Below are 72,089 nucleotides of genomic sequence, written 5' to 3'. Positions count from 1 at the left end.
GGCTGTCAAATTCATGTATTTATTGTATTTGAATTTTATGCAGCCCGGTCGCGTTAAAGTCAATTCTTTTCATGATAGCGATATGGTTGAGGTATGCACATTCATTTGCCATTTTGTAAATTTGATATGAATGGCTGAACTGCATGTCACTTTTGGCTATGATTTGTGGTCACAGACACGAGTGTCAACACTGACATGGAGTGTCAGACACGGCAAACCCCCAAAATATAGAAACGAGGACACTGCTAAAATAGAAAGCATATATTATCACAATTTGTCGATTTGGATTTGTGTGTTGAGTTTCAACACGGACATGAGTTTTCTTACATGGCATCATCTAAAAATCTAGAAATGGTAGCACACACACATAAAATTATTGATTATTATACAAATATGTGTCCACACTCCCACATTAACTCTAACATTCCTAGCAATACATTTAGAAGTGTCCAAAGGAGTGTCGACACATGTGGACACGCGTGTCGTGTTGGACGCAGCAAGACACGTGTGTTAGCAATAAATTCAAAGTGTCAGCCAAACCATAGCTTTTTGGACTTTTAAGCTTCACATTGCCAGTCCTTTAATGTCTACAAGATCATGTTGCACTCGTCTTTCTTTCTTTCTTTTTTATTTCATTTATTTACTTTTTGTTCCACGTATCTTTGCATCTACTTTCAACATGAGCCATGATTTCATCTCTTCATTGCCAGTCCTTTAATGTCTACAATATCATGTTGCACTCATCTTTCTTTCTTTTTTTTTATTTCATTTATTTACTTTTTGTTCCACATATCTTTGCATCTCCTTTCAACGTGAGCCATGATTTCATCTTTTCACCAGTATAGAACCTTTTATCCTCTTTTGTCTAAAATTTCATATCAAAATATGTTATTTCTTTGCATCTTCTATGACCCTTAATCATGAGAAAACAGAACTCGAAAACAAATGCTAGTTGCTTTACATATATTACGTAGATTTAATGAAGTATTTCTTTTTTAGAGTTGTACACAAGCATTTCAAACTTTGATTCATTCAGGTCATGTATGAAAAGTGAAACATTTGCAATGAAGGCAATACTTCTTCATATTCAAATCCCCTTTTTGAATACCTTCTGTAGATGCACTTTAGTTTTATATCTACTTCTGTCTTCTTATGGGTGTTCTTGAATAAGTTCCATTGTATAAATCTTCTTAGAAACAGTAAGCTTTTCCTAAATGTAAAATCTTTTAGCGTATAGAATAGAATACATGATGATTCCTATTGGGCATGAGCAAGGTTAAAAAAAATTGTATCGGTCAGATGCTAAAATGATGCTGAAACGATACATATCGGTGATATGCCCGTAAATCAGGGGGTCCAAAAAATAGAGATATGTGTAATGTTTTTACCACATTTGTCTGTTGACTAATATTTTTTGGCATTTTTACTTGAACTAAAATTATAACTTGATAATTTCAACATGATTTATTAGACTTTTACTTATCTGATCAGTGTATAATCTTATGTCTGCTTGTGTCATGTTTTTTAAATTACTAAATGAACTAATAGTGCCGAAACAATTATTTTAATTCAATAAATTTTCAAATAAATAGTAGAAAACATTTAAATTGGTAAAATGCTAACATAACTACAAAAATATTTAATTACTAGTAGAGTGAGGAAGTAAAATGGGATGCTCAAAAGAGGAAGTTGGGTGTTTTGTTATTTAGTTTGTGGGATCCATGAAGTTGGTTTTAGTTCTGTTGGTTGGTGTTAAGGTGATACTTTAGAATGATGGATTGGAGAGATAGCAGAAGTAATTGTCCCATATAATACCAGATTCCAGGTGCGCCGAGGAAAGTATTAGATCCTCAATAGCTTGAGAGACCATGGTTTTTCTCTTGTCGAGGCATTGCTGTCTAAAAGTTCTTCTACGTTGTTGTTAGTAAAAGAATGCGGTGGTGTTGTTGCTAAAGAAGTGTTGGGGTTTTTGTTTTAGGATATTTGAGGAAGATGATGGATGTAGGTTGGAATGATTGTAGTGCAGGGCAGTTGGCTAGGCATGGTCGGGGAAAGTTTTTTTGAATTGATTGTGTTGTAAGACTCGCCCGTGGCATGGTTCAGGAAGAAAGGGCTCATATTTTTGTTGTTTTTGTTTATTCTTTCTGGCTCAGGATATGCCATGGCCAGCTTTATTTTATGCTATGTAATGCCAGGTGTGACTCCTGGTCCCCAATGTAATTTTCATAGTATCAATAAAAATATGTCAATTTTTTTTAAAAAAATAAGAGACAAGATGAATTAGTGCAATTATCAAAACATTGTAGTGCCAATAACAGTAGCAAAAAATAATTGATTAATTAGCTATAATTAATTGCGTAAAAAGATTGTGATGTAGATGAATCCATCAAAATTTAGTGGATTCTTTATTGAGCATTCACATATTGCATGCATTTCATATATAACTCATCATACTCATATATAGCACCATATTGGGCATTACTATTTAGTAACACACCTATACATTCACAGTCCCTCTATTATTTTTTCTCCGTGTTTTCAACCAATCACCATGTTTTGATGATTAACAAACACAAATTGATTAGTCTTTTATAGACCAATGAGTTTCCTTGAGTGTTGTGCTATAGGCAAGTTATTCATAGGTCAAATCATTCTAGCACAAGCACTATATAATGGCCTATGCTTGAGAATGAACCAAACACATGTCAAATGAGTTAGAACAAATATGATTCATCATGCCTCGGAGGTACAACCACGGAGGAGCTCTATCTCAACCATCTCAAGCATTTGAAGATTCAAAGGAAGATCATTGAAGATCAAAGTTGAGGATCAACATGCATAAAGGACAAAGGAGCTTGAACATATTGGTGACATCGTTATTAGGAGATGTCAAAGCAAATAGCTCGAATTGAAGATCCCAACACGAAGGCAAAGTGAAGTCAAGCAAATGATCACTCCAAAAACCAAAGCCATGCACATGCCATTCAAGGGAGTTGATCAAATTAAAGACCAAGCACAGGAGACAAGTGAAGACATCAAAGAATGGAAGATGTCAAGCAAAGAGCTCGAATTGAAGATCACGCAAGCAAGCCTTGCACTCAAATGAAGGTCCGATGAAGGCAAAGTAAAGAGGCATTCAAGAGAGTGAACAAAATGGTAGAATGTATTCCTCTCTCTCTTGGATTTATTCTAAGGTCAAGGCACTCATAAAGAACCTAAAACACACCTCAAAAATACCCTAAAATATTTTCAAAAGTAACCCAAAACCAAGTGGCCCCAAAGCCCAAGTGCTAAGTTAAGTTTTAAAATGAAAAGATATGAAATTAGCACTTGAAAAATGGACCCAACACATAAATCCTATCATAACAGGTCTAAAATATTTTTAAATATTTTTGAAAATATTTTTAACAGAAAGATCTCATCATTTCTATTCAAATCAAGTATAAGAGTGTCAAAATCCGACAAGAAACGAATGAGTTATGAATTTTACAAATCAAGAAATCCTGCTGAAATTGCCTTACTCGGAATTCCAAGAATTCTCTCGAAATTCTGAGAATTTTTTCGAAGTTGCGAGAAAGGTTCTGTTGCTAAAAAATTATAGTTTTTAAGAGTCTGAAAGTTGCACAGTATTATGGTTTTGCCCCTGTAACTGTTAGTTTTGCTTTTCAGCTATACATATGAGTTTAAACTTGCATTTTAACTCAACAAAAAGGTTTTCCAACATATCTAAAGCCTATGCAAACATTTGCAAACCTTCTTTGCCTTGAACATCTCTCTCAACCTCGTTAGGGCCTTGATCTTGATTAAACCCTTTTGAAAGTGGATTAAGCTTTACTTGTAATCTTCTTTGAGAGAATTTTTGTGTGAGCTTCAACTTGTAATCAAGCCTACATAGAGGCTACATATTCTTCTTATTTCTTCAAAATTTTAAAGAGGGTCTTCGATTCAGCCCGCTAAGAAAGGTGAATTAATTATGATATTATAAATAACCGCAAGTGCATGGATTGTGTAAATACAGGTCGAACTCAGGGAAGAGCTTATTGTAATTTCTACCCTTATACCACTTAGAAAAGAAAATTATGATATATTGTTGTCTTGAATGGACTCAGGATTTCCGTGGACTACAACTTCGGATCCAACAATATATTTAAATTTATAAACTGAATAAACAAAGATCGAAAACAATAAAAAAAATGATTACAACTTTAATTCTTATATTTAGGCAAAGTGAATCAATATCCAAAGGAATTCTATTAGTTACCTAACTAATCTAATTAGACAACAAAAATCTAAAAGTTTAAATTGATTGAAAAATTGGTTGAAAAAATTACTCTAAATCGAATTGGAATTTTGATTGGAAAAATAATCGGAATTGGTAGAAAAGCCTTGATTCAATTAAAAGATTACTTAGGGTTATAATCCACCATGGGTTTGGAGTGGATAATTAATTAAATCAATTTTTTTTGCATTGAATAGTTTATTTGATAAATCCGGTCAATCAGGAATAAGATCTATTGATGTCATTGCCCATGAGTGTTTGATCAAACATACTACCCAATTTTATAAATTATATAAGAAATTATATTTGTTTATTGGCAATTACTCATACGAAAGGGGAAAGCCAATGGCATGAGTGATTGGGAATCCACAAATATAATTCCCTATATATGATGTTATTTTAGATCATTGATTTTAATTAATCATCTTTCTCCTTTCCCATGGCTTCATCTAAACCCTAAGTAGATGGGTTTAGTTACTCATGGAGAAAGGGAAAGAAACAAAGAAAAAGAAAAATAGAGTCATTGAAGAACTTAGAAAAAGGAAGAGAAACAAAAATAACTCCTATTTAATTAATGTTAAAAATAAAAATACATGAAATTGGAATTGAAATAAGGAACAAAAGTAAGATAAATTTAGTCTTTTTCTCCTCATTGCAATGGCCAATTCTCTCTCCTTCAATGCCTTGATGTCACCTTTGCTTGAGCCTTGAATGATGGTTGATTGGTCCTTGGTTGAAAGAGAGAAAAAAATGAAAATTTGAGAGTGGAGAACAAGAGAGAGCAAGAGAGATTGCAATAGTGCAAGAGTGTAGTGAGTACAGAGTAAAGAGTAAAAACAGAGCAAGAGAGACTTCTTCACTCCATTATATAAAAGGCATCCAATTCTGTTTTCAGCTCTCGAGGAAAGACACAAAAATAAAGAAACTTGGCATCTTTGAATAGTGGCCTCTTTCACCTTGCTTTATAATTTTAGCAACTTGTACCTTTGCTTTGTAATTTTCATCAACCTTTCTCATTGCTTTTACAATTTCAGCAAATTTTTACCCTTTTTGGCAACTTTTTTTATATTCAATTGTAACCTTTTGACGTAGGAATTGTTGCTTTTTCAAAGACATGCATATAAAGACAAAAATATAAGAAATATGAAGAATAACAAGTGGGGCCCACTTGTATTGCACATATAGAAACTTTTCATCTCAACTGTAGAAGGCATGTTGCTGGACGTAAAATTGCTCACTGGACGAAGTTGCTTGGATGCCAAAATCGGTGGTTTCTTTCCATATATAAAACAACACCTCAAGTGCGTCCGACTTTCTATTTCAATAATATATTATTCTCTCTCTTGCTTTCTATGCATGCCCATGTATGTTAACTTTCTATTTCACCATCCGATCCATGCAAAGAATAAAAACAACAACGCTGAATTCATTTTCTAGTGGTGGACGCAACTAAATGGTCGAAATCCCATGAGATGATCCAAACGATCCACTTAATGGGCTGATCCAAATCGTTAAAACATGGGACCCATTTGGACAAGCCGAATATCTATTTTCCTCCCCCAATTAATATTTTGCACATTAGTGGGCCCAATCCAAGTTAGACAAAATTCACATTCCAATGATTGCGAACCCACTCAAATTGGTAAGCTCGTTTTTAGTGAACAAGAGAAGGTCGTCGTAGGGCATGCATCATAGCATGATCTCAGCCGTCTAATTAGTGGACCATGAAATAATGGCGCCCCTAAACCATTCTTGTAGGATAATCCAAACCGTTAAATTCAACCCAACTAAAGCATCTTGAACTCGGCCACCAAAGTATCTTGAAATTTCAAATTTTCTTGGAAATTGGTTGTTTTCCTTTTATTTTTTATCTCCTTAAATTGTTTTCCTCGGAATTTTTGAAAAATCCTGAAATATCAAAAACAAAGAAAATACCTTAGTAGTACCGCTCTAAATATGAAATATGTATATTTTTCCTACCTACAATTCACACATAAATGTGCTCATCAGATTCCCCCATACTTAAGCTTTGGTTATCCTCAAGCAAACAAAAAGAAAATAAACAAAAATAAATAACCTAACTCACTTTCGTAGGAATCACGATTGCACTTAGCACGTGCAACAAGCCTTTAAACCCTTAGGTTACCCTAGTGGACGAGTTGTCTCTTGTGAGTGTTTGCAGTGAATATACACACAAAATTCTAAAAATTTAAACTTTCCAAAAATAAAAACTTACATTGCAAATCCTTAATATGGAATAAAGCCAAATATAACTCTTCCCTCTGCTTTAATATTTTAGTTAAGATTGAAATTTCTAGAATACCCTCATACTTGATCTTTATTATCCCATTCTAAGTTGTGAAATTCGACAAATATCTTAATTAAGGAATCCTCCTTTATATTTTTCACACTTTTGTTCCCATAAATTAGATTATAATGTCATCTATGTTACAAAAGAATTTGAATCAGAAATTTAATAGAAACTTGGACAGTTATATGGTTCCACCTTTCTTTCCACTTTTCCATTATTTCTAAGAATTGAACTCAATTATTCCTCTACTGCCGTTGGCATGCATGACATGCAGGGCTTGCACCAGACACCCAAGTTACTAAGCAGTGTTGGAATAATTTTGTAATTTTGCATATATCTTTAAAAAATTGATGCAATATGAGTTCAACCTTATTTTTGATCCGTTGATCCGTGCAATGTCTTGACCTCTTAGTTTTAGGAAACTAGGTGTAAAACATCCCTCGGACTTATTTGCCCGAGTAAAAAATGCTACAAGTCAAGACTAGATAAAAAATTATTTCTTTCTTTTTTGTTTCTTTTTTTTTTCTTTTTCTTTTTTCACCTTTCTTTTCTTTTTCACTATACCATATAAAAGCCAACATTCTAATTTCGTTTCTTAGTCAAATCTTTTATAAACAGGATTCCAAAAGAAATCTAACCCAAGTAGAAAGTGCTATTTTTATTTTCTCAAATTCCAAAATTAAAATATTGCCTAATTTCCTTTCTTAGAACGGGATAAAAATTTCTTTCCAAAAACATCTAGCTATTTCTTCCTTTTGCAAAAATACTAAAAACAAAGAAAAATGAAATATTCTACTTTAAACCATAAAAAGAAATTTACAACTAAGCTTTCCAAAAATACTTCCCGCCATACTTGAATCATGCAGTGTCCTCAATGCATGCAAAAATAGAAACAATGACAATAAAGATAAGAGAGGGGCATACCTTCCTCTTTTAAGAAAGATTCAAATAAAGAGGCTTATGGAGATCCATGACCTCTTCCAAATTATACGATGGCAATTCAACATATGGCTCCAATCTTTGTCCATTCATTTTAAATGTCTCACCATTCTTTGGATTTAAAACTTTAATTGCACCATGAGAGAAAACTTTGTTCACCAAATATGAACTTGGAAAGATATGCAACCTTGAATTGTAGACAAGAACTTTATCACCTTCTTAAAACGTTTTTCTCAAAATATTCTTGTCATGAAAGACTTTTGTCTTCTCTTTGTAGATTTTAGAATTCTCATAAGCATCGTTCCACAACTCCTCCAATTCGGCAAGTTGAAGTCTTCTATGATTACCTGCATCAGACAAATCAAAGTTTAGTTTCTTAATAGCCCAAAAAGCTTTATGTTCTAATTCAACCGGGAGATGGCAAGCTTTTCCATACACAAGGCGGTAAGGATACTGACCAAGATCAGTCTTGAATGCCGTCCTATGAGCCCACAACGCATCCACTAATCTAATGGATCAATCCTTACGATTATGATGAACTGTCTTCTCTAAAATTTGCTTAATTTGCCTATTCGAAACCTCCACTTGGTCATTCATTTGGGGATGATAAGGGGTGGCTAACTTATGAGTGATCCCATATTTCTTCATAAGAGCTTCAAAAGGTCTATTGCAAAAGTGCTTTCCCCTATCACTAATGATAGCACGAGTACCAAAGCAAGAAAAGATGTTTTCTTTTAAAAACTTGACCACCACCTTGTGGTCATTAAATTTGCAAGCGATTGCTTCAATCCACTTTGAAAAGTAATATACACCGAACAAAATATACAAATTTCCAAAAGAGTTGGAAAAATGACTCATAAAATCGATACCTCACACATCAAAGATTTCTACTATTAAGATTGGGTTGAGGGGCATCATGTTCCTCTTAGTAACTCTACCTAAAGATTAACAAGACAGTAACTCTACCTAAAGATTAACAAGACCTACAAGCTTTATAAAACTCAAAAGCCCCTTAAAAAGACTCGGCCAATAGAAAACACATTGAAGAACTTTGTGGACGGTTTTCTTTGTACTAAAGTGGCCACTACATGCTTGATCATGGCAAAAGGATAGGATCAATTGTTGCTCATGATCGGGCATACAACGTCGGACAATTTGATCCGTAAATAAGGGTCATCCCAAAAGAAATACTTTGCCTGTGAGTGAAACCGGTATTTGTCTTGGTTGGACCAATGAGCCGGTGTCGCCCCTGTAACCAAATAATTCACAATATCCGCATACTATGGTTCACTAGAAATAGCAAACAACTGCTCATCAGGAAAATTCTCATTAATTGGACCTTCGTCATCCTTTGCATTAGGTAATCTAGACAAATGATCGGCAACCAAGTTCTCCGTACCTTTTTTATCTTGAATTTTCAAGTCAAATTCTTGAAGAAGTAAAACCCACCTAATGAGGCGAGCTTTTGCATCTTTCTTTCCTACAAGATACTTGATTGCTGAATGGTCGGTATAAATTATCACATCCGATCCATTCAAGTAAGACCGAAATTTCTCAACTGCAAACACAACCGCTAAGAACTCTTTTTCCGTAGTAGTGTAGTTGAGTTATGCATCATTAAGAGTTCTACTTACATAATAGATTACATAGGGTAATTTATTAACTCTTTGGCCCAAAACAGCTCCTATTGTAAAGTCAGAAGCATCACACATAATTTCATATGGTTCGGTCCAAATGGGTGCTTGAATGATAGGAGCCGTAGTTAACTCATTTTTCAAACTCAAAAGAATCCAAACATTCTTTGGAAAACTCAAATTTTTTATCATTTGCTAACAAATTGGTTAGAGGCCTTGCAATTTTAGAAAAATCCCTTATAAATCTCCGATAAAAGCTCGCATGACCCAAAAATGATAGGATATCGTTCTCACTTTTGGGTGGTGAAAAATGGACAATGAGATCCACCTTGGCTTTATCAACCTTAATTCCTTCTTTTGAAATCACATGACCTAGAACTATGCCCTCTTTTACCTTAAATGACACTTTCCCAATTAAGGACAAGATTCTTTTCTCTACTCCTTTCTAAGACCAACTTTAAATGATGTAAACATTCAGAATAGGTAGAACCATGAATAGAAAAGCGTCCATAAAGACCTCAAGAAAGGTCTCCACCATATCAGAAAAGATACTCATCATGTATCTTTGGAAGGTTACCGGTGCATTGCATAACCCAAAAGGCATGCGTCTATAAGCAAACGTTCCAAAGGGGCATGTGAATGTTGTTTTCTCTTTATCTTCAGGAGCTATGGGAATTTGGTTGTAACTGGACTAACCATCTAGAAAACAATAATACTCATGACCCGCTAACCTTTCTAACATTTGATCAATAAAAGGTAAGAGAAAGTGATCCTTCCAAGTAGCGGCATTAAGCTTTCGGTAGTCTATACAAACCCGTTACCCAGTTTGAATACGAGTAGGTATAAGTTCATTGGTGGTGGATTGTATAACGGTGACTCCCAACTTCTTAGGCACTACTTGAACGGGACTCACCCATTGGCTATCCGAGATGGGATATATGATCCCATTATCCAAACATTTTAGAATCTCTTCATGGATGGCTTCCTTCATCACAAGATTTGCCTTTCATTGAGGTTCCCTTGACGGTTTGGAGCCTTCAATGAGATTGATATGGTGTTGCACAATTGAAGGGCTAATTCCTTTGATGTCGGCCATTGTCCAACGTATGGCTTCCTTGTTATCTTTTAGCAATTTAATAAGTTCCTCCTCTTGAGTGGAGGTTAGGTCCGTGAAATACAAGTGTGGCAACCCAAGATGAGGGGTGAATTGGTTAATTAAAAAATCTTAGCTTAATTAGTTTGAAAGATTAAAATTAATTTGCCAATTTAAGTTAATTATATCAAACCTAGTTCTAATATCAAGATAATAAAATTAGGGTTTGGATATTACTATCATGCATTCACTAACCCTTGTTCAATTAAAACATAAGCACATAAGAGGGTTAGAGGTTACCAATCACCAAGTGAGAAGAAAGGAGAGAAGAGAATTCACATCACAAAAAAGAGACACACGATTTTTATAGTGGTTCAGTCTATTAAAAAGACCTACTCCACTCTTCTAAGTTTAGCTCCTTGAGTACTCCACTAATGGTGAGATTTTAAGCCTAATCTCCAAGCTTTACAACTCCTTCTTCACCTCTGAGGGGACAAACCCTCTAGCTCCGGATTCTCCTCTGTTAACGGGCCGAATCCTAGACCCTCAATACAATCAAGCTTCTACTTCAAAGGCCGAAGTGAAAACCCCTCTCCACAAAGACGATTCACCTCTCTTATCGGGCCGAATCGGAGACCCTATTACAAATGAAGAACAAAGAAAAAGGAAAACTCTCAAGCCACTTGATAGGCAAATTACAAAGATGATAGCTCATAATCTCTCCAAAAGAGTAGCAAAGTAAAAGCCTATGGAGATCCTCTTGATAAATGAAAATGCACAAATCAAAGCATAAAGAGGATAAAACTAAAGAACCTTAGATTTGCAAGTTTAGGCTCAAAGGATTTGAAAATGATTTGCCAAAAGGTTATTTAGTTAGTCATGGATAGGGTATAAATAGCCCATACAAAGATATGACCGTTTGGGAGCAAAATCGTAAATAACGGGCTAAAAAAGAACTAGCCGTTTGAGCCTCAACGGCTACTTTTCGATACTGACGTGGTCGACCGAGGTGTCGCGGTCGCCCGCCCTATCGGGCGCTCTCTTTTTTTCTTTTCTTTTTGAATTTCTTATCACCGCGGTCGACCGGGTATATAGCGGTCGCCCGCCGAGAGCAATCTGGACATTTTTATTTTTGTCCAGGTTCCTATCCGCGGTCGACCAGCCCGACCATGCTGGATTGTTTCTGGACTTCCAGAAACACATCCGCGGTCGCCCGGGAGGTCCCAATCGACCGACCTACTATGTTTTGACAAGTACTGGATTTCCAGCCATCTTGCCGCGGTCGCCCGAGGAACCCCGGTCGACCGACCCTGTTTAAAATTCCATTTTAAAGTTAAAATCTTAGGGACTTTGGGCCATGGTCTTTGGGCTTTTGTTCAAGATTTTCAAACACTTTTTGGGGAGTGTGGATGGTTTCTAAAGATAACAAATTTGTTTTAAGAAAACCATTTTGAAAACCTTTAGAAGTGCAAATATACATTTAAAACAAGAAGACTCCAATACAATCTAAAAATGATGTAACCTTGACTCTTCTTGGATTGCTTGGCTCCTCCGCACTTTCTTGGACATCTTGAACTTGCGAGTGAACTCTTCAACTTGCTTCGGAACATGGGACTTCCTCCATTTTTTGAGTCATGTTGAATGGTACATGAGGATGCCACCAATGCTAGTTCAACTCCAAGCTTCTCTGGCACTTTGTTAGGCAACTTGTGGGATTTTCAACTTGAGCTTCTAAACTTGAACATCCTCCAATGATAATGTCTTCAACGTATGTGCAAGCTCATCTTGGTTCCTTTGTGCATGTTGATCCTCAAGCCATGTGTTGTGATGAGTTGTGTAATGGCGATATGACATATGAAATTCCTGTATAAGGCACAACACTTCGAGGCAACACATTAGTCCATAAATACTAATCAATTTGGGTTTGCTAGCATCAAAATAAGAAGGTAAAGGTGAATGATTGAACCCATGGGAACCCTTTGGCTTACAGTCCGCACCAATTATTACACGCAAAGTACAATTATCACAAAAAAAAGTATAACGTAAAGTAGAAGGCAAAGGCTTCAACTCCAGCTGTGGGGCCTCTTCAATCGACGGCTTTGGAAGAGATGTTGCTAATGGTCCCACAGGCTCAACTTTTTGGATGGCAAAAGCTTTGGAAAAGAAATCATCTCCATCATCTTCTAGTTCATCCAAGCATTCTTGGAAACCTGCACCAAAATCGATTTCAAAATTAGTAATAATATCTTTAAGAAATGAATGCAACATATTAATTTCTTCATGAAAATTGGGTTGCTTACCTAATCGAAAAATATTGAAATCTACTGATGTATTACCAAATGAGAGTTTTGTTAGGCCATTCCTACAATTAATTAAAGCGTTGCTAGTAGCAAGGAAATGACCACCAAGAATGATAGGAATTTGATCCTTGATATTAGCAACGTACTCTGTATCTAAAACAATAAAATCTGCTGGAAATAGAAAGTCTCCTACTTTTACTAAAACATCCTCAACCATCCATTTGGGTGTCTTAATTGATCTATCCGCCAATTGGAGAGTGACGGTGGTTGGTTTGAGGTCTCCTAGTCCTCATTATTTAAATACAGAAAAAGGCAAGTGTGGACCCTGATCCGAGGACGGTGAGGGAACGAGTCCCTAACACCCTCTAGATCTCCACAACGTGAAGGAGAGCTCTACCAAGGAACTCTCGAAACTGTTGCCACCCTCACAGCATAGCATGAGTAGCAATATATAAAAGGAAAGAGATACATCCTGATCCGGAGCCAGGGCTTGAAACCAAGATATATCTAGAAATAACTCAGAGTCACCATCCATGGATGCGCCATGGAACCAAAACAAATGCTCTGTTTGCAATGGATAACCAGAGATACAAAAGGTCCGTGCCTGATGACGAATGGAGAAGGTCTGAAGAGCGCCCCCAATTCGCCCGAGTGCGAACACTTGGTCTCTTATGCCATTTATTATCAACCTCGAAGAGTTTTGGGCAAAAATCATGTGAAATGGGAACAATCCTCAGGAGCCATCTATCTAAGCATGCATTTCCTGAGAATAGAAATAATAAGCACACAAAAATAAATGAAAGAGGTGCCACCTAAATATTGCTAGGTTATGAGTGACATACCTAACTGGTGTCTAAGTTCTGATGGACAAACACATACAAGCTACAGCTAAAGGTATAGGATCAGTACCAGAAAGTAAGAGAACATAACACAACACACAACATAACTAATCCTAAGACTCTAAACGATTTAGCCCGAGTCCTCGGATGGTCTGGTATTCATCCAAAGAAGCCTATGTATCTCCGCCTCCACGAGAATCAAGGCAACGTAGTTCTTCGCGCCTATTCTAAACTATGATGCCTAAGACACCTAGACCTCTATCTTAAACTCGATCTAAAAGACCAGACTAGTTCTTAAAGCTTCTTGTACGATTATTTAAATTCCAGTGAATTGTAGATTTTATGACACCCTATATGCCATAACTGAATGCAGGTTAGCCCTATGCTAATGCAGGTGGTTCCTACAACCTATGTGTAACTAGGCTGTGCGTCCTAGGAAAACAATGGGATCACTAACGCATCTTAGACCTAGTCATCAGTCGGCGATGTGAATCGCTAACTGACCGAACGGAGGCACAACAAACCCCTAACTCAAACTCAAACACAAACAAATCACACAACACATCAAAGACAAACTCATAACTCTAAAACTCTTTATCTAGGACAAACTCCTAACTCTAGAGGAAGATCTTGTTGAAAATAAACTTTTGAAGAAAATGGGTTAAATGATTTATTTACAAAGTTTGGCTGGACTTGGGATGAAGATCCCAAGCTGCACTACGTACCTCGTGGAAGAGGATCAAGCCAACGTAGTTCGAAACGAACTCTCCTAACTAAAACATAACACTTCAAATGATTTAATGGTTTTAAAGTTTTTCAAATGTTTTTGATATTTTTAAAATTTTCAAATGTTTTTGAATTTCAAATTTCTTATGTTTTTAGATTTTAAAGCTTTTCCAATGCTTCGGACCTTTAAATGTTTTCACTCTTAAAGGAAACACGCAAGTAACACCACAAACTAGGGCAAAGCCCTAAAGATAAAGTGGAAACCCCGAACAAGCAACTAGCATCTCAAAGAGACAATCCACAACAAGAAAGTTAGTGCCCCAAGAACAGAGAAAACAATCTAAGATCTCAAGCAGGGAAGGCTCTACATGACTGAGTTAGTCTCAAATGGAAATACTCCTAACTAATAACACTAGGGAGGGAGTATAAATGAGTCAGAGACTCTCTAATAACACTACCAAGACAAAGACTCGCTCTAAAAGAGGAGACCACTCTAACATGAGGCTAGGTAAGCCTCCTAAAGGGGAAACTCTCTATATGAGACAATGCTTGTCTCCGAGACACAAATGACGTAAACAAAGGATGAGACTGGGCAAGTCTCCTATATACAAAGGAGGGGTATGCTACTTGGACTAAGCAAGTCCCCTAAGGATGGGCTTGGGCTAGCGCCTTCATCGCCCCGGAATCATGAAGAAAAGAATGATCATGCTCGTCCGAACCATGCTGAGAAAACATTAGAATATGATCGAAGAATAGAGGCCTGACATCAACAACCCTTTATATGACATTAGTGCCATAACCCGCTTAACATTATTCGCCCTAGAACATCCGAACCATGCTGAGAAAACATTAGAATAGGATCGAAGAATAGAGGCCTGACATCAACAACCCTTTATATGACATTAGTGCCATAACCCGCTTAACATTATTCGTCCTAGAACAAATAGAAGTAGAGCAAGACAGTGTTGTGGTTGTACTGACCCTACTCCTTCAATGAAAGGGCCCATTCAAGATTTAAGGTCATAAAGCAAAGACTCATTATCTGCATTTTCTTGATATTGACAATCAAGCTGAAAGAAATAATAGAAGTACCATTATGAACAGATCATCACTTTAAACTGCTTACATTTGTAACACACATGGGACAGATTAAAGCTAGCAAGTCAAATATGCATAGCATTCAATTGATCATCTAAAGGATTAAACAATCATCCTTCGAGCAGCCCTAATTCCAGCTAAATGCTTCACAACATGTATGAACCCAAGGATGTCAAGGAATTATTTTAATGTTTATCCTGTTCTAGACCGAAAGATACTTAGAAGCTCTTTACTTAGCAAACAAGCATAATTGGACACAAATTTCAAGTTCCCCACATTACTCTACAATACTATAGTAATTTTCTTTGAACAAAAAATGCTTCCCCGAAAGAAGTTATGTAAGCATGCCCTCTAATATTCTACCCAAAAACATTGAACTATATATGAGAGGCAAATTGAAAAGGAAAAGTTGGCCTACATTGAAACCCAACATGTCTGCCAATATAGAAAATCAAGCTTTGGTAATGGAGATCATGCTTTGGAATAATACACATTGAGCCGCACACAGAGATGTTAACATCGATTAGGAGGCAAACACGTCTATGATTAATAATCAAGGGAGATGAAGCCAATGTTCTTCCTCTTAAGTATCTCAAAAGAACCAATATGAGGTACCAAAGCAAAATATGTATTACTTTAAAAGCAAATCATATTAAAGGATTCAAGAACTGTGGCTCAGGCATTTGTATTTTACAATATATTTAGCATGCCTCACAGTAGATTGCTGAGCAAAGAATATTTTGGAGATGATAGAAGCATTGCATGGGTTCCAAATATTTTTAAATTAGAGAAAGTTACTTGAACAGGCCTCACATAACAACAATCATGTTCCATCAAACACCTAAACGACTACCTCCTTCAAAAGAAATTTTTACCATGTTATGCATTTTCAGATGTATAAATCCCATTCAGCAGAATGAAACTCATTTCCTGATCTAAACCTTCATTCAGATACCCAAACAAGAAGATCAGAATGCGGACCAAAGGCTACTGAATCACGTTAAACAATACCCTGTAATTCAAACCATCAGCCAGATGCTCGCCATATGTAATTGACAAGGGAAATGCGGTCAGATTTATAGAGATGAGCAAAATAACAAACTTGAAAGACCTCGGATTTTGAGTCTCACCGTCTATTCACCACATATCATTTTCCGATCAAAAGATGAGGACAAGCAGTTTACTTATCAAAGAAACAAATCAACAAATGTATAGAAACATCCAATCTCATGACGACCATAGACGCTTCAGATGCAAAGAAATATATATATATACCCCAAATGATTCATATACTTATTATACCCATGACATGGGGTGAAACTAATTAAACCAGTTAGCATTGGAGTTCAATTCAGGATTAAAACCAAAACTAAGGTAATATCAAAAGAATCAAATTAACATCAAATCCACGGATTCGTACCATAATGTCGGAAAACAGGGTAATTAGCCATGCAAATTTCTGCAATTCAAGGGTTAGGGATGTCACCTGAGTTGCCACCAAAATTATCAAGAAGGGAAAGATATCACGGCCGATGAGATCCGAGGAGAAGAGAACCGAGCTCTACTTCAACAACTTTCGGATCTAGCTTGATTACAAATAGGTCCGACCCAAAAATGACTTAAACCTATAGTCTAATGAAGGATAAGGACGGTTGATGGTGGGGAAAAACGAAGTGGGCTTGGGGTGGGGTATTGACCGGAGTTGTAGCTATGAGTTTTGGATTTTTAAAATAAAGGAAGGAGTGGCTGATGAAGGGGATAATGGGGGGTTTGGGGGTATAAAAATGGTGGAAATAGAATGGGTTTAGTGGAGATTTTAATGGGGAAATGGGGTTGAAATGGGATTAGTTGAGGGTGGACGGAGATGGCTGGAGAAATGGGGTCTGCCGGAAATGGGTTGATGGTAGTGGTGGAGATTGGGGTGGAGAATGGCTGTAGGGATGAAGGAGATGGGGGGGTATGATGGTGGAAAACGGTGGAAGGTTTTGGAGGTTGACCGGGGTTTGACCGGAGCACGGCCGGAGTTAATGGTGGTAGGTGGTTGTAGGGTTGGATGGTCGACAATCCGATTGGAGGTGGAGGAGGTTGTAAGAAGAAAAAGAAGAAGAAAAGAGTGGCCGATTGGTGGTGGTTGTTGGTGTTGGTGGCAGCAGATCGTAGGGAAAAATGAAAAGGGTTTGGGGTGGATTTTGCAGAGAAGAGGAGATGGGTTTGGGAGTGTGTTCACGGATTCCGGTGGGGTTTGCCGGAGGTGGAGGTGGTGGTAATCGGAGAAGGGTTTGCCGGATTCCGGCCGAAAATAAGGCCGAAGAAGAAGATGGTGGGGAAAATGGTGGGTGTGGGTTTGGGATGTGGGTTTTGAGAAATAAAAGAAGAGGAAGAAGGAGAATGGGTTTGAGGTGGTGGTGTTGACCGGTGGTGGGAAGATGAGTCCGGCCGGTGTTGATGTCGGAGAAGAAGGCCGGCCAAAATCCCTCTCTCTGCTTCTCTGTTTTCTCTTCCTCTCTCTCTCTGCAAATCTCTTTTTTTCAAGAAAATGGGCTCTCCCTCTCTGTATCTTCTTTGCAAATGATTTTTTTTTTATCTAAATCTTCTTCTCTTTTTTTTTGTGATTTCTTCTAGATGGGAACGGAGCTGAGCTTGTAATGGCCGGAGAAAATGGCGGCTGTAGATTGCAGGGATGGGATGGAAGATAGAACTGGGTTTGGATAAATGAGAAGAGCTTGATGGGGATGGGTTTGGGTGGAGAAGAAGAGGTGGCCGGTGGATAAGGGTGATGGAGACGATGGATTTGGATATTAGGGATTTCTCTGCCTCTTTCTCCTCTCTTTCTCTCTTCAAAGAAAAAAAACAGCCTCTCCCGCAAACCCTAGTTTGATGGGTTTTTATTAAAAAAAGATGATGAATTTGACCTCCCTACTTCACCCTTGAACAGCCCCCATATGGTGAATTTGTGACCATTTTTTATACTAGCAGGGGGCCTAAACAGAAAACATGGGGGGGGAATATTTTTCTTCTCTCCACAAATCCCAACCCTTCATTTCGCCTCTGACATTGAATGGCCAGGATCAAAACCCTAAAAATATCTAGGAAGCTTCCAAGGAAGCTCCCTAAGATGCCTTCCAACTAATCTTAGCCCCTAACCCCTTAGTAATCTAGATTAGGGTCTAATGGTGACTTGAAGGGGAAGAAAGGCATCTTAGCTATTTACAAAAATGCCCTGGCCTCGGATAATGCACCCCTCAATTATGTTGTACACTAATCTTCGTACCCCTATATCCTCCTAGACAGCCCATAATGGCAAATTTGAACTGGTTTTCCAGGATCCAGCGCACCCCTGATTCTGGCTAAATCGCCACCCTTCTGAACTTGCCTCACGACATCGTCTTAGCTTGTTTACTAGGCAGACGCGCACGGATCTTGACAAAAATTTTCAGGGACCTTGGTGGGGCCCTAAGCTAACCCAGGGCACAATTTGGGACCTCAGAACACTAGTTTATTAGGGCAATTATTTAAAACAAAACGTGAAAGGGTTCGGTCAAAATGGGGTGTCTACAGCAAGAGATTGACACTTGCACCCAAATCCAAAAGAGCATGTTCAATTTTAGTGTTACCAATAATGCAAGAAATAGTAGGACATCCCAGGTCCTTATACTTAGCCACCATTTGTTGAGATAAGATGAAACTTATGTTTGTAGCCAAGAAAGCCTTCTTGAGCACATTAGTTGTGCGCTTTTGAGTGCACAAGTCTTTCAAAACTTTGGCGTAAGTAGGAACCTATGAAATCGCATCTAACAAAGGAATATTAATTTGCACTTGTTTAAACACATTTAAAATTTCATCCATGGCATCCACCTTATTATTAGCAAGTCTCCTTGGAAAATGAGCCTTTGGCACATATTCTTTTTCACGTGGTGAAACTACGTGCTCTTCACTTACCTTTTCGGGTTCCACAGTCAAACCTGTGGGAGGGGACTCTTTAATTACCTCTTTGGGTGTCTCTTGAGGATCTATAGAGGGTTCGGATCTGATCTCTTCCTTGTGATAATCTCGAACGCTCCTTAAAGCATATACGGCATTGCATTGGTTGGAGGGCTCTTGCGGCGGCGGAATTGGTTGAATGGAATTCAATTGACTTGGCGATACCTGTGGATTTACATTTATATTCATATTCAAGTTCCTTGGATTAGGAACGGGTTGCCTTGACATCTTCCCATTTTCCTTCTCATGCAAAGCCATGGCAAGTTGGGAGATTTGCTTCTCCATTTTGTGTTAGCTTGTCATGAAGGTACTTGTGAGAAGTTCTATGCTCTTTTCTAAAGAAGCTATTCAGGCCGATTCCCCTTCTTTTTGAAAATCCGGTGGTTGCTGATTTGAAACATTATTTAAAATTGGGTTTTGAAAGGTTGGGGGTGTGGCTAGGGGTGGCCGAGCATAAGTAGGAGGGAAAGTGAGCCTAGGTTGGCCGAATTGGCCTTGACCTTGGAAATTGGATGGCCCACCTTGGTAGCTTCCTTGGCTCAAAGACAAATTGGGGTGATTTCTCCATCCTGGATTGTAAGTGTTCCTATAAGGATTATTTGAAAACAAAGCACTTGCATTTTCAGTAGGATTACCAAACTTTGAAAAAATTGGGACACTCTTCCATGACATGGTCAGGAGATTGGCACCAATTGCACATAGGGACACTTTGTGTGATTTGATTTACTCGTGCGGGTCCCTTTACAACTCTCCCCTCAAGCCTTTTGATAAGACTATCCAATTGGGCCTCCTTGGCCACGGTATCCTAAAAAAAGAATCCCTTGCTTGATGTGGCCCTATCACTTTCTTGAGAGGATTCCCACTCACAGGTCTTTTCCGTCAACTCAAGCAAGAACTTCCAAGCTTGATTTTCATCTGCGTAGGACGTGAATCCTGTAGGGCACATGGACTCTAAAAGTTGTTTGGTTTGAAAATCAATGCCCTCATATATGATTTGGTACAGGTGCTAAGTATCTAAGCAGTGGTGAGGGCATTCTTGGAGTAGATCTTTGAATCTCTCCATAAATTTTGAAAACGACTCATGGGGTTTTTGCCTAAATTGAAGAATTTCGTTTCTTAATTTATTAGTTTTATGTGAAGGAGAGAACTTTTTAAAAAACGCTACTGTAAACTCCTCCCAAGTGGTGATGGAGTTTGTGGGCAAACCGTAAAGCCATTTTTCGGCTCCCTCCTTGAGTGAGAAGGTAACGAACCGCAACTTCACTGCATCATCCATGAGTTGTTGTAATTTAATTAGAGCACATACCTCTTCAAACTCTCGTAAAAATAAGTAGGCATCCTCAGAACGAAGCCCGTGAAAATTAGGAATCATAGTAATAAATTGCGATTTTAACTCAAAATTATTGCCCTTAGCAGTTGGCAATCGAATACAAGAAGGTTGTGCTATTCGGGCAAGATAGAAATGATCGCGAAGGATTTGGGAATTTCCTCTTCCGCCATGGCAATTGGAATTGGTTGAATGTTCGTCTCTGTTTCTAATCGGATTACTCTCTCCAAGCGGTTGACTGAGTTGCGCACCCAACCTACACTCATACACAGAAAATATCCAAGTTAGAAAAAGAAGTAGCCAAAAACCAATGTAAACAAACAATTAATTTAAACTAATTAACTAAAAATCACTTCGAATAAAATAAGAATCAAAGTAATCACACTCTTCCCCGGCAGCGGCGCCAAAAACTTGATTGTGATATTATAAATAACTGCAAGTGCACGGATCGTGTAAATACGGGTCGAACTCAGGGAAGTGCTTATTGCAATTTCTACCTTTATGCTACTTAGAAAATAAACTTATGATATATTGTTGCCTGGAATGGACTAATGATTTCCATGGACTACAACCTCGGATCCAACAATATATTTAAATTTATAAACTAAATAGACAAAGATCGAAGACAATAAAGAAACGATTACAACTTTAATTCTGATATTTAGGCGAAGTGAATCAATATCCAAAGGAATTTTATTAGTTACCTATCTAATTTAATTAGAGAACCAAAATCTAAAAGTCTAAATTGATTGAAAAAATGGTTGGAAAAACTACTCTAAATCGAATTGGATTTTTTACTGAAAAAACAATCAGAATTGGTAGAAAAGCCTTGATTCAATTAAAAGATTTCTTAACGTTAGAATCTACCATGGGTTTGGATTGGATAATTAATTAAATTAATTTTTTTTGCATTGAATAGTGTATTTGATAAATCTGGTCAATGGGGAATAAGATCTATTGATGTCATTGCCCATGAGTATTTACTCAAACATACTACCCAATTTTATAAATTATATAACAAATTATATTTGTTTGTTAGCAATTACTCATACGAAAGGGAAAAGCCAATGGAATGAGTGATTGGGAATCCACAAATATAAATCTCTATATATGATGTTATTTTAGACCATTGATTTTAATTAATGCTCTTTCTCCTTTCCCATAGCTTCATCTAAACCCTAAGTAGATGGGTTTAGTTACTCATGGAGAAAGGGAAGAAACAAATAAAAAAAAAATAGAGCCATTGAAGAACTTAGAAAAGGGAAAAGAAATAAAAAAAAACTCCTCTTTAATTAATGTTGAAAACAAAAATACATGGAATTGAAATAAGGAACAAAAGTAAGATAAACTTAGTCTTTTTCTCCTCCTTGCAATGGCCAATTCTCCCTCCTTCAATCCCTTGATGTCACCTTTTCTTGAGCCTTGAATGATGGTTGATTGGTCCTTGGTTGAGAGAGAGAGAAGAATGAAAATTTGAGAGTGGAGAACAAGGGAGTGCAAGAGTGTAGAGAGTAGAGAGTAAAGAGTAAAAAAAAGAGCAAGAGAGAGACTTCTTCACTCCAATATATAAAAGACATCCCCTTCTATTTTCAGCTCTCAAGGAAAGACACAAAAATAAAGAAACTTGGCTTATCTGAATAGTGGCCTCTTTCACATTGCTTTATAATTTTAGCAACTTGTACCTTTGCTTTGTAATTTTCATCAACTTTTCTCCTTGCAATTGATTAGCATTTGTGCACTAAGGTGTTGCCTTGAGATGTTGTGCACTATACGGGAATTTGATATGTCAATAGACATTACACAACTCAACTCAACACATGGCTTGTGGATCCACACACATGATCAAGAGCTTACACCTACATTGGAGTCGTCACCATTTGGAGATAATCAAGTCAAGAAGCTCAAGATAAAGATTCCACAAGTTCCCAATAAGTGTCAAGAAGAAGCTTGGAGATGAACATGCCATGGTGACTCCTCATGCACCTCTCAACCTGATTTGAAGATTGGAGAAAGTCATAAGAGCAAAGACAAAGTTCAAGATGTTCACTCAAGCCGAAAAAGTCTAAAAGTGCAAAGGAGCAAAGACATTCTAAGAAGACTCAATGGTATACACTTTTATAATGTATTTGGAGTCCTCTTGATTTCATGTTTAAATGCACCTTTGAAAAGATTTTCAAACTAGTTCTCATACTTAAATTTTGATATCTTTTGGAAACCATACACATACCCAAAAATGTGTTTGAAAACATAGGACTTAAGCCCAAAGACCAAAGCCCAAAAGCCCCTGAACTTTAAAATTAAAATGAAATTTCACACAGGGCCGATCGACCGGGCTATGTAGGGCAACCGCGGGATGTCACCTGGAATTCCAGGGTATCTCGAAATTTATCAGTCCGGTCGATCGGGGTGAGTCAAACGACCGCGGAAATGGTCTGTCAAAACAGAACCATTCCAGGTTAGTCTTGGTGGGCGACTGCCATGGGGTCGGTCGACCGCGGATTTATTTTCTGAAAATCCAGAAACATTCCAGGTTTGGCTTGGCGGCCGACCGCGATGGTCCGGTTGACGAGATAGTGTTTTGTGAGCCGAATTTTTATTCAAACAGATTGCCCTTGCCAGGCAACCACCTTAGGGCCGGTCGACCGCGCCGGTATGAAATTTGAAATTTAAAAAGAGAGCCCGATAAGGGCAGGCGACCGTCGTGCCTCGGTCGACCTCCTCGGCTTGGAAAACTATCCGTTGGGGCTTGCGCAGGTTGACTTTTTCAACCCTGTATTTTACAGTTTTACCCCCAAACAGTCATAATTCTTTGTGGGCTATATATACACTATCTAAACCCTTCTAAATCACCTTTTGCAAGATCAAATACTATCTTCTTGAACCTAAACTTATTTATGAAAGGTTAAACCTCTTTGAACTTGCATTTTTACATTCTACCAAGAGGATCTCCATAGGCTTTACATTTGTATCTATTTCTTAGAGAGATTGTGAGCTATACAAAGTTTGTAATCCACCTATCAAGAGGCAAGAGAGTTCTTTTCCGTTTCTATTTCTTCATCTGTATTTGAGGGTCTCTAATTCGGCCCGTCAAGAAATGTGAATCATTGTAAGAGGGAGTGTACACTCGCAAGGCTTCGTGCTAAAGGGTGTGTCCCCTTTGAAGTTGAAGGAGTTGGTGTATGGGTTTGAGATTCGCCCGTTGAAGAATCTTATTGGTTTAGTGGAGAATCCTAAGGCGGATAACTTAGAAGAGTGGAGTAGGTCAAGTTGTGACCGAACCACTATAAAACTTGTGCCTTGTGGATGCTTTCTCTTCACCTTCTCTTTGCACTTTGGTGTTTGGTAATCTCTACCCTGTACTTGTGTTTATGTTTCATTGAACAAGGGTTGGAGTATATAAGCATAAAGTAATATCTAATCCATAGCCTACATTATACTCCTTGATTGATCAAGGGTTAGACTTGTTAAGGCTTAATTGGTAAATTGATTTTAATAATCTACTTAATTAAGCCCCACATTTTTAATTTGCAAATTCACCCCCCTCTTAGGTTGCCACGCTAGGATTTCAGTTCGCCTCCACTGCCTCATCTTGCAATTTACTGGTGGAGCATCGTTTCCTAGCATTAAAACAAGAAGGTATGGTGAATGATTAACCCATGGGAACCCTTGGGCTTACACGAACCTTGGAACACAGGCCCAGGTTGTACTTAACAAAAACCCCTTTGCACACTTGTTTACATTTCCTGATATTACTCTTCATAGGGGAGTAATGGCTGTTATGCTTTCACTGTGGGACAAAGAGACTAAGGCATTTAAATTAGGGGAGAGATATGTCCCATTCAGCACAGAAGATATTAGCGTAATATTAGGGTTGACCAACGTCAGAGAAGAAATTTCTTTAGAGAGTTGCTTCATAACTAATGAAGATATATTGAACTCAATAAAAAGTACAAGAGACCATGAGCCAGAAACCGCTGCGAAGTTATTAATTATATATATGTTCTCAACGTTCTTATTTCCTGACACAGCCTATGCTGTAAACCACAAATTCGTTAGATATGTGGATGATCTGACTACTATCACTAACTATGCATGGGAAAAGGCCGTGCATCAGTACATAATACGCGGCATTGATAGCATCTCGTGTAGTGGAGGATCCAAAAAGGAGGTCACATCCCTTACTGCACCTACTGTATGCAGGTAAGAGTGAAAACCATAGGGGTAAAATGCATATCTATGGTTATACCCTCTCCCTCACTTGTTTAAAAAGGTCTGGCTATACAAGCACCTGACGACCTATACTAGTGCTAACAACAAATATCCCAGATTCCTCGGATGGGAAGAAACAAAATCGAAACGCAAAACCAGCCAATCTATTGGAGATGGTGAGAGGGCTGCAAGATGACGAGGTATAATAATCAAACACTATTATTTACTATCTTATTTCGTTCTTCCAGCTACCTAATTTCGAATTCTGAGTAATTGTCTCTCTATTAGGTGCGACTGGAGAGAGTTCCAGATGATTGTGAGATCAATCTACTTACAACTCCCGAAGAGCAGGTAAGCATATAATGAAAGATAATATATGTTGTTCATTTTGCCGTCTGGTATTTAAGCAATGAAAATAAGCAAACACTTGCTTGATGGTGCAGGCAGATGCGGACTGCATTCCCGAGGAAAAGGAAGATGGGCAACAGCAGGTTGAGATGGAGATGGAATTGTCTAAAGCCGGCCAGCACGTGGTTAAGCCGAAAATGGAAATGTCAGAAGACGGCGAAGAGGCTGTTGACTCACAAATGGAATCATCGGAAGAGGAGATGTCAGTACAAGATTTACGATCCAACATAGAACGTCGTGGGCGGAGAAGAAACCGACATATGGCCTACTCGATCCCCACACTCAGGAGAAAGTTATCTCCGATTACTTCAGCAGCAAATTCGAGTATGTAATTTAGAACCATAACACAATTTATTTACTCTGTTCCATAGTGCATACAATAAACACTTTGATTCTTTCATCAGTAATACTCTACAAATTACCAGTAGAAGTCACTGCTCAAAGGAGGAGCTGATGACACTGTATCATCTCGAGGGTCTAGTGCACAGCTCGGTAAGTTCCCCCCTTACTAAGGGCTTACACATATATCGTCGATGCATATTTCGAATAATTTATCTCATTTAGCTATAAATCTCATTTCCTTGAAGCTGATAAATGTGTACGCCAATCTTTCTATATCCAAGACAACAGACAAACAATGCGTATGCCTCCCTACCTATGTCTCAGTAAGTTCTGAACCTGAATGCTTTAGCATTACCATAGCCTCTTTTTTTATCCCATGCTTATGCGTTGCCCTTTAATTGCCATGCTTTTTAGGAGCTTGTGAAGAATGATAAGGAATATGCGACCATCATCAATTCCTTCCTAAGCGATATGAATGGGGTAGAAAGAATCCTAGTTCCAATAGGGGACGGGAAACACTGGATATTATTAATGGTCAGTATGAACGATATAATGTATGATTCACTGGCCAGAGCTCATAATAGGAAGCTTGCAAGGGGAATGTTAGGTTTCCTGCCTAGTGATATTCCATGGTTCGGTATGTTTGGATGGATTTTCTCAATAATCTCTGCGTGCAGATTACTTTCTTTAGGAGGGTTCTAAAAAGATTTCAACCTGCGGCGGATACGTGGGATGATACCGTCGAAATAAGAAGACCAACGCAAGAAAACGCGTGAGTACTCCACAATATACTCTTCATCTATTTCTAGGTGCAGGTTACATAATATCAACTACTACAATATGTATTGCTAGGGTCGACTGTGGGGTGTTCGTCATCGAGTTCATAAAAGCTCTATGTCAGTACAAACAAATCGAGTTCGCTAAGGTACTAATTCTTAGAAGCATACAAAGAAATTACTCATTAGCCGAGTACTTACAGTTGTAACCTATGTCAGGAGGATATACGTCGCCTACGCGTAGAGAGAACATTCGAGATGATTTGGGAATGCAGCCACACGTAGTTTCTCTTCTTCACTACTATAGACTCTGCGGGGATTATAAGTTGTAGGGAGTACAGATGTTCAATACAAATGTTTGGGAGGCTGACTTTTACCCAGATGTGTAGTAGTAGATGACTGATTGTTCAAACCCGTATATAGATAATTGATTAATCAATACCATGCTTCTTTGTTCTGTTCATGTCGTCAATGCCAAATGCATTTGATATTAAGTTCTGATTACATCATAACCCATCTGGAAATTAAGACGACGTAATTAATATCACAATCCATTTCATATTGGTGGCACTGCACCTCGAATCATACGGAACCTGCAAACAATTAAGTTCTTCAACTACAATAAAAATCACACCCAACATAACTACCCAATCCATCTCAACGAATGGTAGTTTTACTCTTCCTCATTGGCGGGGCAGTGACAAGAGTTAAAATTTATCTGGGAAGGTAACAGAATGTAACACAAACTACTAATTCCCGGTGGCGTTCTTTACCTATTCGGTGGCATACAATACACCTTTCAAAAGATTACGCCAACGGAAACGCTACAGGAAATTAATATAACGCCAGCGCTATATATTAACGCCAAAGGGGAATTACATAACGCCATCATCATATCAGTACGCCACCGGAAACGCCAGCGCTATCGAATTTACCCAGTTAATGAGGAAATGTGGAACCGATAACACCACCGGCATCGAATTTACCCAGTTAATGATGCAAGGGGGAATCGATAGCACCACCGAAAACGCCACCTAGAGCTATCTAATTTACCCAGTTAATGAGGCAAGGTCGAATCGGTAGCGCTACTGCTACCGTATACGCCATCGGAAATGCCACCGCTATCGAATTTACCAGCTTTTTACAGAAATTCGAATCGATAGCGTCGCAGGTATTATGATCACAAAGGTAAGATAGGAAAGGTAATTCGAAAACGCCACCGGGTAGGTTATAATGCCACCTTATTTTAAGTGTTTTTTTCACATGACCATTTAACCTAGAGAAAGACATTACTCCGGTGGGGTCCCCGTCATTTCTTTCCAGATATCACGTTACTACCATGGAACATGAAATAACTGTAGAAACAAATGTGGCGGGAGATGATTTGATGAACAGAGAGAGTTTGATGAACAAATACAAGGATGGGTTGAACAAACTGTTGAAAGGGAAGGGTTTGATGAAGAAGATGGTGAATACAGAGAGATAGAAATGGTTGAAATGAGAGGGGAACACAGAGGGTGTGACGGTATTGGTTTAAATTTTTAGTAACGCCGGGGGTATTACTAAAGGACGCCACATTTTCATGTAGATGTCCACGTGTCGTGGATCCGACTGTCTATGCATATTGGTGACAGCGAAGATTTAAACGAACACAAGGGACTCTGGGTTCAAATGGAAATTTTGAATCCAAACCAGACCAGCTGTTGACAAAGGCGCCACAGTTCGGAAAAGTTAATTTACGACGTGTCAAGCATCCTTCCGTCTACAGCTATTTCTGACGACCAGGATCCAAACGAACCCAAGCTTCTGTCGGTTCAAATACATACAGATGAACCCAACGAAACCTCGTGCAGTGCGCCAAACATATATGGGGGTGAGATGCATTAAATACAGAGGGTTTTCCCTCCGAAGAAACTAGTAAAATAACAATGAAGCGAATGATGAGGACTAACATACTTGGACTACTGATGGTGTCAGACGGGTCTTGGGGTCATTTTCCCACCCGATTTTGAAGATTAGCCCGTGTTTCGTTCTTGTTTTAAAAGGTGCCCGCAATCCATAATTTCTCCAAACATCAACCCACATTCCGTACTTTTCTCTATTTAATCCAACCGCAGCGCACTTTTTAAGTTGCTGCTGTTGGATCAAATATCAAGGGTGGTACGTTTGATGTACCACCTTGACGGGACTTCACGGTCGGCCACCATATAAATTCTCACTATTATAAGATGATAAAAGCAGTCTACTGTTAAACCCAGTGTCAAAACGAAGCTCTATCAATATGGATGTTGTAGCCTATGCCATAGCCTAAAAATTGCATTCAATGGATGATCTCCTCAAAACCCTGGAAACAAAGTTAGTGGCACTCGTGATAAAGAAAAATACCAACAGCATTCCAATAACATTAGGTTCTGCAAGCAACATTAGCTAAACAGAAAGCACAAATCAGTGATCTTTTGATAAAGCAATGACTAATGATTGACTTCATCATCTGTTCAAAGATCAAACCATCCTCCCTTTCTTGCAATAGCAATTCTGTAATATGAAAATTTGATTAGCAATGAATTGACAGAAATTAGCAATATCATGAGGTCCCGAATAATTAACTTACACCAATTTGTCAATCCTGCTTTTCTTCTAACTGACAAGGCTCATAATATCAGTAAGTTTAGCATCCCGTCGACCGTGATCTAGATATACATTGCTGTCAACATAAATATATGGAAAAGATGGAATGTATCCACCGTTGATCAACCCGATTGGTGAATGGGTCAAAGCAAACCCTTTTCGCCGGCTCTGTCCTGCCACCATGTTCCAAAGTTGAGGAAAAAAAACTGGTACTTTCTGTGTAGGATTGATGCGGAAGCAATCCAACTCATGTATGAATTTTCCACATACCAAGCCCATAGCCCAATCGTATGAGAATAAGCTCGAAAAGCATGTGTACGATACTAGTCAGACGAACTTTAGATCCAGGGATCTCTGACCAATTAACAGATACTTCAATCATGGGAATGTTAAGTTGTTTGCATAGATAGACCAACTCAACATCGAAGCACCACCTGCACAAAATAAACACACTTCAGGCTTTCCCTATGACTCTCATCTTTAGAAATTCTTTCCCTATGACACCTTCAGATTCATTAGTTTACATTTATAGTACAAGGTGCAACTGATAGGAAAACGGTAACATTCTATGAGGGATCACACAATGAGCTTCATTATTTAAAATTGATTAATTAAAAAGGTCAACTGATTGGAAAACAGTAACAGTCTGTGAGGGCTCATTGGATTAAGCATGCTACAAGGAAACAGTTAAAGAGACAAAAATTTAATTGGATTTTAACACTTGCTTCAGGAACATATAAGAATGACAAAATTTTAATTGGATTTTAACACTTGTTCCAGGAACATATAAAAGAATGCATCGGATATAAGCCTGGATTGACCAAACATATATTGAAGAATCCAAGAGCACTAATATAGTGTAATCTCATGGCCCAATTGCAAATAAATTAAGGTATTTGAGCTACAGTCTGAAAAGCTTGTTAGAGAGGAGATGAAGTGGAGAAAAGTAAGTTACGGCATGACTCCCCCTCACTAAAATATTTAGATAATAAGGAAAAGACATACAATGACCATAATGACCCTATGAACTATACTTATTCTAACACTCCCCCTCAAGCTGGAATGTATAAATTATACATTCCTAGCTTGTCACAGATATCGCTCAACTTTGCTTTACTTAATGACTTTGTGAATATATCAGTCAATTGATCTGCAAAACGAGTGAATACAGTACATATCTTTCCTTTTTGAATCCTCTGACGAATGAACTGACAATCGATTTCAATGTGCTTGGTGCGCTCATGGAAGACTGAATTTGTTGCAATGTAGATGGCAGCCTTGTTGTCACAATACAACTGTGAAGGCAAAGAAGATACGATTCCAATCTCAGACAATAGTGATCTCAACCAGATAATCTATGTACTTGTGTGTGCCATCGCTCTGTATTCTGCCTCGGCACTTGACTTTGTAATAACGTCTTGCTTTTTGCTTTTCCATGTTACCAGGTTACCATCTACAAAGGTACAATACCCGACAGTTGATCTCCTGTCTGCAGGGGACCCAAGCCCAATCAGCATCAGAGAACCCCTCAATTCGCATATGATCATGTCTCTTAAATAATAAGCCCTTTTAAGGTGCACCCTTCAGGTATTTAAGGATCTGAACCACTGCGCTCCAGTGTGAGGTACGTGGGGAGCTCATATACTGGCTGACTACCCCTACAGCATAAGATATATTAGGGCGAGTGACTGTAAGGTATATGAGCTTACCCACCAGTCTTCTATACCTGCCAGGGTCTTCTAACAGATCCCCTTCTTCTAGAACTAGTTTTACATTTGATCAATAGGTACAGATATAGGTTTTACTCCAAGTTTCCCTGTCTCTTCCAACAAGTCCAAAACATACTTCCTCTGTGATAGAGACAAGCCACGAGAAGAATATGCCACCTCTATCAAATATCTGAGGTGTCCCAAGTCCTTTGTAGCAAACTTTTTTTGTAAGAAGGTCTTCAGCTTACGTATTCCCCTTGAGTTACTACCTGTAATGATGATGTTGTCAACGTACATAATCAATAGAATGCAACCTACTGAGGACTGATGACTGAATACCGAGTGATCTATTGCACACCGTCTCAGGCCAAAATGTATAATGGCTTCACTGAATCTCCAAAAGCATGCTCGTGGAGATTGTTTCAAGCTATATAGAGATTTCCTCAGGCGACAGACAGAGGATGACATCTGCCCCTGAGCACTATACCCTGGAGGCTGCTCCATATAAACCTCCTCATGGAGGTCGCCATGTAAAAAAACATTCTTGACATCTAACTGGTGAAGATCCCAACCATTATTAACTGGAAGAGAGAGGAGAACACGCACTGAAGGGATCTTGGCAACCGAAGAGAAGGTCTCATTGTAATTGACCCCAAAAGTTTGAGTATATCCTTTAGCAACTAGGCATGCCTTCAATCTCTCAACAAATGGAAGAGGAACCAGATCCCATGTCTGGTTCGAATGCAGCGCACCCATTTCAAGATGCATGGCAACACGCCACCCTGGATGAGCAAGAGCCTCCTGTAAAGACAGTGGTAACACAACAAAAGACAAGGAGGAAACAAAACTTTTGAAAGTAGAAGTCAGACGATCATAGGAGACAAAGTTAGAAATAGGATGTGCAGTAGAATGGGAACGAGTACAGGAGGCAATAAGTGAGTCAGAAGCAACTACAGAGGAGGGTAGAGAAGATACCTGGGTAGAAGGTCCTGGGATCTCGGCCTGCGAAGACGATGGCTCGAGTTGAGTTGGTGGTGGCCCATCTTTTTGTTGTTGCCTCTGATAGTGCTTTGTAGTTTGTGGTAGAGCCGATGGTTCGATAGAGGAGTCACCTTGAACAGCAAGAGGCTGAGACGGTGGTTCTGATGGAGGAACTGGTACCGAAACCGACTCAGGAAGCACGGGAAGGGAGACGGAAACCTCAGGTTCCAAGAGTGTGGAACTAGGCACAGATGGAGGACTAAAGAAGGGCTCAGAGTCAAAGAATGTAACATCAGCCGACACAAACTACCGATGAAGACAGGGACTATAACAGCGATAGCCTTTCTGAGTTTGAGAGTAACCCAGAAAGACACATCGTTCCGACCTAGGATCAGGTTTGTCCCTACCAGGACCTAAATGATGAACAAAGCAGATACACCTAAAGACACGAGGTATGAGGGAATAAGGGTCTAGCTGAGGATATAAGACCTGAAATGGAAAAGCGCCACGAAGAACAGACGATGGAAGTCGATTCACAAGGAAACATGAAGTCAAAATCGTCTCACCCCAAAAGGACTTAGGGATTCGCATCTGAAACATTATGGTGCCGGTCATCTCGAGTAAATATCGCAATTTCCTCTCGACCACACCATTCTGCTGGGAAGTGTAGGCACAAGAGGATTGGTGAAGGATTCCATAAGAGGAAAGATAATCCTAAAAACCATGAGTACCCGAGAAAAACTCCCGAGCATTATCAGTACGAAGACATTCAATACTGCAATTAAAATGATTCTTTATTTCAAACATGAAAAGATTGAAAAGAAGAAAAAACCTGAGAACGGTCCTTCAGCAAATACACCCATGTCATACGTGAATAATCATCGATAAATACTAGGAAATACTTAAATCCATTATTTGACGCGACCTTAGAAGGTCCCCATACATCTGAATGAACTAAATGAAAAGGATTATCAACTCGACTAACGGCACGGGAAGGAAAAGACACCCGGTGGTGCTTCCCGAGTTCACAAGACTCGCACTGGAATGATGAGACAGAAGCAGGAACTAAGGATGTCTGCTGGAGCCGCTGAAGTGATGGGTGGCCAAGACGACGGTGCCACTGAAAGGCGTCCACAGAGCTATGCAAAACAGTAGTAAAAGGTCCACAATCAAGACGATAAAGGCCATCCAGCTCACAACCCGATCCAATTGTCTTCCCAATCAAAAGATCCTGAAACAAACAATAAGAACGGTAAAATAAGATGGAGCACTGAAGATTTTTAATTAGTTAACCAACAGAAAGTAATCTGAAAGGAGATTTAGGAACACATAGTACATAAGATAATGAAATACTAAGAGAGGGACACACGGTACCAATACCAGTGATGGGAGTAGTGGACCTAGGGCTGCAAATGAACCGAGCCGGATCACGAACATGTTTGGGTTCGGCTCATTAAAAGCTCAGCTCGAGCTCGTTCATTTATTAAACGAGCCGAACCCGAGCACAAAAATTAGGCTCGTCAAATAAACGAGCCGAACTCGAGCTTTGTATAGTTCGGCTTGGACAAGCTTGTGAACTTTTTAGGCTCGGTTCATAAAGCCGAGCCGAGCTTTAAAGTTCGGATTATGTTCGTTATATATATATATATATATATATATATATATATAGAGAGAGAGAGAGAGAGAGAGAGAACATTTCCTACACACTTGTGTAAGTTACCTACACACTACCTTAAAATACAGTGGGGGCCCACATTGTTTGGGTGATCCAAACCATTCATTTGAATGGTCCTCACATATATAGGGTGCCCACAAAAAATCAGATCCATAGGATCATCCTAACCATTCAAACTATGGAGGCAAAAAATGGACTAATTTGTGAAGGGTTTATACACGTCCATTTTACCTCCACAAATCGTAGGGTTGGGATGATCCTATGGATCTGATTTTTTGTGGACACCCTATCTATGTGAGGACCATTCAAATGAATTGTTTGGATCACCCAAACAATGTGGGCCCCCACTGTATTTTAAGGTAGTGTGTAGGTAACTTACCTACACAAGTGTGTAGGAAATGTTCTCTCATATATATATATATATATATATATATATATATATATATATATATTACTTAATGGTATTTATTAGATGTGTTTACAAAACAAGCTGAACCCGAACCCAACCACGCTCGAGCCTGGCTCGGCTCGGCTCATTAAAAGCTAGGCTCGGGCTTGTTCGTTTACTAAACGAGCCAAGCCGAGCTCGAGCTTTGTTGAATTTTGGCGAGCCGAACATAAGCCCAAAAAAAAAGCTCGTCATGAACACGAGCCGAGCCTCAAACTAAGCGAGCCAAGCACGAACACCCCAATGTTCGGCTCGGCTCGTTTGCAGCCCTAAGTGGACCCATCAGCAAGTGTAATGGTCTAATAGTCAAATGAAAAAGAGCGAAAAGATGAGAGCTAAGATGAGTTACTAGTTATGTGACCCACAACTAGAGAGTAAGGTCGTGGGTGAACTACCTGACTGAGCAAAGCCTGCAGTGGGAGAGCGAGTACTCAAACGAAGGCGTTGTAACTCCTCATAATCCGCCCTAGTGAAGGTAGAATCATCAACAGGGGTAGGCACGACACTAGAGGGTGGAAGGGGCGCCTCCGAGGAACTGGCTGTTGAGAGATGAGCTGAGCGAGACAAATGAAGCTCAGAGTGAAGAGTGTAGCAAGTCTCAATCTAGTGGCAATCACACTGACAGTGGGTACAGTAAGGACGACCACGGCCACTACCAACTCGGCGACTACCACGGCCTCGTGGAAAGGAACCACCGCCCCGAATAGACCGACTGCCACTATCATACGCTGCAAGGGCAGAGCTATCAGTAGGGAGCCACGACGGAGACTCGCCAAGACACTGCTAGGCAAGTGAATAGGCCTCAGTCAGTGACAGAATGTTGGAATGTTGCCTGACCAAGGATATGATGGCGCGGATGAGTGAACTCAGGACCCAGGCTCTTAAGATAGTGGACCACACGAATCTATTCTTGCTGTCGGCGAAGAACGCTAACATCAGAGGAAAGGGGCATGAAAATGTCAAGCTGCTAACATAAAGAGACAAACTGGCCATAGTGAACAAGTGACATATCACAACGGCGTAGTCGCATCCACTCAGAGTATGTGTTACAAATACGGGTAAGGTTCTCAACCCCAGAATACGTCGGTGATCCCATATCTCCTTCGCGGTCGGTAGGAGAATCATGGTAGACGAGATAGATGGTGTCATGCTCTACCAGAGGAGAGTACGAATCAGGGTGTCCTCCTATTGTTCCCAACGAGCGTACGTAAGGGACTTTAGGCGAGGGAGGCTCCTGACGAAGGAAACTGACCTTGCCTCGCCCAAGAAGATATGTCTCAACTACAACTTCCCATGATAAATAGTTGGTCTCATCAAACTTGGCAGTAGTCAGTTGTGGGTAAGATCCCTCCAAAGGTGCCAAGGTAGTAGAGGTTGAGGTAGTCGCGGGAGGGGTTGGGCACAAACCTCAGTGACCATGCCCAGAGACGGATCCATAATGACAGGTGGCTCCATAGTGACAGCAAATGACTAAGAGAGAGAAACCCCCACAACGATTGACCACACAGAAAGGAAAAAGAATATAGGGAGAGACCAACTAGACAAAATAGTGGCTCATAACGCGGCTTCGCGAGCCAGGGACGGGCGGAGAGACGTGGCCATCGAGTGAGCGAGGCGAAGCTGCGGAGAAGAGATCAGTAAAATAGAAAAAAAATCAGCACATGATGGCTGTGAAAGTACGAGGTTTGGACAATAGGCTAAGATTGCCAAAAATAAACGATTCTTGGAAAAAAAAAAGAAGGATTAGAAGGGATTAAGGGAAGAGGGAGGGGGTGGAGGGGCATTTGCGGTGGCAGTTAAGGGGGGTGGGGGGCAGATGGGGGGGGGGCTTACGGTGCAGGGAGGAGGGGCGGAGGGGGGGTTGTACAGAAGTAGGGAGGGGTGGTTGGGGGGTCGGATGCATACATGGAGGAGAGGCGTACGGTATCAGGGGGGAGGTGTTTTACGGAAAGGGTTGGGGGGCGAGGAGATTACGGAAAGGGTTGGGGGCATATAGAAAGAAAGGAGGAAAAATGCGGGGATGTTACGGAAAGAACAAGAAGGGGGCTCGTATACGGAAGCAGGGGGCAGGGTGGGATTACGGAAGCAGGGGGCGGGGTCAGTAACAGAAGAAGAAATAGGGGTGGCGTGGAGGTTATATGAGGGAGGTGAGAGCAAAGAGGGGAGAAGGGAATGCCGTAGGGGGTTTGGATGCGGGTGGAGATTGGTGATGGGGTGTTTGCGTGGAGATTGGTGAGGGGGGTGACAATCGTGGTCCCTAGGGATCAAAACCCTAGGGCTCTGATACCATGTTGGAGAGGAGATGAAGTGGAAAAAAATGAGTTAGGGCATGACTCCCCCTCACTAAAGTATTTATATAATAAATAAAAGACATACAATGACCATAATGACCCTATGAACTATACTTATTCTAACAAAGCTAATTAAAATGAGCAACCAAGTGCAGCTGCTAACCATATTGCTTAAGACTTCAGTAGTTAAAACTAAGAAACTTATAGTTTTCTTTGGTTTAATAACAAAGCTAATTAATAGCAAAGATCACATCTAACAAGAATGATACACGAGAAGGAACAGAGATAAAAGGATGGAATGATGGCAAAGTTACAGCCTTTAGAAAAGAAAATTCAACGATCCTGCTTGTTATAGATTTTTTGTTGCTTTCTAATCCTTTATTGTAAAAAGAGAACAAATACTACAAAGTTACACTCGGAGAAGAGATTGACCTCCTAAACATAGTTCCAGCTATACTAAGCAGTAGAAACCAATTAGGTTTTAATATTTTTTGCCTTTTTATCAAATTCCTCCAAGTATTCACCCATTCCAATTCCAAATGATTAGAAAACAGGACAATTAAACTAATACAAAGAAGCTGAACCTTAGACTGATATTTAAAAACTTGCCAGGCCAGTCATTGATTAGCCCAAGTCAACCTGGTTTTGGCACTATCAAATCCATCAGAAAACTCATTCGACTTGGCGAAGTCAATAATCTGTTCTGGTTTGTCTTCATTGAGTTCTTAACCGAGTGCATAGTAAACATTGTCTTAAACCAAGAATTTAAGATTTCGAACACAATGTTAGACCCCAAACATACAATATAAAATTTTGGCTTAAATGTCCATTAGTTCTCCCTTAAGCCGTTACCTTGGCACGTATAACATCAAACTGGAATCAGGTCATTCATGAGAATAATCCAAGGGTCCATGCTCAAGATTACTATGGAGAACCTGAATGGAGATTGTGGTTTTGGCAGTGATTTCCCCACAATTGTGAGATCAGATCGCGTGAATTCACTTAAGCAGATCTCCTCGGAATAAGTTAGGTATCGACTGCTCTAGGTTTTGGAGAGTAAAGGCTTATCGCGGTCAATAGGACATGGGTATGGGGTCGATTGAAGGTCTGGACAGAAAATAATGAGCTTGGGAAAGGTGTAGGGGACTGATTTATCAGTTTACAGGTGGTAAAGTCACGATGAGATCATATTTAATTGCAGGTTGCTAAAGGGTGAGCAGAAGGTAGGATTAATAGATTTTAGGGCTGTTAGAATCTGTAACAGGCTTTACAGGTGGTTAATGACTGTCGGGTTGGGTCTTGGTGTCAGCTTTGAGTATGGGTTTCTAATCATGGTTGACAGTCTAAGGGAAATGGGTACGTGCAGACTGTAGGGTTACAGGATGCAGGAAAAAGGTTTGGTTGAAGGAGTGTGTGGGTAGTTAATTGTTTTCTTAGACTGTCTGAATGTAGGGACTTGGGTTTAGGTTAGATCTGCTGTGGAAAAGTAGATTGGCGGCTAGGGTTAGGGTTCAAAAGCTGGGTAAAGGAAAAGGTTTAGGTTCAATGGGAATAAGGTTTAGTTTTGGAAGTTTAGAAAAGAGAAGTGAGGTAGGAAGTAGAAGCGAAACAAGAAAAGAATAGGAAGAGAATAGACCTGGAATCACTCCAAGATCTCTCCCAGGCATCACGCCAAGGAATCTTAAGAATCACACCTCAAGCAAGAGCATGACACCCAAGCAAGCATTCAAGAATTTCAAACTTCATTCATTATCAAAAATCTCTAAGGGCCAAAGGCCTTACAATCTACAGCCAAATCAAACCCAGCAAAATTCTAAGAGGACTAGACTACAATCATAATCCTACTACACTTGAAATTAAAATCCCATTAAAATGTGCCACATGGCATTGACTAACTCAAACCCTATTACATACTCTTTGACCTACTAGTAGGAGACTCTCAAACAAAACTAATACTAAGATAACTAAACATGGAAACTATAAACAATTCAAGCTTCACAAAAATATACAATCCTTTTGTTGCAATGTGTGGGCACCCCTTGGTCACTTGATGTCATGTGATGTCATGTGGGCCCTTGTTATGACCTAATAACTTAAGCGCGATAACAATATAATGATTGAGTTGTCCTTGCAACTTGAAATTTTTGGACCAGGAATAATTATTCAACATGTCTAAACAATCTCCATGCAAACCTCGTGTTAGGCATAATTCGAGGCAGCATAGTCATTGGAAACAAACATCCGCTCTACAGTTTTCTCGAGTCACGAGACTTTGTATGGCCAAGAAGTTCGTGGTGAACCTCATAGTTACATGACAACAAGAATCTTTGCCATTTGTAAACTTGTTTCTCGTCAAATGCAGCACCCACCCATGGGTTATATATGGATGTTGTTAATTTTTGAGTTCTCCCTATGGTATTTTCTATGATAACCCATCTGTTTTTGCCAGGTTGTCTAGCATGGCTTGTAGGTAGTGTGCGGCAAGAACCGAATAAAAATTCCCATATTTTATATCTAATTTTCTTTCATCAATGTGCAGTGTTATGGGGACCCATGTAATGAACAACATAAAAAATTCCATACTGTTGGATATAGTTGGATATATGTAATAAGCCTGAGGGCATAGATGTAATTGTGCTTCTCCATTATTAATAAATATATTAGTGAGGGGGAGGTCATCTCTCTAACTCACTTTTCTTCTCTAATTCTCTCTCAACATGGTATCAGAGCCCTAGGGTTTTCGATCCCTAGGGAAACCCCTTAGCCTCCATCTTCTCCATTCCTCAACCCTAACCCTAACCCTAACCCCTTTCCTCATCCTCCTCTTTATCTCTCCCTAACCCCTTCCTCATTCTCATCTTCATCTCTCCCAAGTCCTAAACCTAGCCCTAACCTTCCCCATATCCAAAACAGATTTCATCTTTTTGGCCCCCTCAAACCCACTCGCGGCCCCCTAAAAACCCAAACAGTCCGCGTTTTGCCCCCCCTAAAACCCACTCGCGCCCCTTGAAAACCCAAACAGTCCACATTTTGCCCCCCTGAAACCCACTCGCGCCCCCTGAAAACCCAAGCAGTCCGCGTTTTGCCCCCCCCTCAAACCCACTCGCGCCCCCCCTGAAAACCCAAGCCGTGTTTGGATTTCTTTGTTAAAAGTCTTATTTCTTTCCCTCTTTCTAGTCTTTATATGGGTCTCTCTATGCACTTGGTCCTTTCTTGTGCGCTTTTTCTATGACCTTCCTGGTGGATTAGTTAGTTCTTCTTCATCTTCTCTACGTCTCCCCGTTGGAGCCCTTGGTTGTGGTTTCTTTGTTTCTTGATCTTTGTTGTCTTGATGGATCCTCCTGTCATCGCTGATCCATCTCTTGGCATGACCACTGAGACTCATGCTTCTACCACACCGTCGGTTCCTTCTTCATCGTCTCCCCCTTCCTTGGCACCTGTGGAGGGTTCATACCCACAATTGAATATTGCCAAGTTTGATGGAACTTACTACCTTCCCTGAAAAGTTGCAATTGAGACCTATCTCCTTGGGAGAGGTAAGGTCAGTTTTCTTCGTCAGGACCCCCCTCCACGTATGGACCCGTCCTTCACCCGTTGGAAAATGGAAGATGCCTTGATTCGTAGTCTTCTATGGCGGAGCATGACGCCTGCCATTTCATCCACGATGATTCTCCTTCCCACTGCGAAGGAGATTTGGGATCATACCGCTGACACTTACTCTGGGGTTGAGAATCTCCGACGTATTTACTCTACTTACTCTGAGTGGATGCGTCTTCGTCGTGGTGATTTGTCCCTGGAGACACATTATGGCCAGTTTCTGTCCTTATGTCAGCAGCTTGACATCTACTTACCCCTCACGTCTGATATCAATGTTCTTCGCCGCCAGCGTGAGCAGATCCGGGTTGTTCACTATCTTGAGAGCTTAGGCCCTGAATTTGCTTCCTTCCGTCAGCAAGTCCTTGGCTCAGGCACTATTCCCTCCTTACGGGAGACTTATTTACGAGCACAGCAGTGTCTTGATGATCCATCTCCCAGCCTTCTGTCTGAGAGTGCAGCTCTAGTTTCTTCTGACAGTTCTGGTGGGTCTCGACCAACTAGAGGAGGTGGCTACTCTACTCGGGCTCGTGGCCGTGACGGTGTTGGTGCTGGCCGTGGTCGTCCTTATTGTACTCATTGTCATAGGGATGGCCACCAGATTGAGACATGCTACACACTACATCCAGAGCTTCGCACAGGCCGGTCAGCTCATCTCACTGTGCCCGGTCCGTCTGACAGTGTGACCTCTTTGCCTGTCTCTATTTCTGATGAACCTTTCACATTCACGAGATCAGATTATGAGGAGCTGCAGCGGTTCAGACAGAATGCCTCCCATCATACTGTTGGGTTTGCTCATCCAGGTAGCTCACCCACGACCTTACTTTCTAGCTCCGGGTCCTGGATTATTGACTCGGGAGCCTCCAATCACATTACTGGTAACTCTTCTCAGCTTGCTTCTTTTCATTCCATTCCGACAGGAACTCAGACCATTACTCTTGCTAATGGGTCCACTTCTCCCATCACTGGTATTGGCACAATTTGTCCTTCACCTAATATTTCTTTACCATATGTTTTATGTGTTCCAAAATCTCCTTTTAGCTTATTGTCTGTTAGCCAAGTAATGAAAAATCTTCAGTGCTCCACCTCATTTTATCCATCGTATTGTGTTTTTCAGGATCTTTCGACTGGAAAGACGATTGGATCAGGTCGTGAGGTGGATGGTCTCTACCACCTTGATTGCAGTCGTTCTCCTACAGTCCTGTATACATCCGTCGATGCCTTTCAGTGGCACTGTCGTCTTGGTCATACGTCCCTTCAGCGCCTTCAGCAGTCGTCTTATGTTCCATCTTCTATTTCTCCATTCCAGTGCGAGTCGTGTGAACTTGGGAAGCATCACCGGGTGTCCTTTCCTTCCTGAGTCCTCAGTCGTGTCGATAGTCCTTTTAGTTTAGTTCATTCTGATGTATGGGAGCCCTCTAGGGTCGCGTCCAATAATGGTTTTAGGTATTTCGTTGCTTTTATTGATGATTATTCACGTATGACATGGATCTATTTGTTGAAATACCGCTCCCAGGTCTTCAGTGCTATTCAGAAATTTCATGTTGAAATAAATAATCAGTTTAATTGCAATATCAAATGTCTCCGTACTGATAATGCTCACGAATATTTCTCTTCTACACATGGTTTTGAGGATTATCTTACAGGTCATGGAATTATTCATCAATCTTCGTGTGCCTACACGTCGAAACAAAAAGGTGTCGCCGAAAGAAAATTGAGATACCAACTTGAAGTTACTCGCACGCTCTTGTTTCAAATGCGAGTCCCTAAATCTTTTTGGGGAGAGGCCGTGTTGACGTCATGTTTTCTTGCAAATCGTCTCCCATCTTCTGTCCTTCGTGGGTCCTCTCCTTTTCGTCAGTTGTATCCTCAACAGGAGCCGTTTCCTCTCCTCCCTCGCGTCTTTGGGTGTGTCTGTTTCGTTCACCTTCTTGGACCTAGTAGAGACAAACTTGATCCTCGGTCAGAGCGTTGTGTCTTTCTGGGTTATTCTAGGACTCAGAAAGGTTATCGCTGTTATAGTCCTCGTTTACGACGATGGTTTGTCTCCGCCGACGTAACATTCTTTGAATCATAACCTTTTTTTCGGCCTTCGACTCCTGCTCCTAGTTCCATCCCGGATGAGGTCCTTGTTTCTTCCTTCGCTTGCTGACCCTGTCCAGGTACCACTCCAGCCTGCGCCACACTCAGAACCGGCACCCTCTTCTTCAGTTCCAGTGGTTCACCCACCCGTTACAAAAGAATATCAACGACGGGTGTAGCAGACGAGGCCTCCACCTCCTTCTCATCCTCCATCGTTTGCTACAGTCGAGGTCCCACTCATGCCTACTGAGGTATCTTCTTTACCATCATCTACTATTACTTCTGATTCTCCCATTGCTTCTCGTACTCGGTCTCATTCTACAGCCCATCCTATTTCTCAGTTTGTTTCTTATGATCGACTAACGCCTTTTTTTCAAGCCTTTGTTTCTTCCTTGTCCTCTGTCGAGTTACCCAAATCATTACAGGAGGCTCTTGAACATCCTGGCTGGCGAGCTGCTATGGATCTGGAAATGGGGGCACTTCGATCCAACCAAACATGGGAACTTGTTTCTCTTCCAGCTAGGACTCGACCAGTTGGTTGTCGTTGGGTCTTCTCCATTAAGTATTTACCTGATGGCAAGGTTGAACGGTTGAAAGCTCGTCTGGTTGCTAAGGGGTACACTCAGACCTTTGGGGTTGACTATCATGAGACTTTCTCCCCTGTAGCCAAGATTCCTTCAGTTCGTGTCATCTTATCCATGGCAGCTAATCATGGTTGGCCTCTGCATCAACTTGATGTGAAGAATGCCTTTCTGCATGGCGATCTACAGGAGTAGGTTTACATGGAGCAGCCTACAGGGTATGCTGCTCAGGGGGAGATGTCCTCCTCTGTTTGTCGCCTTAAGAAATCCTTATATGGCTTGAAACAATCTCCAAGAGCATGGTTTGGTCGATTTAGTGAGGCCGTTATTCGCTTTGGTCTTAGACAGTGTGCAGTAGACCATTCAGTATTCAGTCATAAATCCTCTGCAGGATGCATCCTTCTGATTGTGTATGTTGATGACATCATTATTACAGAAAACAACTCAGGTGGAATTCAAAGGTTGAAGAGTTTCTTACAGACAGAGTTTGCTACAAAAGATTTAGGTCGACTTAGATACTTTCTAGGGATAGAGGTGGCCTATTCTTCTCAAGGAATATCTCTATCACAGAGAAAGTATGTGTTAGACCTACTAAAAGAAACGGGAAATCTTGGAGTAAAGCCTATTTCTATGCCTATGGATCCTAGTGTGAAACTTATTCCAGAGGAAGGAGATCTGTTGGAAGACCCTGGCAGATATAGACGACTAGTTGGCAAGCTCATATATCTTACAGTTACTCGCCTAGATATCTCCTATGCAGTTGGAGTAGTCAGTCAGTTCATGAGTGCTCCTCGTACTTCTCACTGGGCGGCAGTAGTTCAGATTCTCCGTTATTTGAAAGGAGCACCAGGGAAAGGACCACTATTCAAGAAAAATGGACATGTCAGAATAGAAGGCTATTGTGATGCAGATTGGGCAGGATCTCCAGCAGATGGGAGATCAACCACTGGCTACTGTACATTTGTTGGGGGCAATCTGGTGTCTTGGAAAAGTAAAAAGCAAGAAGTTGTTTCGAAGTCAAGTGCATAGGCAGAATATCGAGCTATGTCCTATACTAGTGGGGAGCTCCTTTGGTTACGTTCCCTCATGGCGGAGATTGGCTTTCCTTGTTCTTCTTCAAGGCAGCTTTATTGTGATAATAAAGCTGCAATTTACATAGCCACCAATCCTGTTTTCCATGAGAGAACCAAGCATATAGAGGTGGATTGCCACTTTATTCGTCAGAAAATTCATAAATGAGAGATACATGTTTCTTTTACTCGATCTATGGACCAGTTAGCTGACATATTTACGAAACCCTTGCCTAAGTCAAAGTTGAATGATATTTGTAGCAAGCTAGGAATGTACAATATCTACATTCCAGCTTGAGGGGGAGTGTTGGATATAGTTGGATATATGTAATAAGCCTGAGGGCATAGATGTAATTATGCTTCTCCATTATTAATAAATATATTAGTGAGGGGGAGATCATTTCTCTAACTCACTTTTCTTCTCTAATTCTTTCTCTCAACACAAACAATGCATCAGCATTCTTCAAAATGCTTGGTGCATCCACATAATAAATATGACACCTTCAAGGTAGTAAACAAGAAAGTTAACCAAAGAATGCCATTTTGCATTTGTCCAATCATCAGCCATAACAAAGCACCCTGAGAATGTCCAAGTATATTTGATAACAATCACTTAATTATCAAGCTCTTGAATGGTACTTTTCAAAATCTTACCCCTTAAAGAATGATAAAGGGCTCATATATCTAGGCCCTATTTCAGTTACCGAATCAGCCACCGCAAAAAAAAAAAAAAGGCAACTTAGTGACATGGAACAAATGCTGGCATATCATATACCATAACTACCATAACTTGAAAACTACCATATCATCATCTACTTGACCCTTGCTCACAAAAGAAACTTTTAAACACGGTTGTGATCCAAGGGCTGTTCGCAGAGCCAAAAAAACCCACATCTAGATGGTGGAGGGCCAATAATTGCAATTTCTTCATCCTCCCACATGTGTATCACATGGATTCCCAATCTTTGAAAGAATCTTTTCTTTTCTTTTCCCTACCAGTAATCATCAAACATCTTTTCCATTTGCTATAAAATACCTCATAGAACCTTCCTACAAATTATATCATTACCAACTCATTCTAGATGTCCCTTTAATTGAGTGATGACTCCAACCGATATCAATCTATCGCAAGATAAACGAATTGTTTTATTGTGATGGCCCGCCACAATTCTACCATGTGCCCATGCAAGATAATCTGATGTAGTGGGAGAGGAACTGATGGATGTTGTTGCGCCAAAAAGTCCTGAACTCATTTGAATTTTTAACACAAGAAATGAATGATATAGGAAATTACTGATGAAAATCAAAATTAATCCGTCCAGGGCAACAATGTGGTGGAAATCAGATGAAATGGTGGAATAAGGTCATCTTCAAGCTTGAGATGGGTTGGCGTGGGGGGAGCCGAGATCCATGTTAAAATCGTACGATTCATGATTAGAATCATCAAATCGAATAGAGGGTTAAACGATTCAAATCGGGAGGAAGAATCGTTTTTCATAAAAATAGTATGATTCAAGTACGATTTGATTTTGAATCTTGTGATTCTTACGATTTTTTACGATTCCCTTTTCGGTTATTTTTTATGGTGGGCCCTTCACGATTATAAATAAATCATATATAAACCACCCGCCCCAACTTATTACCTACAAAAAATTAAAGAAAACCCTAGCTCTATTCTTTTACTCCATCCTTATTTTTCTCTTCTTTTTTCTTTTTCTTTTTTTTTTTGGTTGGGGGGGACCGTAGCAGTTTCATTCAAATAAAGACACCGAGATGGTCCAGCAATAGTACAATGGGAAAAAATAGAAGATTACAAAAGCAACAAAGATCAACAAAAGACAAGTTCTCAAGGAGGGAGAAAGTCAAACAGTTCGATCCCTTGTTTCCCGACTCCTTCTCGAGCCAATCTGTCTGCTTCACCGTTTGCAGATCTTCTAACATCATTAAACACTACTGAGGATCCTCCTAACCGGTCCTGAATCTTGTTAAATAAAGCGAGCAAAGCGCCATGGCGGTACCATCGTCCCTCTTATCCATCGAATCACATTCGTTGACTCTCCCTCTATAATTGTTCTACTCAGTAATCCTTGATGTAGATACAATATTCCTTGATATCCAGCTCTTACCTCTACCTCATTTGAGTCTGGTATCCCTATAAGCCCCGAGCCCGAGAAGACCCAGATAATATTCCCATTTGAGCCTCTCAAAACACCGCCAATACCTGCAGGACCTAGATTACCTGTACTAGAGCCATCAAAGTTCACCTTAAACATTCCTTCCAATGGGGGCTCCCATACTTGCAGCACCAATGTCTCCTTTCCATACTGAAGCATCTCCTTTCATCCTTCCCATAGATCTTATGCTGATACAAATTGGCAAGGAGGGGGGGATCTTGCCCATGCAATTACCGAAGAGATGATCTTTATGAAAAGGAAGTGGGGAGCCTTTGCCACCCGTTAGAATACCCTTGCATTGCGTTCTTTCCAAATGACCCACAAAGTGGCCAAAAGGGACAAGTCCCATAGCACTCTCCTTTTTTCTTCCATGGCACACTCGCCCAGGATTCCAAAAGTTCGGAAAGCTTGGATGGGAAGACCCATGTGATTAGGGGTGGCAAAATTGGCCAAACCGAACCGAAACCGATTCAAATTTCGGTTCGGTTCGGTTTGGAGGTCAAACCGAACTGAAACCGAACCATTGCCCCCGATTTCCAATGATTATGAGTAAGGGGTGGCAAAATTCGCCGAACTAAATTGCAACAGAGCCGAAACCGAACCGAAAATTCGGTTTCGGTTTAATTAAAACCAAACCGATTCAAATTTCAGTTCGGTAGAACCAAACTTATTCAAATTTCGGTTCGGTTCGGTTTGGGGGTCAAACCGAACCGTTGCCACCCTACATGTGATACCAAACCTGCATAGGATACATCCCCAAACTACTATAGCTACCTTGCAGTGAATAAAAATATGATCGACAATTTCCCCTGCTTCAACGCACAGCGAGCAATGAAGTATTAACCGCATCCCCCTTACTCGCAGAAATTCAATCATCGGAATGCGATCTCTAAGAGCCGCCTTACTAAAAATGCATACCCTTGGAGGCGCTTGGATCTTCCACACTTTTGCTGTTGTCTAGGGTGTAGATGAAGGCACAAGGTGGTTATAAGGATTTGACAAAAAAGATCCCAATAGAGTCTCAGATCCATATCCTTTGTCCACCCGTCTATTTTATGTAGCAAGCCTCTAGTATCTGAAAAAGCCTTTCCAGAGAGCCAATTCCCTATTGAAAAAATTTCTCCAAAGCCTCAGATTCCAAACCACTCTGCTCCCACATCTTTCAAAGCAATCATTCACCATAGCATCCTTTTCAGCAGCTACCTGAAACAAACCTGGAGACATTTCCTTTAAAGAGATAGTTGAGCACCGGGCTTCTCCCCAAAAACTGATACGGCCTTTAAAGGATAGTCGAGCACCGGGCTTCTCTCCAAAAACTGATACATTCGCCAAAATAACTCCGAGTTTAGTACCCGCTTTAAAGCGATAAGTGATTTTCAAAATATCTCGCCAAACCGTGACCCCTCTTTCTGAATTTATCTTCTGATTCCCATTGCCCTGATTTTATCCCATACTCCCTATAACTTTAGTCCACAGTCGAGATTTTTCCTCACCAAACCTCTACAACCATTTACCCATAAGTGCCACATTTACTTCTCTAATCCTTCTATTTCCCAAGCCCCCACCTTTAATTGGCCTACAAAAATCTTCCCACTTGACCATTGGGATGCCTTTTTGCTCATCTGATCCTCCCCAAAGAAATCTTCGTTGGATATGTTCTATTCCATAGCGATGCTTATAGGGCATTGAAATAAAGAAAGTTGGTAGATACAGATATTTGTTAAAACCACCTTGATGAGGATCTTTTTCTTCCCTTCTTCACCTCTTTTCCTCCTCATCCTTCCTACTGCTACCAATACCAGCCATAAGTTTCAAAAAAAAAAAAAAAAATACCAGCCATAAGTTTGGATTACTAATCAATCATGGAATGTTCTTTACCATGCAAAAAAGGAAAAAAAAAAACTAATCATGGAATGTTATATTTAATTTAATAGTTTTGAATGAAAATAGATAATTATTCATTTTATTCTTACTTTTGATTTTATTACATTTAAAAAAAAATCTCATTTTATATAAATCTGAAAAAAAAATCTCGATTTACAATTTGAACCCGATACAATTTATGATTCAATTCCGATTTTTAGAACCTTGGCCGAGATATGATGGAGCTAGGAGTTTTTGATGCATCTCGGCCCTCCGATTAGATTTTGGGAAAAAAACCTCAAATGCACCTAAATGCACATATTTCCCGCCAAAATGGCAGGAATCTCGAAAATTCTAGAAAAGTGCCAGAATTGAGCTTTTAACAAAATTGTCAGTAAATTTCCAAAATTTGGGATGAAATTTTACCTAAAAATCGGGTTGTGTGTGTTGGATTCAATTCTCGTTTAGCAAAATCTCAACCCAAAACTACCAAAGTTGCACCCTTACCTGCAAATGAAGTTACTTCGATGACTCCATAAGTTATTGAGCTGTCTTACAACAAATGCACCTGGTCTTGTGTATTGTGTACATTAAACAACAAAACTTCAAGAAACCAGTGAAGTATACGTGGGTATATTTATAGTTTATTTTTAACTTCTTTGGATATATTTGACTGGCCATCGTCAAATTTCATATCCTTAATGCATGTCCTTATCTATACAAGTGGTTTAGTAAGTAGAGAATTTACTTCTGTCGATGGAACCGGATTTAATTAGTATTGGTGCATTTAAGGGGCTTTGAAATTTGTCATTAGCATGAGGTCCAAGAAGGTTGTATAAAGTTGTAACGGATATCTAGAAACTATTGGAGACTATAAAAAAGTTTGCAGGATTTACTTCCAATTAATTGCTGGAAGTTGGTGTGTAGGTGTGGAAAAAGATTAAAAAATTATGTTTCATATCAGATTGGACCAAAACCAAGTCGCTTCAACCTCTAGGCGACGCCTAGGCCCCAGTGGCAAAGTCCATTGAGTGTTGATTCATATACCTGACAAGAAAAAAGGATCTTAAAACAAATTTGACCATTAATTTCATCTCAGCATGGTGCCATGTTAATAAGAAAAACTATCTCCAAATAATTAGACTCCACATAATGTATGGCCAGTTCTGAAAAGGAAAACCCTTCTCAATTTCCTAGTTGTTTGGGCTCTATCTTGAACAATTCTTGGATACTCCTCCTTTTTAACAATGAGATCTACAAATTTCATCTCAAGAACCTTACACAGCTCATTTCACTGTTGCAACCATTAAGCTAGTTGATATTTATATGAATATTAAAAGCTTCCTTAGGGTTAGAAATTTCACATCTTGAATCTGTGCAAAATCAACTCTATGTACTACACACTTCAAAGATGGCCAATGAATCCGCATCAAGCACTTTGCACAAGAGATTAAATGTGGCATCATTATCACAATACCTTGAGTCAAGCAGGCTATGGTTTGTACCCAATAATTGCTTCCCACGACGGATTAATAAAACGAATTCTCTTAAAGTGTCAAAAATTCTAGCCAGATTGTTCTTCCGGATGCCGACTTGACCCACTCTTTGGCTTGCCCGGTAAACGCTGCATGTTGTCCCCTCCCCACCCACCTTGTCCATTCTCAAACAAAGATTGATTGATTGATAGAACAGTAAAACTCTTTTAAGTATTTGTTTCTTTTTCCACTGAGGCTATTAAAACTAATATTATGCTTCGGGATGAGACTGAGCATTCATAAACTTGATGAGTAGAGCTTGAGCGTAGACATTTAAACTTGTGACATGCTTGGCATTCTCAAGTTTTGCTGGGCTAGGTTTGTGGAGCGAAAGTGAACTCCCAAACACCACCGTTGGCTTGAGCATATAGGATGCGTACATTTCTGCAAACTACAACCTAAAGACGACCATTGGCTTGAGCATATGGAGGCCTACATTTCTGTAGAATGCTTGCAATTCCAGTCAACCGACAACAGAAAAAAACTACCAAAATGAAAATCTAATTGTACACTAAATTTCTTGCATAGGTTTTCAATCCAGATGTGGGGAGTGAATTTGACGGGTTTGGGGTTAGAATTTTAGGGAAACTCATTCTCTAAATGGAAATTTATCAAGATTAAACAGTCCTAGGTTTTACAGAATAAAGACTGCAATTCTCTACTATCATGGTAAGCAAACAAGTCACAAATAAGGATGATCTTAAATTTAAAAGGAGAAGACAGGTTTCATCAATAAACACAACACACAATAGCAAATACCTTTTCAAATGAATGTTTGTGAAAAGCTTCCGAGCTGCAGCCCTAGTGAACATCTTAAAACCGCACTGCAATGAAAGTAAAAATTCACATTAAGGATGATGAATATACTTTTTTTTATAAAAAGGCACTTTCATTAACAAACAAAAGAAAATAAACTAGAAAAAAAAGAGAGGGGGGAAGGTGTTGGATAACAAGGCCCCAAGATAAGGCCAAAGGCTAAACAAAATTGACACATGTAAAAAAATAAAAACTCCAAGCAAGGCCCTACATTATCCATGAAGCTCCAACAAACATCATTAATAAATTGATGCCAAAATTTGCTAAATAGTTTGCCTTGATTTCCCCCTCTCTGTGAATGTGCAAAATGATGCCACTCTCACTCGCACTTAGCAAGTCCTCCATTAAGGGTGATGAAATACCTCACGGTGGGGGAACAAGTATTGGGTTTCAGGGTTCCACAGATTGAGCTTTTACGCTGTATATGTTCAGACTTGGGTTGTCCAATTCATGTTTTAGCAAAAGCTCAACCCAACTTAACCCAAGTTGCACCCGTACAGCAAAAGCTCAACCAACCTTAACCCAAGTTGCACCCATACACAATTACAATTAGTTAATATCTAGGCTAGAGTTCAAGGCACCGGAAATATTATGACAGTGCAAATATCCCGAGTAACAAGACAAAGGGTAGTGCCTATGATCATGGTTTTAAATTTCCACTGAAACCGACATGAAACTATCAAAATGTTTCTGCTTCCATCCCCACCGAAATGAAATCTCAATAGATTCGTTCTACTTCATTATTTCAATCAAAATTTCGAAATTTCAACCAAAAATACTGAAATTTGATCAAAATAGTTAAAACGACAAAAAATGGAAAGATGCTTTGATTTACTGCGTATAAAACCAATAAATCGAACGAATCCCGCAAATCAAATAAACATGTTTTTTCCTGCTTTTCCACGGAATTTTTCTGGAAAACTCTGTTTTGTTAAATTCTAAAATGATAGGAATTTTTATTTTGTTTGGGAAACCCTAAACAATTTGAATTTTTTTTTCATAAGATGTGTTTCTTTGATTCTTCAACCTTTGATTTGTTGTATTTATAGATAAATTGCCATTTGGATGTAAATGGTACAAATAGTGATGCCAATAGCGATTGCAAATGAAGAAAAATATTGAAGAATTTTTATCTTCGTCAATATGCTTTGTGGGCATATCCTAGCTAAATAAAATGGTGGACCCATTTTTCATTTCAATGTGAAGTAACGAGAATTTCCTATTTCAAAACATAGGAATCATACAAATGATGAGTTTCTAACTACGCACATAAAGGGGAAACATTTTTTTTATAAGTCATTTTACTTTGCATTTCATTTCATTTCCTTAATGTAGATAATGATATTTTGTAGGTAGCATCATTGGACTGCACAAAAAAGTAATCATATACTATGCATGAGATGTCAGATCGGCATGGGACCAATACCATCTCATAACTCTATGTGGTAGTAACATAAAGTTGGGGTAGTCCTTGGAGGGATGACTGGTCATTGTAATTTTTCAGACTTCATTACTTTGTACTTCTTTATTGACTTTATTGTTCTTGAAACATTGGGGAATGTATGTTATTAGGTGTTCGATGTGATTGAGCCATTATGGATAGCTTTCTTGCTTATGTGATGGCTTTTTAAGTATGTCTTTGTGCTTATTCTAACATCTCCCAAAGTTTCATCTTAAAATTTTATCATTTGCGTATGTCTTCATACATTTCCGTTATTTTACAAGATTTCCACCGAAATTTCAAACCGAAACAAAAAAAAATTTCCGTTTCCGTGTTGACCGAAACCAAAACCGGAACTAAAATTTAAAACCTTGCCTATGATGCACAAAAGCTACCTGGGTATCACGAATTCCTCCACCCGCAGCCAAGAGAACTACAATGTGGAAACCCTTCATAAGAAAATTTCGATACCACTTGCGCTGAAACAGTGTCAAAAAGAATTCTTTTAGAAAAAAGAGAGTGAAAGTTACAGAAAAATATAAAGAGACATCTAAATTAGAAAGACAAACTGTAGCTAGAGCCTGCTTTTCGAGATGAGCACGAGAACCAAACGCAGCAACTGCAATATCAGAAATTTTTGGGCTTGAATCACTAGGTGTTGCATCTCCCAATTGAAGCTCCTTTTCAGCTGATGTACGTATCTAATAGAAATAATGTCAGGTCAATGTATTCTCTACTAGAAAATACTAAACCCAAAATTCTGGCAAGATCTGAAATAGAAGAGTTCATAAAAGTTTTCATGCATATTCACAACAAGGATGGTTGCTACTAAGACAAACCTGATATTCAAGTTTTTCTAAGTCAGTAACCTTGGTTGCCCCATCAGCATCAAGCATTAAAAGCAGTTCACCACGTGAGTGGAGCATTCCCTGTTTTACAATGCTTTCGCAGAATTGAAAAGCTTCGATTAGTTGCTGTCTATAATGGAAAAAATTACAGCAGTATCACAAGTAATAAAATCCTCAAAGGGATATTGCTGGTATTAGAAATAAAATGTAAGATCTTAGAAATATTAAAACTACATTCAACATTAGGCAAGCGAAAACTTCAGTATGAGTCAACAAAAACAGGCAAGAAGTGGGATTGCTTGTAACAGCAGTCGATTGATCTTTCAATGGCATGTACATAGAATAAATGGCCAGCTTAGAAAGACTCACTTTTCTAATAGCTTCTCCTTTCCCATGATTTCTTCCGAGAAGAATAACTCTCACATTATCAATTGTATACTTTCTAACAAAGTCAAAAGCTATTTTGGATGTCCCATCAGAACTCCCATCATCAACTATCAAGACCTGTTTAGGAACAAATGCAATTAAAAAAACACAAAGTCCCTTTAAGATTAAGCACTCTTACGATGTATTTTGAAATATAAGTGGTTCTTGAGTAAGTCAGAGACAATTCAACAATAATCATGCAAAATCTAACACTAGTTCATTGATAATCATGCATAATCATGCAAAATCTAACACTAGCTGGTGTCTAAAGTAGTAATGATCTAAATAATTGATCGCAACACCAAGAAGTCCGTAACACATTCATCTCACTTTCTCTTTGTTTAAACTAATTCAATTTACATCAGTGCAAATCACAACCATCCATAGATTTCAAATCAAGCATTCTAGACTCCAGAACTTAAGCAACTCATAATTGCACCATTTAACTTCTCAAACAATTATCAATTTAAAGAATCTAGCTTTCATAAAAGGATAGAACAGTGTGTTAATCAACATGATGAGAAGTTTAAGTTGAGAGACAATTTATCAAACGAATCGAATTTTTATGAGCAGATCCAAGGGGAAAACATACGGTTAAGGAAAAAATGCTACTCTTATTGCAAAGGGATTCCAAAATGTCATCAAAACTTCTTTTATCTTTCTTATATTAGGTATGATTTTAATTTTTAAACAAAGGGATATGCCATTCAGTGTATGTTTGTCCTACTCCACTCATATTCATATTGGGGTTACTTAGTAACTTATGGACACTTTATGCCCCATCTGTGATATTTTGATTCAAAATGATGAATTCTAAGTTGAAATGCGAAAGATGGTCTCTATCTTCCTTAAACTAAATATGTTAGTATAATGATTAATTTTATATGACCTTATGTTAGTAAAATGAATAATTCTATATGACCTTTCAGAACAAATAAATAGGTTCTTAGTTGGTTTGGGCATCCCACCCGATGAATCACTAAGATTTGTTTTCAATAGAATCTTAAGAAGTCACAATTAAGTAAGCTTAAGTTGAGAGACAATTTATCAAACGAATCGAACTTTTATGAGCAGATCCAAGGGGAAAACATACGGTTAAGGAAAAAATGCTACTCTAATTGTTCAACTTTCCCTATTTAGAAAAGCAACCCCACAGAATCATTTAAAAGCAGAGCTAAGAGTGAGATCAAGGATATTCTTGAAACATCTCTTCAAGATTCGACTAAATTTAGTCTTTCACATTATTTATCCTTCTAGCCATGTCAAGGAAAACAACTACAAAATAGATTTTCTTGAAACATCTCTTTAAGAGTTGGCTAATTTTGTTTCTTTATATAATTCTACTTTCAAGCCTTATCAAGTATTTTGATGGCTTCCATTCTAAAGGGGTAATAGAAGGAACCACAAAATGTAAAACACTTGTTACGGTACCATATATTGCAAAAGTAGGATCTCACATCCATCCCTAGACATAGAACGACTACAAGAAAAAATTGTCATTTAAATCCTAGCAAGATGACTACAAGAGGAATCTATAACCTTCCAAACCCTTACTTAAAAGGCAAATCATTATTCAATCTAGAATTTGAATGGAGCTGCTCTCATTTATGCCATAGCATTGACATCCAAGAAGAAAAATAGCTCATGAGAAAAATGGTACAGATCTCATTTTTATTCCAAAGGACAACAACCTCCTGGTTGAAAGATACAAAGCCAGTCACTAGTGTTCCAAACCAATAAAAGAATGTGTACCAATTTTTGCCATTCAAAAATAAAAATGTGTTCCAGTTTGGACTAAAGAAAACATTGAACAATAATTTTAAATATCGATCCACCAAAGCTCTAATATGGGCTCTTGTTTTGTTTTTTGATAGGAATTTGCTAGGGAAATTCGAGTAAAAGCATTTCGCGGCTGATTTTTGCATGGAGAACGGCCACCTCATGAATTAAATGAATAAGAAAAAATCAGCTGAAAAGTGAGCCTGTGTGGCTGTTTTCTCGTGCAAAAGTCAGCCGTCAAATGCCTTTCCGCAAAATTCCCTAACAATCCCTTTTTTTATATAAGCAGGTGATACTCAAATGCCTCAATGGCTCGATACTCCAATAAGGACACATACCTAAGCTCTGAACAAAAATCCAGCCTAGGAAACATAATTTTGGATCAGTTGGGAGTATAGTAGAGCGCTTTCAAAAACATAAAAGATTTGTTGGGTAATTTCCACATACCAAATTAGTAAAAATAATCCCCAATGCATAAATTTTCATTAAAAATACAATAATCATGAAATGAGAAAATACATGGATAAAAAAATCAGAGAGAAACACCAAACACCGTTATTCACATATGTGAGATTAAGGACCCAATTGGACACATGATAAAATATTGTTTATGTGGTATTGTTTTATCTCGCATATGCCTAATATAATTTAATGCATGAAAGAATAGTGCGTACACAAATTCAGTGTGTGTGTTCACAAGAAAACATCCCATAAACCAAAAAGTTTCCTCTTTGAATATAATATATTTTATGTGTGCTCTACGAACAAAACACATAAAAAAACCATTGTACATTTAGTTGGGCCCTAGAAAATAACTGAATGCAAATTGATTTATAAAGATGATTAACCTACAAAAAAGAAAAGCAGATAGACTTGTGAAGGTGGTATGCCACTCCATTGTGTGATCTTACATGTCATCCCTTCTCAACAAGCCCCACACTAAATGCATACACGTTCAAAATCTATTTCAGAACTCTGCCATATAAATTAAATATACCTCGTACGAAAAGGACTTGTCCATTCCAGCACGTTGTTGGAGATAACTACAAACAAGCATACCCCAAGTATTAACACACTTATCATGAAAAGTTACGCCTCTCTACAACAGCCATCATTATGCAAATCACTTTCCAGTGGAACAAAACATGTGATGAAAAACAAAAAGTAGAGTTCCAAATGGAACCTCGGTATGGAATAGTTATATGAACTGTTGCAAGTTGAGGAAATAGAAACACTAAGTATAGAACATTCACATGGATTCACTAGCTTGAGTTAAACAACAGAGCACATACAGAAGTGTGCATGTGCACAATCAATATAAGCAATAAAGAAAACAGATTTTAGGCGAAACTATGATACCCGGAAAAAGGGAAATGGGAACGGTCATGGAGACGAGAACGGAGATATGACTGGGCATTTCCCAAAATGCAGGACAGGGATACAGATACAGGTATCCCATGAATTGAGATAAGTTACACAATACATACATAAATAAAATTCATTAAGTTTAACTAGATTTAATTTAGATAATGAACCTAACAATAACATTTAAAATGGGATTTATATGACAAGTAAACTCAAATTATAATTGCAGATATATAACACTAACAAGCAAAAAACATTATAGGTAATTCGAAGAGAGTGACATGTTTGAATCATGACAATTATTTCAACCAACAAAAGTATCCATGAAGTATCTGTTGCGAATATTGGTGTCGCGTCGAATCAGACATGATAAGTTGGGCCCCTATCATTACAGAACTATAATGCACTGTTTAATAAACCAAATTGGCTATCTGTACAGATAATCACTCAACGCACCCCAGAAGAAGCAACAAAAGATTTTAGCTTATTTCAGGTAGTGGTGGGAATCTAAGAAGTTTCTACTAGTAATGAGTGTGTGTGCATGTGTGTTTTGAATGATATTTGTTATAGTAATGAGTGTGTTAGTAATGCTGTTAAGGATAAACAAGAGTATCAAAAGGACATGAAAGATGACCTGGAAGTGGAGAACAGTGCAAAGAAATGAAGAGGCAATGACACGATGGGATCAAGTATCATTGGCAAATGGACAGAATTTGGATGGAGACTGGAAGCATAACGAAAAAAATGAGGAAAAATATGGGAGACCGGAAAAAAAAATCTCTATTAGCACTTATAACTCATGTACAAGAAGAATTATTACCCACATTCAAGTGTCTCACCATGTTCATAAAACATAGAACTTCATATCTGTTGGTTTCTCTGATAAATCAAAACAGGCAGCATGTCACAACATATTAACAACAGTACTACCTTCAACATAAGCCTACAACTTAAAAAACTGCTAAAAAATAAAAGCTCATCCAATCATGCAATAGTGTTACATTTTTCTCATTCTTTTCTTTACCCTTTATTTTGAGACAGATAATATGCATTAAAAGGAAGAACGGTACAAGAAGCCTGGAAAAAAGCCAAAATAAACAGAGGAAAAAACTAAAGAAAATAAATGAAAGACAAAATTATAACCCTGCCATCTCTTGCCAATTTAAAAAAATGTCTATACATGAAACTCTGACATTAGCAAGGGTGTCAGCCCTGAACTTATATTTCATACTTTAACACTCATGCTTAGATGGGTGTGCGGCCACATAAGGTTAGATAGAATTAAAAATGAAGACAAGGGGTGGCACCAATTGAGGAGAAGATGAGAGAGCACCGCTTAAGATGGTTTAAGCATATCCAAAGTAGGCCTTTGGATGCTCCAATGAGAAGAAGTGACTTGTGCCAAGTTGATAGAGTAAAAAGAGGTAGGGGCAGACCGAAAACAACTTGGGGAGAAACAGTGAGGAAAGAATTGATGGCTAGGAAAATAACAGAAAACATGACCTTCGTCTAGTGTCACGATTAGACTTAGTCAATTTGAGCCCGGTAGATTCTTTCACCTTCTTCATGAAAATTTTCTAAAGGATTCATTAGCCGAACCCAACTAGTTTGGGACAAAGGATTAGTTGAGTTGAGTTGAGTTGAGTTGAGAACATGTATCAAGTGAAAAGTACAAACATTAGTAATATTGGATACATGTTATGAACCAACTTACACCATACTAATCATTCATCAACTTACTTCATGGTCTCATCAAGAGCTCCTGGAAGTCTATGCTCCTCGTTGAATGCAGGAATTATCAAAGACATGTACTTCTCTGCAGGATCAGAGATCGAGGGGCAAGCAACCTGGCACAAATTTTTTCATCAAAGTCAGCATTTCTGCACACCATTTTTGAAAGTTTACAATTACTTGTTTCACCAAGATGCATGCATAATATAGCCAGGAATGTAGTGCCAACATTATATGATTGCGAAAACCTAATATTGGTCAGAGTACAATTTCTTAGTTATAATCAAGTGAATTACCTATTTATTGAATTGTAAACCAAAAAAATTTCTCAAATCAAGAGGAAACTGGTGAGGCCCTGAAATTGAAAGATACTTACAACTAAAGCAGCTCAAGAGTTGGGAATTTGGAAAACATCAAATGAGTGAAACCTGAATAACTTGCTGCAATGTTGTACTATAACCATCACTATAATAATATTTTTCTAAGAAATCTTCTTGGAAAACCAGATGACTAAAAAGATCACAAAATTAATCACTCAAAAATTATCAACCTCAAAGCATAATACTATGGTGTTAAATTGATAAAATTACCGTTCCTTATTTGATCCATCCAAGATTCAAAATACCACATGGCATAATTAGAAAAAAGAGAAGTCAAAGAATGCATATATGGCATTAAATTGTTTCCTTTCCTTTTACAATCAATAATATCTACAAGAGAAACTAAAAGGGTAAAGACTTACAAATATATAATGGCATCCTATAAGTACCTTCCTCAGAAACGAAGTTAAACTATCGATAGTTTTAAATTTCCACCGAAAATGACACAAACGACTGAAATGTTTTCCATCTCCATCCCCCCGAAATGCATACCGAAACCAAAACCGTAGCTGTATTAGTAGTATAAAGGGCGGCCCAGTGCACGAGGCTCCCGCCATTGCGGGGTCTGGGGAGGGCTAGCTGTATTAGTAGTATACTATATCAATATGTGCTACGTAATTATATTTATATAAGTTGCATGTAAAATGTGGTGTATATATTATGTATAAATATTCACATGAATTATGTATATATTATGTATAAATATTCAAATGAATTATGTGTGAAATTTGTAGTATGGAGTACGGACTGAATTATCAAACATGTGCGCAGCGCATGTCATGTTGTTAAACCATTACAGGTGGGTTTTTTTTTGCTTATGTGATTGTTTTTTAGTATGCATTTGTGATTATTCTAGCACTTCTTGAAGTTTCATTTTAATTGTCTATCATTTGCATATATTTCCACATGTTTCCGTAACTTAATAGGTTTTCCACCGAAATTTTCAATTGAAACCAAAATATTTCCATTTCCACCATGATTGTGACACATTTTGAACCCAAAACCTAAAACCTTGCAGCTACCACTGTAACCTCTCTTAAAGTATGACAACGGAAATAAACAATCCTTTGCCAAATCAAAAACCTAAAAGGATGAAAAATAAAACCATGAAACTAGAACTTAGTTGTAGTGCACCTAATCAGGTTAAGTGAATTGCATTCCAACAATCAATAAGTTGAATAAAAAAATCTTGTATACTCTAATAAAGGAAGCTCCTCGCTAGGTGCGCTTGTGCAGCCACCTACATCATCTGTACACTTCTGAACTAACACCCGAGTACTCTCCATCATTGTCAATGTAGCGTCATTGATTGGGTCACCCAAACAATCATACTCTACAGTTACAAGAGTTGAAGTCTTTTGTTTGAATCTCTTGTAATAAGTATCCTCGGTTAAATTTATCATAGATGTAGAAGAATGCTAAACTTCCATTGAGTTCTTTGAGTAAATATCCAAATGTCTTTTTCCTTTTAAACTTTTGTGCTCTGATGTAGGAAGTCATGCCCCTCCTTTTTCTGGCTCAAGCTTTTATGTTATCCTCTTAGATAAATTCTCTCATTATACTTGGATTTTCAATTTAAAACACAAAGCTAATGTTTTATCAATCTTTTCGCATTTTAATACGTATGTCAATGACCACCATGTAACGTGTATCAAACAGTAAAGCTCATGGCAGAAGGCATATCCAGACATTTAGGGATTATTGCACTCACATGGCATTCTGCAATAGTTTTCTAGCACCCAAACGCCTTCCCAGAATAGCGTGGAAAAACACGGGCACAGTGACATCACTAAGGTGGGCCTTTGCATGATGTTCCACTCAGGGAAACCACGACATCTCAGGATAAAGGCCGTTCATACAACCATGCACATCATCAATCTCCTCATAATATCAGTTTTGGGACAACATACACCTAAAAATTTTCTCGTGGACCGATATCTAGACTATTTGTATCTACGGTCATGGGGATGCATCTACTATGTTCAGGTGACTGCCTCTCAAAGTAAGAAATTTTCTCACAAGGCTGTCACGTGTAATTTCAATGGATTATATTAATTATTGATACCAAAGACTCAAGTTGAACAAGCACCTGACCAACATATGAATCAATATATGTTTGCTAACAGGGTATCTCAAGAACACTAGTTCACCTGCTTTCTTTTGAATATGGGCAAACCATCAGGGAACTCACCAGAATCCCACTAGTCCATTGACTAGCCTATAGTTACCGGAAACGCCCCTGGAAGGTGGGAAGCGCGTTTCGAAAGCGAGAGATGTGGCGCTTCCCAAAAAATCTATGATTTGTGGACACGGACACGAGTGTCGCGTGTCGACACGGACACGGTAAACTCCCAAAATTTAGAAACGGGGACACGGCTAAAATAGAAAGTACATATAATCATGATTTGTGGACGCAAATTCGTGTGCCGTGTTTGGACACGGATACGAGGCATCTGACATGGCAACCCCTAAAAATCTAGAAATAGTATCACACTCTTACACATGCATGCATATAAAGTTACTGAAACTTCTAGCAGTACATTAAAAGTGTCTAAAGGAGTGTCGACACGTGTGGACACGGGTGTCGTGTCGGACACGACACGACACGTGTGTCAGCAATAAATTCAAAGTGTCGGCCAAATCATAGCAAAAAATGGAGAAGCGTGTTTCCCCAATCTTTGCTTCGTAACATGTTTATAATTTCAGGAAAACAAAATTACAGGGAAATAGGGCATTTACATCCAAATTCCAAAGCCATTTCAGTAAATGTCTTTAATGTCTATTTTAATGTACACTTACTTAAGATTTACATGTAAATAGGGAAATACCCTCCATTTGAATTTATTGAAAATAGTTTCAAGACCCAAATCTATAAGAATAAAAAGTCAACTTTCCAGTTCTAGTCAAAATTCGAAAATTTCCAGCCATTCCAGGTTGGGTCAAAATCTTAACTACCAAATGATGAGGTATTTTACCAATTTTAAAAGTTATTAAATTCTATCATATTCAAACAATAATAAATCCCAAAGTCCGGTAAAAAAATCTCATAATTTGGTTTCTAAAAAAATTTCATCTGATCAAGCACTGGTCAACACAGTCATTTCAGCCAACAATGACTTTCCTTTAAGCATGGTTTTAAATTTCGGTTTTCAGTTTCGGCCTCGGCTGAAAACGAAATATCGGTGTCAATTTCGGTTTCGGTGGAAATTTCGGTGAAAATCTTATAATTTCGACCAAAATTTTTAAATTTCGGTTTCAATTTTAAATTTTGGTCCTAGCCTAAATCTGAAATATCGGATTTCGACTGAAATTTTGGATTTCGGCAGAAATTTAAAACAATGCCTTTAAGTACATGTTGCAAGTAATCTATAATGGTTGGATTCAAATTGCTTATGTTGTTTGGAAATAGGAATTTACTTACTTTTAATTTGTCATTTTTTCAATTATTTCATGTTTCCCCGTCGCTCTCCGTCGCTTCTCTTCACACTTCCCCGTCGCTTCCCTTCATGCTTCTTTGACCCTTCACGCTTCCCGCTTCCCGAGAGGGAGAATGATGCAGATAATAGGCCAATAAGTGGCATTTTTGCCCATTAGGATTTCTAGGCATTTATTTTCCATGTTATTTAGTTTTTAGGCTTTTATTTTCCATGTTATTTAGAATTAGGAAGTTTAGTCTTTTAGGAATTCTTATTTTAATAGGTTTCTATCTTTTAGGTTGTTAATTGCCTATTTATAGGCCTCTTTACAACTTTATTGTAAACTTTGATGATTAATTGAATTGATTGAGAGCTTCTTCCCCAGATTTCTACTCTTCCCTCTCTTCTTCTACTTCTCTTCTCCTATTCTTCTTCTACTTTTCCCTAATTTCGTCTCTTCTTCTCTACTTATTCTTCTTCTCTCTTCTTCTTCTTCCCCTATTCCTCTTCTATTCTTCTCTTCTTTTCTCATCTATTCTCTTCTTCTTCTCTTTTATCCCCTTTCTTCTATTTCTCTTCCCGGTCCTACATCACCTACACTTCCATCTTTCACTTCCCGCACAGGCAATTGTGGGTATGGCATGGTCTCAGCATCAACCTCATAGACACAAAGGGGACACAAAGCTCTTGAAGACGATTTTGTTAACATCAGTTAGCAAACCAAGTAAAGCACAAGTTCCACCTAAACAAGTATAGGAGGCAATAACATAGGTTAGCTTGGTCATTTTGCTCTTATGCTTGCGTAACATTGAGAAATGTAATCATGTTCTTCCTAAATGATGTTTTGGATTTAAATTTGAGCAATGTAATCACATTCTTCCTGAAAGATAGAAATTTGAGCACATGTAATATCCAATAAAAACCGTGGAATGAGGTCACGAGTCACTGTCAGTAAAAAACTTGTAGTTAAATAAAATAATAATAATAATAATTTCCTTAAATTATAAAATCAGAGGGAAAAAAGGAACTTGGTTCCATGGAAATTTCCTTGACCATCTGCCACAACCTGGACTTTCAAATACCACATTTTTTAAATATGTCAGGAAAAATAGAACTAGAACTAGACCTCCAACAGTTCTTACACTTCTCTACGCTTATAAAACATATAAAAAAGGAACTTTGAGGTCACTTAGCTACTGCTACATTGCTATGGTCGTAGCTCTTGGTTTGAAGTTCATCCAAGAAAGGCAGTGACCATGACAGCATTCATAATCTACCCTGAATCATTTTCTTCAATAAAGAGATGTGTTCTCTACACAATGAATTCAAAATTCGATCTACAGTAAAGGCATGAGTTTCCCTATGAATGCCCACGCTAGGACTATGCATTCCAAATCGCATACCAATATAAAATAATAAAACGGCAGGAAACTGATCACGCAAACAAAGGCATAATAAACTGTTCAATTAGGACCCGTTTGGATTGCAAGAAAAAAATTTCTGACCGAAAAATTTTCCAAGGCAAATTTTTTTCTGTCCACAATTTAGAGGGAAATAATGTGATTATGGTCAAATTAGAAGGATATCATCATAAATTTAAGCTCGTTCTAGGTAAAAGTTGAATATGATTAGTTCAAGTCCAAACAAGGCCTGATGGATTCTGCGCAAAATAATCGCATTAATGTCGGGATGATTCACAGTTTCATTGACTGAAATCAGAAATAAATCCAAAATCTCTTCTATTTTATATTTTCACATGGCAATCTATTATCAGACAAATAAAAGATATCTATATAATCAAACAGTTCTGCAATTTACCAAGAGCTAAAAATCCTCCAAGGAAAATGAAATTACCCGTTTCAATGAATTTGGATCATCGAAGAACCCTGCATCTGAAACCGCATCCGCGCTGCAAATTTTCAGAACAAAAAATTGAGAGAAAAGGTTGAAAATTAGAGAATTTGAAAGGAATGGGGAAAGATTAGGGTTTTGAGAGAGAAGGCTTACGAATGATGGAGTGACATCTTTCTGATAAATTCGAGCAAGAATATGGCGATGCCGAGTAGTAAAACCAAGACCTGCAAAAATCAGAAGAAAAGAGATGAAGAGTGAAAGAGAGACGGAGAAAGAGGGAGGGAGAGAAGAAGAAGAAATTAGGGTTTAGAAATAAGAGAATAAAACCAGAGTAGAGAGAAGTATGGAGAGGGAAAGACGGGAATCGGAGATCAACGAAAACGATGGGGAACTCATGTTGCAATTGCAACGGCACAGGGTCCCGTACCAGGTTTCATATAGAAAGCTTTATTTTGTTATTTTGTTATTTTGTCCAGGGTCTTTCGTAATCTAGTTAAAATTACTTCTGCAAATTTCTACTTTTAATTCAAAGAATGTTTACTGAATAAAAGACATCCGTGTACCAAGAAGCCCGTCTAGCTCAGTTGGTAGAGCGCAAGGCTCTTAACCTTGTGGTCGTGGGTTCGAGCCCCACGGTGGGCGTTTTAGTAGTATTACTGACTTATTCTGCACTTTTTTTTACCTTTTGGTAGGGGATAGATATGGAACTTTGTTTCCTCTACCATGAAAATCAAGTTTTGCTGTAATTTTTCAAAGAGAAAAGTGTTTCTAGTCTGCGACTAGAGATCATTCTCTAGTCAGGCGACCAAAAACACTTGGGTCCCATATTTTTTGTGGTGATCTAAAAAGCATTCATTTGATAGGCCCCATCATAGATAGGGTGTCCACAAAAAATCAGCTTCATAGGATCATCTTAACCCTTCCATTTGTAGAGCTAAAAAATGGATAGATTTGTGCTAATTTATAGCCGTCCATTTTAAGCTCCACAAATCACAGGGTTGGGATGATCCTATGGAGCTGATTTTTTGTGGACACCCTCTCTATGTTAGGGCCCATCAAATGAATGCTTTGCATCACGCAAATAAGGTGGACCCATGCTTTTTGTTCGCCGGACTAGAGAATGATCTCTAGTCGGCAGACTACAAACACTTTTCTTTTTTTTTAAATCTCAAAATTATCATAAATTTTTTAGGGAAATGTTATCAACACTACCATATTTTGGTGATCATACTCCTCACTTTATTAAAAAGTAAGGTATGGCCCGCACCGTAGGATGATCCAAACCGTCCATTAGATGGGCCACAACCTAAATAGGCGTGCCCCAAAAATCATTTCCATAGGTTGATCCTAACCCTCTATAGATCGGAGGGTTAGGTTCAACCTATGGAAATGATTTTGGGGGCACAACCTATTTAGGCTGTGGCCCATCTAATAGCTGTACTTTTTAAGAAAGTGAGGAGTGTGATCATCAAAATATGGTAGTGTTGATAACATTTCCCATTTTTTATTCTCAATCGATAACTTTGAGTTAAGCCTTAAATTGCGATTAAATTGCGATTTTTAATCTTTTACAATGGGAATGAAATTTGGAAAATTACAATTTTGAAGAATTTTGCTACATAAATCAATTCCTTGACCGAGAGTTAACTGATCAAATCCCCGCCCATCACATAGTAACTAGTTTTCGTTGTTGCTTCTAGGTTCCACATATTACCTATGGGCCCTTGGTTTGTATGAAAGATCTTTTTTCGGTAGGGAAGCTAGGATCGAAGCCATGACCTCAAGGTTGAGAAACAAAGCATCAACCCTTTGTAGGAAAGATCTTTCCACCCTAGTAAGGCATTCCAAGGACTTTTACTTTTCCTTTCCTTTTCAAGGAAATACTTCTGTTGTTTGGTACAACAAAGTTCAAAGAAAGCTTTTTCCTAGAAAAGTATTTATTTTGTTTGGATGCATGTTATTTGGAAAAGATATATAAGAACATCGATTAATCAATGATCAATTGCCCCACATGTATAATAATGAGTTATATATAATTTTTTCCAATATATAAAAGCATATGCGGTAAACATATTTTTCCTATAAAATTAATCGTAAAAACCCAACAATTATTCGAATATAAAAGATTTCATTGCACAAAAATCTTCGAGTCCATACTTAAATTTAAAAAGTGTTTTAATTAAACATTTTCTTCATTCATTTTCTCTTTTCTATATTTTTTAATTTTCTTTTGTCATTCATTTACAATCAATGGCATGCCAAATAATGAATTCAATTATTAAAATCATATATGAAATTATTAAATTTTATTGTAGCAGATAAACACATAATATCCATATACTTACATATGCAAATGTAATTTTAGGTCTTTGGTTTTTTTTTTAGTTTCCCCCAATATCTGAAGTCTTTAAGGGTCCGTTCACTTGTTTTCTCGGGAAAGGAAAGGAAATGAATCTGACGTGGCAAAAAGGAAAGGAAAGGAAAAGAAACTGTGCAGGAAAAGGAATCCTGCGCCTGTTCACTTGCGCAGAAAAACCTGAGAAATCCAGAGAAAAGGTTTCCTGCGCCTGTTCACTTGCCAATTAAACTGTATTGGGAAAACTAAATAGAAAAGTCACATTTCATAATCTGACATAGTTACAGGCCTACAAAATAGAAAGCATAGTAACAAACACCACAATAAAACCTAACTGGAAGAGGAACTCGTCACAGAAGAGCTTGTTGAGGCTTGGGAATCCCCAGGAATATTGGTCTCTTCTTTCCTATCTTTATTGGGCCCACTAATGCCATGTAAAAACGCAGTAAGTTCAGCTTCTACCTCCTCCCTACTTCCATACGAACGGAAGCACGCTCCACTAAACCCGTTAACTTGAACATGACAGTATTGCCAACTGTCATATACATCTACCTGTCTTCCCTTAAAAACCACATAGAACTTGTTTTTTGCCATTAACCTGCAAAAATGCAAATAAAATTAACCAAATAACCAACACTACTGAATCCATAAAGTCTACATAAACATAGTATGGGGCTTTAATTTTACATGGCTAAGAGCCAGAAACAGAATAAGAGTCATAACAGTACAGAAAGCAACACTGGATCCATAAATTCTAAATAAACAGAAACAGTACTGGACTACAGATGCCACTGCCTAGTTAGATAATCAGTAACCTAGTCGCGCGATCCTACTGAACAGTTCCACTGCCCAGTTGCATAATCGTCCCCAAAGACTACAAGGGATTCGTCAAACAAGTCGTGTCGTTGTGTGTAACACACTTACATCTTCAGGGTGAGACTGCATGGAAAACACAGCATAAGAGATGTAGGAATTGTAATTTTATAAGAGAACAAAACATAAACATACTACATGGACATACGTACCGTAATATGTGATGTGCCCAGTTCATTGCATATGGAAATCATCTTACTCGTTGAATACTAATCAAACTCACCGTGTTCCAACAATGCCTTTACTTGTTTGTAGTTCTTTTTTAATATTCACAACCTCTTTTTTTATTTGGGATATGTTTAGGTGCAGATTATGAGCATTGCTGACATGGATGAGGGCATTGTTAAATTCCATGACACTGAATCCATTCATCCCTCTATTTTCTTCTGTTATTTGAATCGTCATGGCAGCTAGCAAAGTCCTGTCCATATCTAGAGTCTACATATTGCTCTAATACTACAAGAATATAGAAAATACAGTATTAAAAAGTAACAATAAACAAGTAGATAATAATGAGACAAGTCCAACAAATATATCACCCCAATAAGTCCAACAAACAAGTAGATAATAGGATAAGCGCCCACCAAACAAGTCCAACAAAATACAACTAGGATAAGCGCCATCTAGGACAAACAAGTCTGATAACAAAGGATAAGCACCCAACTACATAGGATAAGCGCCCAACCACCAGAAAAGTCGGACAAACAAGTCCAACAACTTAAACATCACAATAAAGCCAACAAGTCCAACAAAATGAACAACATCAACATAACAAGTCCTCTAAAATATAGATGCAGAAAGTATCAAAGCCATACTACGATCATATCCTACGATCGTATGATTCCCAAAAAAGGACCCCAACCCATACCAATCTACGCCAAACGCGCCATAATATCTCTCATCATTTGCATACGCTCATCCTTTGAAAGGGAAAGGAAGACCTCAGCATCCTTGTGACTTTTGTGCAGGTAGGTGTAGGCCCTAATCAGCTCCATCGTGACGAAACCAGGCATGCCCATCACAGCGGCTTTTAGTTCAACAAGGCTATGGACCTCACCAGTCGTTATGATGGCCTCAGCAACCATCCTAACACTATCTGACAAGTAAGTCATATCAGATTAAAGTTGTGCACCACTTGCTCGCCTCTTCCTCTTTCCCTTACTACATGATGCTGGGGCTTTCAATGGCGATGAGTCACTAAAGCCCTTGCCGGTGTCTCTGACTGGGGATGAATGACGTGATCTGGAAGCACGAGGAGCTGGTGGAGGAGTAAAAGCAAGGGTTGAACCATCAAACATATCGTCGAGCCCTATTGCCTGGCTTGATGAGAAAAGCCCCTCCACATCCTGTGTGTCCTAAGAAGGGGCATGTCCGTCCCTAGCGAACTCCCCAGTGGCATAATCTTTCCCGAACACTTCTTCCATCTCCTCATATAGCTCCCAATGGTTATTAAAGAAGCGAAGATGTTCAAGATTCCTCTGAAAACAAAATGAGGCATTGTAATGATTATGACCAAATTGTGATGAAAATAAAGAATGATTTATGACGACTTATAATTACCGCCAAATAGTCATTCTTCACTTGGTCTTCAACGGATATTTTTTTTCAGGTGTGGATCCCAGCCAAATCCGCTCAGGTTGACGATAGTGTTAAGAATCCTATAGTTGGTTTTCATCGTCTTCATACGGTTCTTAACATGCTCCTTTGTGATCTGCTTTTTAAGGATAGTAGTAAGCTCCTGCGCTGCACCACTGTACGCAGCCTCTTTAAAACCATTGGGGGCCTTCTGGCCCTCGGCAATATGATGTTGTATGGCTACTATGAGTTGCCTATCCATATCGTCGCTCCATGAGTTATTTTTCTTCCTCTTCTCTACTAAAGTTGATTCCATTATATCTGCAACATTGTGAAACATAGTATAAAATCCAAATAATCAGTCACAACAATATATCATCAAATAGAGTACGATGAAACAGATTACTATTACAACCCAAAATTATTCCAGAATCCTAATACAATCAAACAACATACGATGAAACATAGTTGCAGAAGTCTAATCGAAATAGTCATAAAATTATTACAACCTAAAAACATGTCATCCTAATGACGACCACGTCGTCGTGATAGAAAATCATTCCACATATGATTCATTATTCTTGCTCGAAGTAGACTGCCATCTCTCACATCTTCAGCCCTAGTAATAAAACGATCTTCTTCTTCTTCATTCTCCTCCTCCGCTACAGTTAGCCCCAACTCATTGTCTACAATTGGAATGTATGTATCGTTCGGCATCTCCCTCCTTATGTGATTGTGGACGCAGCAACATGCTAACACTATGTCGACCTGTCGTTCGAACGGGTACATAGGTGGTGTATTTATTATGTTGAATCGCTTCTTCAAGACACCAAAAGTTCGCTCGATTACATTCCTTGCTGATGAATGCCTTTGATTATACAACTCCTCTGTAGTTCGAGGTCTGCGCCCTCTAATGTCGTTTAGCTGGTAACCAATGCCTCAGATAGGAGTTATAAAATTTCTCAGGCATGGGTACCCACCATCAGCAAGGTAAAACTTTCCTATAAACACACGAAGGGATATATATAAATTTCATAACCGAGAACAACAACAACGTACGGAGTAAAAGACAAACTCAGTACTACCTGGTAAACAAGGAATTCCGTCCGGCTTTGATAAAGCAAATGCTAAGACCCTAGAGTCTGATGCCGACCCTTCCCACCCAGCTAACACGTAAATAAACTTCAGATTAAAGTCACATACAGCTAGCACATTTTGAGAGGGTCATCCCTTACGACGAATAAATCTAGGTTTTAGATCCTCGGGTACTGTTGCTTGAATGTATCCCGTCAATTGCACCAATGCAATCCTACAATATGGACATTAAAAATGTCAACCGTCAGTTTTGACATATGAGTAACTTACTATGCAACGTACAACACATAGAACCTTGTTAAAATACTGCTACTACATAGGTAATAAACGATACCTTAAAGTACGACAGAAAATTTGGGTTGTCAGCAATGTGACGTGGTGTGTCCCTTGATGGAGGTAATATGAACAACTCTTGAAGTTTGAGCACAACACATAAAACCATGTTAAAATACTTCAAAACAGTCACCCCTGACTGTCTAATGGATGCTCTAATAGTACGGTTCCTTTGGCTGTGGGCAATTACTTGTAAGAAAATCGTCACTTGTTCCTCAACACAACAATGTATTGTGTCTTCAAGCAGGTCCGTGTTTCTAAATATCGCGACAAAGCTGCGGAAGCACTGAACATCCATTCACAGAAGCGCAATACAATGATTCTCTGCATTCGTAACACGTGTAACAAATGTCCTACGAGTTTCATACCCACTTTCATAAAGGCCCCTTGTCATATTTTCTTCAATGTAAAGTCTAACCCTAGCCGTCACTGTAGCTATCGTAGCCATTACTAGAGCTGCAGCTCGAATAGTCAGCGTCCTCCTATTTGGTGGTTCTCGAGGCATGATGATTGATGGTAGCCTTACATGGAGAGATTCCAGTTCCAATCCATTAAAAACCCTACTTTGAAACCAAAATACTAGAAACACCAAACCACCATGACACTATATCAGAAACATCGACATATCTTCAACTCCCAACCACCAAAGCATTATATCAGAAACACCCTCGTATCATCAACACCCAACCATCCATTAAACAATCTACACCACACTCATTGGTTGAAATTATGATAAACATAGCAAAAAACATAACCGATCACACAAGAAAAGCAGAAAAAATAAAAAAGCTCTACAAAACATGCTGTAAAAGATCAAATTAGTACCCTAAACCAACAAAACAAGCTAGGATTTTTGATAAAAATCAAACCAAAATGTACAACACCCATCCACCCACATATCACCAACACCCATCCACCCACAACCAAGCCATTATATCAGAACCCAACAACCAAGCCACCCATAAAAATGTACAACACCCATCCACCCACATATCACCAACACCCATCATCAACACCCAACAACCAAGCCATTATATCAGAGCCACCAATGCAAAAATCCATAATCTTAAAAATCAGTGCAATAACCCATAACCTGCAAGTCCATTACAAAATGCCCAAAAATTCCGAACCCAAAGGTACAAAAAGACCCAAATAAAACTTCAAAATAAGTGAATTAACCCAAAAAAATCCAAACCCAAATGTAGAAAAAGACCCAAAAAAACGTCAAAAGCAGTGAAATAGCCCATAATCTGCAACTCCATTGCAAAACCCCAAAAATCCGAACCCTAGTGTAGAAAAACACCCAAAAAAGCCCAGATCTGAAGAATGCAAAAATGCAAAAAAAATAAAAAAAACAACAAACCATCAAACAAACCCCATTTGAAGTTTAGATCTGAAGTTTTATGCACTAAAAACGGTATCCAAAAATAAATGCGATGAAAAAAAATGAAAAATTCAGATATGAAGTTTTATACCCTAGGTATGTCAAAACAGTAGCAAAAAATAACTAGAAAAACCATCAAAAAACCCCTTTTGGCTCAAAATCTTGACATGTGTAGATTTCTTCTAATTTTTGTTTTGGAAAAAACCCAAACAAAACACAATACGCTGGAACTCCTTAGATCCTGAGCCAAATCACGCTAATTAGCAGAAAAAAGAAAAAAATGCGAAAATGAAGCCCTAAAAAGGACAGATGGAGATAGATGGGAGGAAGAGAGGATTACCTTCTCTGGAATGGGTGTTGCTAGTTAAGTTTCGCCAGACAGGACACAAAGCTCGCCGGAGACAACATAGAGACATATCTGGACCACAAAATAAATGGAAAAATGGTGAGAATAAGAGGGACGAAGAGAGAGAGAGAGAGAGAGAGAGGGACGAAGAGAGAGAGAGAGAGAGAGAGAGAGAGAGAGAGAGCGAGAGATGAGAGGGAGAGAGGGTACCCGCCGGTTTTCAACACTCGCCGACGGCTACTTCTTCACCGGAGAAGGAGGTGAACGGGAGGCTAGGGTTTTGTTATTCCAAAAACACGAGTTTTTGGAACAAGTTGAGCCCGATGAATTTTCCCACGCAAGAAACCAAATCCCACTTTGGTGAGAAAACAGATTATCCACGTCATTTTTTTTCACTTGCCACATCTATATTTATCATTTCTCGGGAAACCAAGTGAACAACACAAAAACGTGTTTCTCGGGAAAAAAATCGTGGTTTCTTTTCCTTTCACAGGCGTGGGAATGCAAGTGAACACGCCCTAAGGAACTCTTAGCATTCAAAATTCCTTTGAAAAAGAAGTAAAATAGAAGATTAGAAATCAATATTGGAAAAAATTGCTCATTAAATGATAATTTACTCTCTTTTTAAAATGTTGAAGATGATACATCTTCCTCGTACCCTTGCAAATATGAGAAGGGAAAATAAATTGGAGTTCCTCCTCTTGAGGTAGAAAATAGGAAGTTTCAATGGCATTCTTATATCTGCTCAACCCATTGCATGATGCATTCACGTGTTTGATCGATCACACTATCAGAGTTGATTACATTAAGCTAAATTGGAGTGCATGCAATTATTGTCCCATCCCCTAAGTGGTTGAATACATCATGCAATGGGTCATCATAAACACGACCAATAAAAATGTGCCTCGCCAACTGTAGATGACAGAGCCTAAAATTAGTATATTTGTACAATATGCCAATTTGATAATTGTAGCTTTGTAAAATATGCCCATTTGATAGTTGAACTTGAACGTTGAAAACTATTAACTTTTTGTAACTATCACTTTGCAAGCCATTGTGTCACGCCCCAAGCCTTGGGTCCCGCGACAGCGCCGGACGCCCCCACCACAAACTATGTGGGCGTGCAAGCCAAAAACAACAACAAATACCTGTTTAATAGATATACAGATCAGCTAACG

The 72,089-nt window shown here is 38.8% G+C and overlaps 1 protein-coding gene and 2 non-coding genes across 5 annotated transcripts; 2 read left to right on the top strand and 1 right to left on the bottom strand.

The window, feature by feature from the left end:
• Nucleotides 1-20,216: 20,216 nt before the first annotated feature.
• LOC143880515 (small nucleolar RNA R71) lies at nucleotides 20,217-20,323 on the top strand. The gene has a single exon (XR_013251739.1). It is a non-coding gene; the product is annotated as a small nucleolar RNA R71 (small nucleolar RNA).
• Nucleotides 20,324-28,634: 8,311 nt separating this feature from the next.
• LOC143880166 (uncharacterized) lies at nucleotides 28,635-63,407 on the bottom strand. 3 transcript variants are annotated; one of them, XR_013251520.1, is made up of 12 exons: nucleotides 63,277-63,407; nucleotides 63,103-63,173; nucleotides 62,950-63,004; nucleotides 57,309-57,415; nucleotides 55,201-55,246; nucleotides 52,368-52,502; nucleotides 51,990-52,079; nucleotides 51,720-51,851; nucleotides 51,546-51,629; nucleotides 49,653-49,717; nucleotides 28,874-29,324; nucleotides 28,635-28,797 (listed from the first exon to the last, which is right to left on the bottom strand). XR_013251520.1 is itself a non-coding variant. In XM_077382952.1 (11 exons), exons 1-11 carry the CDS (start codon nucleotides 63,343-63,345, stop codon nucleotides 29,138-29,140), a joined length of 1,041 nt encoding a protein of 346 aa, XP_077239067.1. In that variant the 5' UTR covers nucleotides 63,346-63,407; the 3' UTR covers nucleotides 28,755-29,137. The 3 variants fall into 3 exon arrangements, 1 of the variants encoding a protein (XP_077239067.1); XR_013251521.1 differs by lacking the exon at nucleotides 28,635-28,797 and adding an exon at nucleotides 31,575-32,811 and having other exon boundaries at nucleotides 29,189-29,324; XM_077382952.1 differs by having other exon boundaries at nucleotides 28,755-29,324.
• Nucleotides 63,408-63,518: 111 nt separating this feature from the next.
• On the top strand, nucleotides 63,519-63,591 carry TRNAK-CUU (transfer RNA lysine (anticodon CUU)). The gene has a single exon. It is a non-coding gene; the product is annotated as a tRNA-Lys (tRNA).
• Nucleotides 63,592-72,089: the final 8,498 nt, after the last annotated feature.

The sequence above is a fragment of the Tasmannia lanceolata genome, unplaced genomic scaffold (genome assembly GCF_043159265.1).
Source record: "Tasmannia lanceolata isolate RefF3 unplaced genomic scaffold, GAP_Taslan_0.1 ptg000006l, whole genome shotgun sequence".
NCBI lineage: Eukaryota > Viridiplantae > Streptophyta > Magnoliopsida > Canellales > Winteraceae > Tasmannia > Tasmannia lanceolata.
Note: the sequence above shows the minus strand (reverse complement) of the source record. Positions and strands in the feature narration are given on the sequence as shown.

What these genes read in the sequence shown, in the direction of transcription:
- LOC143880166 (XM_077382952.1), bottom strand. Translation starts at nt 63,345, where the DNA reads ATGAGTTCCCCATCGTTTTCGTTGATCTCCGATTCCCGTCTTTCCCTC. An exon ending in ACAAGTCCTTTTCGTACGAG is followed by an intron (nt 52,503 to 55,200) that starts GTATATTTAATT and finishes GTTCCTAAACAG; the next exon opens with GTCTTGATAGTTGATGATGG. An exon ending in AAAAGCAGGCTCTAGCTACA is followed by an intron (nt 51,630 to 51,719) that starts GTTTGTCTTTCT and finishes ACACTGTTTCAG; the next exon opens with CGCAAGTGGTATCGAAATTT.